The 72089-nt window shown below is 40.4% G+C and overlaps 3 protein-coding genes across 3 annotated transcripts; all 3 read right to left on the bottom strand.

Annotated features, from left to right (window-relative positions):
• Nucleotides 1-1612: 1612 nt before the first annotated feature.
• On the bottom strand, nt 1613-2767 carry LOC138874013 (uncharacterized). Its single transcript, XM_070152513.1, has 2 exons — nt 2179-2767; nt 1613-1944 (listed from the first exon to the last, which is right to left on the bottom strand). Exons 1-2 carry the CDS (start codon nt 2765-2767, stop codon nt 1613-1615), a joined length of 921 nt encoding a protein of 306 aa, XP_070008614.1.
• Nucleotides 2768-7348: 4581 nt separating this feature from the next.
• LOC138874012 (uncharacterized) lies at nt 7349-8344 on the bottom strand. Its single transcript, XM_070152512.1, has 2 exons — nt 7889-8344; nt 7349-7483 (listed from the first exon to the last, which is right to left on the bottom strand). Exons 1-2 carry the CDS (start codon nt 8342-8344, stop codon nt 7349-7351), a joined length of 591 nt encoding a protein of 196 aa, XP_070008613.1.
• A 25393-nt stretch (nt 8345-33737) lies between these two features.
• On the bottom strand, nt 33738-35039 carry LOC138874011 (uncharacterized). Its single transcript, XM_070152511.1, has 2 exons — nt 34886-35039; nt 33738-34159 (listed from the first exon to the last, which is right to left on the bottom strand). Exons 1-2 carry the CDS (start codon nt 35037-35039, stop codon nt 33738-33740), a joined length of 576 nt encoding a protein of 191 aa, XP_070008612.1.
• Nucleotides 35040-72089: the final 37050 nt, after the last annotated feature.

Genomic DNA, 72089 nt, shown 5'->3' with positions numbered 1-72089 from the left:
GTGTTTGAGGTTTAATTTTGAAGTTGTTTTGGGTATTGTTCGAGTGGGATTGTCTTTATTTTGTTTTCAAGTTCATCTTGGTTGAGCTGGTGTTGCTGGTATTGGCATGCTACTGTTCTATTGCTGATTCTCCATTTTCTGCTTTTATTTTTGAATTCCAAGTACAAGTTCTGGACCTTCATGATGTAAGGCTTGATTCAAGGATGAAATGGAAGAACCATTATGCTTTAGTTCTTTGTTTCTTTGCTTGATGTTTATATTCCTTCATTTATTCATAGTATGGTCATAGTTAAATTCTCTTTAAGTAATCGAATTCTCATGCTATAATTAGTTGTGAACTGTGGAGACTATGGCATATTTGGATCTTGCTGTTTATTTAGTTTTAGTGTTATAGGTCAATTTTGCAATCCTTGTTATCTGTATGTAGAAGTGTAAGCTTGAAATTCATATAGCAATTTGGACGAACCTTAATAATTGAGCTATGTTGTTCACAAAGTATGGAAGTCATCAGTGGTTTGATTTATAAGGGTATTGTTTCCGGTGTAGTGAAAAAGGAGGTGTGACATCCACAAAAAGAAATAAAAACATCCAAACCATGAGCAAAAAATAGAAAAATCCCTAATCTGGGTCACTGGGGGGGGGTGTTACTAGAACTAGTTCAGGAGGCAGAAACTAGGAGTCCTAAGGCTTGGAGGAACTGGAGGGTTGAGTTTTGAGAAGATTCAGCATGTTCTGAAGAATTCCATCATTCTTCTCCTTTTCTTTTGCAAGCTCAATTCTGAGACCATCCCTCTCAGCTTCCATTTCAACCACACGAGCCTTGAGCCTAGCAATTTTAGCATCCTTAGCTGCATATTCCTGAACCAAAGTCCTAACCTTGTTGTTGATGGGTGTCCTCAAGGATGAACCAGGTTCAACTGGGATGTCATTGACTGGATAGTCACAGGCAAGAAGAGTTTTGATGCCAAAGTGTTCTTTGCTCGATGCCATTTCCCATTTCTTCATAGGCACATTGAGCCTGTCCAAAACTGTGGTTAGTATGAAGCCATATGGGGTAGCATGAGCCTTGGAACCATTTATGACCCTGTCTAGAAGTTTGACTATGAGGGCAGGCCAGTTGATTTGCTTTCCTCTCTCCAGACATTCCATAAGAACCAGATCCATGTAGTTGGTAGTGTGCCTTCTCTTCTGTCTTGGCAATAAGCACTTGTTGACAAACTCAAACACCACCTTGTGCTGAGGCCTCATCTCACTATTCTGCACAGCTCTGGCTTCATTCACATTCTCTGAATCACAAAACCTCTTGGTTATTTCAAGGGCAGTGAGGAGGGAGTCCAGGCATGGCCACCTTTGCCTAGTATAGTCATCAAACCCTTCAAAGGGTATGTCCAGAATCTCTCCCAGTTTCACAGCATCAAACTACACTTGAACTCCCTTCACCTGGCTACTGACAACTCCATCCTTAACAGCAGCATTTTCCATAAATTCAATTAACTCATTTCTAGCTAGCCTACCTTCCATCCGAAGGACCATGTCCTTACGTCCCTAAGCAGCCAAAGAGTCTACCAATCTCATCATCCTTGGTTCCACCAGGTCCTTCAACAATCTCCCTTTAAAAATTTTCTTCTGCCAAAAATGGCAAGCTTATCCCTTCCTTCTCAAATTCATCATCATCTTCTTCTTCTCCACTCCAATCATCATCATCAGAAACTTTGGTTTGTTTAGCTTTCACTGCAGATCTTGTCCTCTTGGCTAGTGTGGGTTCAACAGCTACAGGCATAGAGGAGGACTTCTTAGAGGAAGTCTTGGGTTTCTTAGGCTTGGGTGTAGGAACCTCCACTGTTATACCCCTCTCTTGATGAACCAGTTCCATCTCTTCTTCCTCAACAACCTCTGAGGATTCTGCAACCTTTCCCTTTCCCTTATCCTTTTTTTTCTTGCTTTCTTCTAAAGCCTTTTGTAGATCAACTTCACTCTATTTTACCCTGCTTCTTGTGGCTCTACCCCTAGGCACTGAAGAGACAGTAGGTGTTGGGGATGAGGCTTTTCTTTTCTTGGATGGCTTGGGAACATTTGGGGCTTTTGGTGTAGTAGCTTTGCGTTTCTTTGGGTCATAACTTGCCCCAACCTTTTTCAGTAGGTCAGCCAAGGTTTATTTAGTAGATGAAACAGGCTCACCTCTTTGTTTGCTTAGATGAACCAACCCCTCAGCTGCTTCTCCAGAACCACTTCTCCCTGACTTCATTCCACTCTCATTTAACCTATCTTGTGCAACCCCACATATAGCAAGAACTGCTCCCTTCCCTTTTCCCCTCTCTTCACCATATGCACCCTCTCTCTCTTTTTCTTTTTCAGACTTCTTTTTACCTCCACTCCTACTCATCTCAGGTAACTCAATATCCCTAATGGGTCCAACCAGAACAAACCTAGTTTCTAAGTTTTCAACCACAGAAGAACTTACCTCAGATGGAGATTCTTGAGTCTTTTCAGAGTCAGAAGACCCATGGCCATCTCCCTCAGTCGCGGATTGAAAGGATTCAAACTCAGAGCTAGAATCAGACTTTGGAGCTGGGCTTTCTTTCACTTGGCTAGCTTTCAAAATTTCATTTAAAACCTTCCTCAAAGTCCCAGATGCTACAGTGTTTTGAGCAAGCATTTTCTGCCTTCGAAACCTAGGTTTTGGAGATACACTTAGTGGAGTAGATGAGGATGAATTTGAGGGAGATGGTGGTGGAGGGCTGTGAGGATGATCTTGTGGGTTAGACATGATTCTTCATTTCTTAAGAGAATTTGGGAATTTTGGAAAAGAGGGCAATTAGAATTGAAGAGGAATTTTTGACGGTTTTAGAATTATGAAGAAGACTGGAGATGTGGTGTGTATTTAAAGCAAATTAGACATTAAGTAAGTAACGATAGTTTTTCAGGGGTCAAATAGAAGTCTAATCAAACTGAAATTCCAGAATTTTAATGATAAATTTGGCTTCCCTAGATATTAGGCAAAAATCACGGTTTAAAGTTCTAGGTGGACGAAACTGGTTCAATGCCCAACAGATAGAATTTTCTAGGAATTTGACAAGTATAGGACTTCTGCTCATGATTGAATTATTAATCTTTCTAATTGTGCAGAGTATAGAAAACATACCTGAGCTTTCATATGAACCCATACTGATGAACCAGGTTCTTCATATAGAACTCTCTTGAACATGCTTCAAATGCCATAATAGAGAAAATATTTTAAGAGATCAGTAAGTCATATATACACATGTCACAGGAGTATATCAATTAAAGTATGAAGCTGAGTAAGAATTAATCTAGATATTTACACAGGTTCAGAATTCCTAGCCAAAAAAATATTTTTTTCATTTTTTTTGTTGTGCATTTTGAGCTGGACCTATTAGGTGATCTTATCATCTCTAATTCCAACCTGTTCCTTTCAAAGTTTTCTCTACTCAATGCTTTAGTGAAGATGTTAGCAATTTGCTTATCAGTAGCACATAATTCTATGGAGATCAATCCTTTCTCAGAGTTATTTTTTAAGAAATGATGTCTAACATCTATGTGCTTAGTCCTCTTATGATGAACAAGGTTCTTTGTCATACTTATAGCACTAGTGTTATCATAGAATATAGGAATGCAACCAACTTCAATGCCAAAATCTATCAGCTGTTGTTTGATCTATAACAATTGAGCACAACAAGATGCAGCAACAACATATTCAGCCTCGACAATGGATAAGGCCACTGAATTTTGCTTTTTAGTGGCCCAGGATACAAGACATGAACCAAGAAAGTGAGCCATACCTGAGATGCTCTTCCTATCCACTAGGAAACCTGCATAATCAGCATCAACATATCCTACTAGATTGAAATTACTACCTTTGGGGTACCAAAGACATATATCAGTGGTGCCTTTCAGATATCTTAGTATCCTCTTGACAATAGTCAAGTGAGACTCTTTTGAATTTTCTTGAAAACGAGCACAAAGCCCTACACTGAAAACAATGTCAGGTCTGCTGGCAGTAAGATACAAGAGTGAACCAATCATACCCCTATACAACTTTTGATCAACTGATGAACCAGGTTCATCAATGTCTAATTTAGTGGCAGTTGCAATGGGTGTGTCTATTTCTTTTGATTATTCCATTTTAAACTTTTTGATAAGCTCTTTTGCATACTTCTGCTGATGGATCATGGTTCTATTAGGACTTTGTTTGATCTGCAAGCCTAAGAAGAAGTTAAGTTTACCCATCATACTCATTTCAAACTCACTCCCCATTAATTTTGCAAAGTCCTTACTTAGCTTATCAGTGGTGACCCCAAAGATTATGTCATCAACATATATTTGTACCATAAGGAGATCCTTACCTTTTTCTCTTAAGAATAAGGTACTGCCAATTTTACCTCTTTTGTAACCATGCTACAATAGGAATTTGGACAGTTGTTCATACCATGCTCTTAGGGCCTGCTTGAGTCCATAGAGAGCCTTGTCTAACTTGTACACATGCTCAGGACATTCTTTGCTCTCAAACCCTGGAGTTTGTTTTACAAACACTTCTTCTTTCAGGTAGCCATTCAGGAAAGCAATTTTGACATCCATATGATGAAGAGTGAATTCCATGTGTGCTGCAAAGGCTATGAGGAGTCTGGTTGCCTCTAGTCTTGCAACATGAGCAAAAGTCTCATCATAATCTATGCCCTACTCTTGGCTGTAACCTTGGACCACCAGTCTTGCCTTGTTTCTTGTAACTGTTCCATCTTCATCAAGTTTGTTTCTGAAGACCCATTTTGTACCAATAACTGATCTGTCCTTGGGTCTTGGAACTAGATGCCAAACTTGACTTCTCTCGAACTGATTGAGTTCATCTTGCATTGCATTCACCCAATCTGCATCCTGCAAAGCCTCAACAACATTTTTAGGTTCAATAAGAGATAAAAAGGCATCAAAAGCACACAGATTCTTTAATTGTGATCTAGTTTTGACTTCAGATGTTGGATCAGTGATAATGTTCTCAATAGGATGAGAACTTTGATACTTGTGAGGTTTCACAACCAACTGGTTTCTGCTAGATGTTTCTCTCGTGTTCTGTTGCTGAGGAACAGGGTCATGAACAAGTTCTTTTAGGGGATTTATTTCAATTCCTCTTTGATCAGTTCCCCCTGTCAGGTTTCCCTGGATGGAAGAACCTGTTCCATCACCTGTTCATTCTTTTGGTGCCACTTTGACTTGTGCTAAGGCTTCAGTCAAATCCTTTACCAATCCAATGGCTTCATCTTCATGTTCCTGTCTCTCAGAAAGAATGTTAGTTTCATCAAATACTATATGTACACTTTATTCTACACACAAAGTTCTTTTGTTGAACACTTTATATTCTTTGCTATGTAAAGAATATTCCAAGAATATTCCCTCATCACTTCTGGGATCAAACTTACCTAGGGAGTCTTTTCCATTATTGTGCTCAAAGCACTTGCATCCAAATGCCCTAAGATGAGATATATTTGGTTTTCTCCCTTTAAGTAACTCATAGGGAGTCTTCTATATAAGAAGTCTAGTCATGCATCTATTGATAATGTAACATGCAGTGTTTACAGCCTCTGCCCAGAAGCTATGGGGCAGTTTACTAGAAAGAAGCATAGTCCTAGCCATGTCTTCAAGAGTCCTGTTCTTTCTTTCAACTACTCCATTTTGTTAAGGGGTCCTAAGGGCAGAGAAGTTATGAACTATACCATTTTCATCACAAAATTCAACAAACTTAGCATTTTCAAATTCAGTTCCATGATCAAACCTAATTGATGCAAGTTGATTTCCTAATTATTTCTGAGTTTTTCTAACAAAGGCAGTGAACATGTCAAATGCTTCATCTTTAAATGTTAGAAATAGTACCTAGGTAAATCTAGAATAATCATCAACAAGTACCATTACATATTTCTTTCCTCTTCTGCTCATGGTTCTCATTGGACCACAGAGATCCATATGGACCAGTTCCAACGACTTGGATGTGCTTACCATTTTCTTGCTTTTGAAAGATGATCTTACCTACTTCTCTCTTGCACAGGCCTTACAAATTTTGTCTTCTTTGAACTTGATGTTGGGTAACCCTATTACCAAGTCCTTAGAAACCAATTTGTTTAGTTGATTCAGACTGGCATGACCAAGTCTTTTGTGCCACAGGAGTGGATTATTATCCAGCACACTTAGGCAGGTTAGTTCATTTTCTGAGAGAGTAGACAAATCTATAATGTAAATATCGTTAACTCTTTTTCCCTGCAAAACAATCTTGTTAGTGGTAAGGTTAATCACAAAGCATTTAGTATAGGTGAATGCTACAAGGTTACCTCTATCACATAGTTGTGACACACTGATCAGGCTGTATTTCAAGCTATCTATCAGGTAGACATTCTCAATGGAGTGAGAGTCTGTCTTACCTACTTTTCCAACCCCAATGATCTCACCTTTCTTCCCATTTCCAAAGGAGACATTGCCTCCCCTTAAGTCCTCAAGTGAAAGGAACTAGTTCTTGCTTCCAGTCATATGTTTTGAGCAGCCACTATCCATGTACCATATTTGGCTACTTCCCTTCACTTGGACCTGCAAAAAGAAATCAAGGGCTAGTCTTAGGAACCCAAACTAGTTTGGGTCCCTTTCTATAGGCAAAGAGATAAATCAGATTCCTTTTAGCCCACCCAGACAGCCTATTTTTTTCTTGAACAAAAGTTTTGTTCTTTTGACTGGCCTTTTCTTTTACATTACATTCATTTTTGTAATGGCCAGTCTTGCCACAGTGTGTGCAAATTTTGTTCTCAGGAAGAGTGAGGTACTTGCTTTTAGGATCCCACTTAGGTGCTTGAGTCCCATAACCAAATCATTTTTTGTTGCTACTGTGATGTTCTTGTAGCTAGGAGAGTGCATCATAATCCTTGTTCTATTTGCAAGTTCTGTCTAGTTCATGTTTTACCTTCCCTAGATCTTCTTTTAATACTCTTACATGCTCATCTTTCATGTACAACTCATCCTTCATTTTTCCTAAGTTTTCTTCTAGGGTGAGATGTGTGTGATCAGTTTTCTTCTTTCCTGTTCCTAGTTTCAGTTTTAAGTTCTCAGACCTAAGTTCTAGGACACTAGTATCAAGTTTAAGAACCTGGTTCTTCAACTCAGTATTTTCACTTTCACTCTCATTAGCCCTAGACTCTAGATTTTTGCACTTGGCTTTTAGGATCATACATTCCCTAGACAACTCTTCCTTCTCATTGTTAATTATCTCAAACTCATCAATGAAGTCTAGCTGTAGCTCAGACAACCTCTCTTTAGACATGAATTTAATCTTGTCTTTGAGATGAAGAATACTTACATCTTATTCATCATTTGATTCTCCGATGGCAATAAGTGCTTGTTCATCTCCAGCTTCATCTTTTGAGTCCTTATCTGATGTTTCTCCCCAGGTAGCAACCATAGCCTTTTTTGATCCTTTGTTCCTTTTTGGTTGAACCTGTTCCTTATTCATGTTCCTTTGTTAAGACCTTTCCTTCTTCCACCCAATTTCCCATTAAGGGCAATTCTTGATCAGGTGATCAGTCTTACCACACTTGTAGCAACCTTCATTGGTCTGTTTCTCAGGAGCCCTTGGTTTGTTAAAGGTTGTACCTCTTGAAGAACCCTTTCCTCTCATCAGGTACTTTTTGAAATCTCTTGTGATCATAGCCATTTCATCATCCTCCAGATCTGAACCTTCAGCAATTCTGAGAGCCGGACTTCTTTCCTTCTTTGGTGCATCCATTTTCATGGTTTGCCTTCTCAGTTCATAGGCAGTAAGGTTTCCGATTAGTTCATCCAGCTTGAGGGTAGCAATGTTCTTTAATTCCTGAATAGCAGTGATTTTGCTTTCCCAAGAGACTGGCAAAACTCTTGTCAAAATCTTCTCAACTTTGTCTTCTTCAAGAATAATTCTTCCAAGAGACTTGAATTTATTTGTCAGTATGGTGAACCTTGTATACATCTCTTGGATGGTTTCTCTTTCCTTTATGGTGAAATTCTCATACTGAGAATACAGCAGTGTTCCTATGGACCTCTTCACCTGAGGTGTTCCTTCATGAGCCACTTGCAAAGTGTCCCAGATTTCCTTAGCAGTGGTACAACTTTGAATTCTACTGTACTCATCTGGACCTAGTTCACACACAAGCCATTTCTTGGCCTTGGCATTCTTCTCCCACTTCTTCAGGTCTTCAACTGTGCAGTCAGATCTTGTCTTTGGCACATCCACTCCTTTAGCATTCTTCTTAGTAGTTGCTAGAGGACCATCAGTGACTATGTCCCAGAGTTCATAGTCTTCTCCTATGATGTGATCCCTCATCCCGTTATTCCACTACAAATAGTACTGATCATTGAAAAGTGGAGGCCTAGCAGTGGATTGCCCTTCCCAATTCCCAGGTGCACCACTCATGTTGATCTTTTCCTAAGGTGTTAGCCTCTTCAAGGATAAATCGCTCTGATACCAATTGATGTTCTAAACGTCAATACCACACAACAGGGGGTGATTTGTGTGGTACCCAATTTTCGCTCTAGAAGAACCTGGTTCTTCTAGGTGTTCTAACTACTACGGTTTGCGGAATAAAGAGTACATAAAATAAAGAACACAGAGATTTTATGTGGAAAACACCTGGCTCAAAAGGTGAAAAAACCACGACCTACTACTCAGTAGGATTTCCCAAACTTCCACTTAAATCACTGAGCCAAAATAGCATTTACAAAAACACTTTGTAAACCTAAGGATTAACTCTAATCCCGTTGTGGCACACAACCTAAACTGTTACGACAACTTTAAGTTAGCTTATAACTTGAACACTCAAAGTACCTAATATAATTGCTTCTATGAAAGCTGAAAGGTACAACTTCAAACCACCTACTACAATTGAACTGGAATAAGAAAAAACACAATGGAACTGTTTCTTCTATCTCGTTCAAGTAGCTTTTGGAGTGCACACTCAAATCTCACATAAATTGCTTGAAAAAACATCTTGCTCTTTTGCTTTCAATTTAGTTTAACTTTTGCGTTCGTGCAATACATGTAAAAGAGAACAATCACTGTCATTTAATAGGTTAGAAGTCAGAGTTTGATTGGGACTCAATTTCTGATTTTCTATCGTAGTTGAGTCCTTAAAGATATCAAACTCTAACACTTTCTTTATCCAGATTGTGTTCTCTTCATATAAGGAAACTTTCTCCCCTTATCTAATATGCAATCTTTTCGATCAGATCAGGAGATATTACTGCTTGATTAGTAGGACTTATCTCCTTCACGTACATCTCACATGTGTAGGTTGATCATGACAGTGCTTCACAAGATGGACCTGATCCATGACTGAGTTCATTTGTCATTCTTCAAAACTTCACCTGTTCTTGGGCCAACATGTTGTTATTGTAAATAATCATAAAGTCATGTAGCAGATAAAGTAGGAATTCAACAAGTGATTATGATCTACAATTAGCATATAAGGGTGAACTTGACAACAGGGATGGAACATGTGCTAACAATTTTAACTAAAGCACGTACAAACAATTCTAATAACAAAAGATATAATCATGAAACGATTTTTACAATCAATTGTATAAAAGGAGCCTAACGGTCCAAATCGGTCAAATACCACATATAGGTCGTGTGCCCACTCGTCACCTCGCGTACACGACCTTCACATAACACGAACGACACAATCATCTCAAATCCTAAGGGATGGTTCCCCCCCCCCCACAAAATTAGACAAGACACTCAACTTAACGGAGTTAGGCCGATATCCCAAAATAGCCCTCTTATGCGAAACGACGTTCGGACGGCTCCAATCTAATCAAAATATTTTTATAAATTAATTAAAATTCATAGAAAAAAAATTCGGATAATAATACATCGATTTCCAATTTTATTCTAAAAGGCAACCGAAAGTCAACGCGAGGCTCGCCTCTTGGAACTCGACATAATTTTCACGAAATCTGAACGCCTATTCCGATACGAGTTCAACCAAACCAATTTCATCAAACTGATAATGAATCAACCTTCAAATCTTAAATTTTTATTTTTGAAAAAGTTTACAAATTTCTCCAATTTCTTCCATTTGATTCACTAATAATTGGTGAAAATAACCATGGAATCATGAAGTATAATCACTTTTGGGTATTGAACACTTATCTCAATCCATATGGTGAAAATCGCCTCAAAATCGCTTCAATCTGAGCTCTATAGCTTCAAATGTGTTAAAATGGCCAAAACCCCGAAATATAGCTTCTGCCCCAGGTAGGTCACATCTTTAAAATGCGACCTATTTCAACCTATTTCCAAGCAGAAATTGCAGTGAAAACTGCAGTATTAGGTTTTAGTAAATCGATCATAACTTTTTGTAAACAACTCCAATTGACAAATAGGTTAACTTTTTAAGAACTAGACACAAACGGCTATAACTTTTATTTTTGGATCATCTCCAAATTCTTTATAGAGTGCAAGATATAAGCTCCCAAATTCTGAATCGAAATGAAGGAAGGACTGATTTTCGATGCTTATGTTCTGTTCGGAATCGCTTCTACGATCGCGCAGGTGCGTAAAATGCATCGCACCCGCGACCTCTCTCTCGTCCCCCTTCCCAATCGCTTCTGCGAGGTCGCTTCTATGATAAAGCTGCCACAGAAGCAAGCACACCAGCTGCTGCGCAACTTCAGCTTAACAGAAATTCCAGCAGCTCCTATTGTCCAAAAATCCAATTCGTTAACCTTCCGAAATACACATGAGGCCCTCGAGACTTAACCAATTATACCAACTTGTCCCAAAATACAATACAAACTTACTCGAGACTTCAAACCACATCAAACAATGCCGAAATTATGAATCGCGCATTAAATCGAATTATGAGGTTTCAAATCTTCCCACTTTTATATGTTGCACCGAAACGTATCAAATCATTCCGGAATGACTTTAAATTTTGCACATAAGTCATAAATGAAATAATGGAGTTGTTTTAATTTTCAGAATCAAATTCTGACCTCGATAGTAATAAATTTAACTCACGGTCAAACTTTTCAAAAATCTTTTATTTTCTAACTTTCGCCAAAATGCGCTGAATTGTCGTACAGACATCCAAATCCAAATCTGGACATGCGCCTAAGTCTGAAATCACCATACAAAGCTATTAAAATTATCAAAACTCTATTTCAGAGAAGTTTTCTCAAAGTCAAATCTCCGATCAAACTTTAGAAATTCAAGCTTTATAAAATCAAACCTTTTATTTTTTTCAAAAACTAATGGAAAACGTGCCTACAAACCTCGAAATTACTTCAAATTTTGTACATTAATTATAAATATGTTACGAAGTTGATCAAACTCTCGGAATCCAACTTAGGACCCGATATCAAATAAATCCAATTATGGCCAAATTTAGGAATTTTTTAAGCTTTTAAATTTTTAGTTTCCGTCAAATGGAGATAATTCAAGCTAGGGACTTTCAAATTTGATTCCGGACATATGCCCAAGTCCCAAATCATGATACGGATCTACCAAAACCATCAATATACTGATTTGGGTCGATTTGCTTAAAATATTGACCGAAGTCAACTCAAATAAATTTTAAAGGCAAAATTTCATATTTTCTTTGGTTTTTCACATAAAAAGTTTCCGAAAATAGATACGGATTGCGCACACAAATCGATGAAGGGTTAATGGAGCTATTTGAGGTCTAGAAATACATAAATGAAGGTTAAATTAAAAATGACCTATTAGGTCATCATAGTTAACTCTTTCTCTTTTGTAGAAATATGTCTAACGTACCTTCTGATTCTAGAGAGGGAAGAGAAGTGATCCCTCTATCGATGGTGTTCCCTCCTTATGTGGGGAGCATCCCTTTCGTCATCAAGGATGAAAATTTCCCTATGGTGGAGGAGATAGTTCCTTGCAACCTTGATTTAAGATCTAACTTCTCCAAGTCACTTGACGTCGAACCTAGAAACTTCAAATCCGAGATGACAGAGGCTGATTTGATAGATATTAAAGCTAAGTTCAGCCTTTTTGACCATGTGGATTTGGTCCTGGTCGAAGGGGATATAGTGCGGGTCCATCACCCTGGGCATTGTGCCTTCTACGCCTACCCTTTTCAGCTCGGCTATACCCTTTCTCTCCTTTCGCTAGTGGAGGAATTCTGCCGCTATTACAAAATTTTCCCGGCTCAGATCGTGTCGTACGTTTACAAGGTCATAAGGATGCTTACTAAATTTGTGGAGCTGGTGGGAATCGAACTCTCTCTTCGACATCTGATCCACATGTTCGTCCCCCATCTTTTATAGGGGGACGATGTTGAACCTTCGCCTCCAAGGAGGTAAAGGTTTATTGGTGAAGATGGATGATAAAGTCAGCCGTTGGTTTTGGTTTAATTTTTTCTTCATCAGAACCAAGGACGTGGTAGCCAGTGTTGATGGCTTTCTTGAGGCCTGGAACTGCAATTATGAGTACTTACTTTTCTTATATGCGTGTATATAACTTTTGTTTGTTTGGTCATGGGTTTTGACTTCTCCTCTTTTTCTCGTGTAGCTAAAACCTTGTCCCCTCCTTCTATCGAGGACATATCCGGCTGGGTCGGTCGAATCTTCCCTCACATCGTCGGGATTCGTGAATGGTTTGGCTTTTTGAAGAACTTTGGGCCTCATCCCCCTTCGGCTGGTGAGTCATATATGTTGTTACCGATGTTTTACTTATTTTCATCTTTTGGTTATCCTTGTTGATTTTTCCTTCTTCATTGGTTAACCTTTAGCTTCGAGGAAATTGAAAGCCCATGCGCCCGCATTTCGAAAGAGGAAAAAAACTAAGCCTTCGGCTTTCGCCCCTACTTCGATTGCATCCATCTATGTTCGTGACCTGATCCCTTCCTCGCCCTCAGCTACCTCTAATCATTCCCTTATTTTCCTACTGCTACATTTATTCCTTCCTCGACCACGAGAACCTCGACCCCCTTCTTATACCGTCTTATAGATGAAGACGACGAGCTCGCACTTGGCAAGGAAGACGTAATGCCTCAGAAAATGAGGTCCGTAGATATTAGTGAAGGGTTTCTTGGGATTTTGATTTAATAGGAGTGACTTTTTGCTCAGTGAGATGATGACCATTTTCATCAAGGATGACGTCGAATTAGTATCAGATATTCTGAGGACGATATGTGGGTATGTCTATTCTTTCTGCGATAATGGAAGTAGAAGAGTTAGTCATTGGATTCCTTGATACTTCACGGCAAGAGGAATTTGTCAACTTCTTGACTAACTGATGATACTTCTTTACCGGTCGATGAGAGAGGCAAAGACGTTGCTGAGGAAGGCTATGAGATGGGTTCGAACGTCAATGCGGGCGACCTGAAGATGGTGGCGGAAGGATTTACCCAACTCGAGGTGAGGTTGGAGGGTCTACGAGGACCATTGCGATCCCTATGGATCGCGATTTATTGAAGAATATGGAGGAAGTGGTCCCCGTCCTAGGCCCCTCTGTTCCGAGATAGAGGGTAAGACTCTTAAGGAGTTGAGTGACACTACTTTAACGAGGAGTATTGCTGGCCTTTCCTTTAGAGTGAGTTTTCAGTGACCTGTTTTTTTTTTTCTTTGTTTTTTGTTTCTGACTCGTTTCTTTTCTTTTTATGGTTGCAGACTATGATTTTGGAGATCGACAACACCTGAAGGGAGGAAAGGCGTAGGAAACTTTTTGTAAGACTCAAAAAGAAGTACTTTGAGTATCGATGCAAGTATGGGGAGTTTTACCGGTGGCTCAACGAGGGTGGCGACATGCAGGCCCTTCGAAACAAGTTAAAGGAGAAGATGATGAGCTGGTGAAGTCCATTGAGAAATGCAGTGTCCTTGAAGGGACATTGAGATGTAAAAGAGGAGCTTGAGGTTAGTAAAAGCATGGAGGCCCAATGCATTGACCTTCAAGAACAAGTGGTCGAGTTGCGTAGGCGATTGACGGAATGTCGGCTTTAGTTAGAGGGCCTTAATGGTGAAGTTTCTAAGAAGCAAAGTGAGCTTGAGAAGGCAGAGTCTCTTTGATTAGATGCTCAGAGAAGATTGGAGGTGCTTGAGCTTACGCACAACGCCGTCCAAGATGAGCGGGAGAATGACCAGTCCTTGGCGAAGGCTAAGGAGGAATGACTGGAGGGTAGGGTCGGAGAGCTGGAGAAAAATAACGCCCTCCTTCATGGTCGGGTTGTCTTGTTGGAAGTTGAGAAGGTTCAGCTGCTTGTACAACCATCTTATTCTCATACTTCAGACTTTCCCAACGTTCCTCGAGAATTATATGAGGAGTGGATTCATGATGAGGCTCAACTGGATGTATATCAAGATTTGCATAAGGTAGGATCCGTTTCTGAGGTCGACCTCGAGGGTGTTCATGTTAAGGCCCGTGATGCTTGAGCCAGTCATAAGTATGATCCTACTACTCCTGAGGCTGATAAGGAGGACGATAAAGGCATGGATCGGTTAAGGATGACGCTTGGTACAACATCGCTTATTATGAGGGTGTAGACGGCATGAGTGGAGGTAACCAAGGCATCGAAGGCGTAGAAGGTCATGATGGTAGTGATCAACAGTTTTTCTTCTTTTTTTTGGTAAATTTGTGCATTCTTTGGCAGTATCTTCATGAGCCTTTGTAACGGATTTTTTACGTGGGAAATGCCCAATTTATTTTTTGCATCTACTTCTTTTCCTGTAGTTCGCTTTCCATACTTGTATGTTTTTGCTTTTGTTGCTTGGCTACCTTGGCTCTTTCTTTATGTGTTAGAATATTGCCGAGGTCCGCTAGGTGTTAGTTCGAACAAGGTCGAATGTAATTTAGATTTATGGCCAAGGTCCAGCAGGTGTTAGTTTGAACAAGGTAGACCGTAACATAAATTTTATTATGGTCGATTGCCAGTAGGTGTAGCTCGAACAAGGTCGAACGTAACCTAAATTTTATTATGTTCGAGGGTCAATAGGAGTTAGTTCGAACAAGGTCGAACGTAACCTAAATTTTATTATGGCCAAGGGCTAGTAGGTGTTAGTTCGAACAAGGTCGAACTTAATCTAAATTTTATTATGGTCAAGGGCCAGTAGGTGTCAGTTTGAACAAGGTCGAACGTGACCTAAAATTAAGAAAGGTGTGCTGATAATTGTAAAGTTTATTGTCTTGGCATTATTGCTTTTATTACATAGTTGGAGAAAATTCATAGATTTTTTGGGCGTTGGGTGGCATTCCAGTCTCAGTCCCAGTCTATCTAGTCCCTTTTGTTAATTCACCTGGAGAGTGTTCGAGAGGTCGAGTAATGAATTAGCAGTCGCGACCCCATCTTTGTGTACTTCAGCTTAAAGTATTCCCTTCATCGCCTCGTTAAAAACCTCATTGAGAAAACCCAACTAGGACAAAACTCAAGTGAGGGAAAAAGAGTATGACTTGGGGAACACTTTATCTCGTAAAAGTTGAAGTATTTGAGGTGGCTAATATCCCAGTTGTTTAGTAGTAGCTTTCCTTCCATTGTTGCTTTTGCTGTGATTTTGTACGGGCCGTCCCAATTTGTTCCCAACTTGCCTTTCCTAAGGTCTTTGCTCGCTTATGTTTTAGCCTTAGGTATGTAGTCCCCAACTTTAAGCGGCCTGCCCTTTGCTTTCTTGTTATAATAGGTTTTGCCTTTTGTTTTGGGCGATCATTCTTATATAGGTCATATCTCTTCATTCGTCAACTTCGTCGAAATCCTACCTTCTGCTCTCATCGTTGCTTGTACCGCTCTCATGGGAGTACATTAGGTTGGGTTCTTCAACATCAACTAGTATTATTACCTCGGTCCCATAGACCAAAGAGTAGGGTGTCACTCTTATGCTCGTCTTTAGAGTTGTTCGGTAAGCCCATAGTACTTCTGGTAGTATTTCTGGCCACAGTCCCTTGGCGTCTTCAAGCTTTTTCTTCATGATGTTCAGTATCGACTTGTTGGATGACTTTGCTTGCCCGTTGTCGAGAGTATCCTTTTGATATGACATTTCTCAAAGAACTCAGCAGTTTTCTTTCCCATAAACTGGGATCCGTTATCGCAGCTGATCTCTTTAAGAAGGCCGAACCGGATATGATGTTTCTCCATATAAAGGTGATTACTTCATGTTCCCGTATTTGGGCGAATGCTCCTGCTTCCACCCATTTAGAGAAATAGTTAGTTAAAACCAAAAGGAATCGTATGTTACCTCGCCTTGTCGGGAGGGGGACACGATGTCCATTCCCTATTTGATGAACAACCAAGGTGAGGTGACCGAATGAAGGTGTTCTCCCGCTTGGTGAATCATTGGGCATACTTTTGGCATTGCTCGCATCTCTTTACGAAGTTTACAGCCTCTTTTTTCATGGTAGGCCAGTAATACCCTGCCCGTACGAGGCATCTGACCAGTGCCCGATTTTTGGAGTGAGCCCCATAATGGCCTTCGTGGACTTCTTCAAGGAAGCATCAAGTTTGATTTGGGCCCAAGAATTATGTTAAAGGTTCGCCATAAGTTCTACTATACAGGTCGTTGTGGAGGATAATGTATCTCACCGCTTGCATTCTCAATTTCTTGGCCTTTTTTATCATCTGGGAGTGTGTCGTCCTGCAAGTATGTAATAATATGTTTGTTCCAGTCCCAAGTTAAGTTTATGGTTCTTACCTCGACTTGGTTAAGCGATGAGTTGAGGAGGTGGACCACGTTTTTGTCTCCAGTTGTGATGTTTTTGGTGGTTGCGGCTAGTTTAGCAAAGCGATCTACCTCAGTGTTTTGTGCTCATAGAATTTGGTCGAGCTGGTATTCGTCGAACTCGGGCAGCAGCTTGCAGATTTCGGTTTGATACTTTTTCAATATTCGTTCCTTGATTTTGAAAGTCCCTGTGACTTGGTTGACTACGAGTTAGGAATCACAACATAGTTTTAACCAATTTACCCCACACTTGAGTGCTAGTCTCAAACCTACAATTACAACCTCATACTTAACCTCGTTGTTAGTCATATCCGGGCACCTTATGGACCGGCAAATTATTTTGCTTGTTGGGAATTCGAGTACAAGTCCTAATCCGGATCCCAATGCGTTGGAGGCACCATCGATGTATAGGACCCAAAGGTCTTGTGCTTGGGTGGAAGTTGGGTCGATTTCCCTTTCAACTTCGGGCATTATTTTTGCGGTGAAGTCGGCGACGTAGTCAGCGAGAACTTGCGACTTTGTCATTGTTCGTGATTGGTACATGATATTAGGCTCGCTTAGCTCGATAGCCCATTTGGCCAGCCTTTCCGATAGCTCAGGTTTATGCAAAATTCTTCTTAGGGGAAAGTCGTGACGACCACGATGGGGTGGCATTGGAAATATGGTCTAAGATTTCATGAAGCTACGACTAAGGCCAAAGCCAGTTTCTGGAGGTGAGGGTACCTCGTATCGGCATCGACTAATGTTTTGCTAATATAATAGATGGGGGATTGCGTACCTTTATTTTCTCGAACCAGTATTGTGCTGATAGCTACTTCGGATACATCTAGGTAAATGAGGAGGCGCTCCTTCGGCTCCATTTTTGAAAGCAAGGGTGGCGACGACAGGTATGCCTTTTGTTCTTTCAGGGCCTAGATGCACTCAGAAGTCTACTTGAGGCCGTTATCTTTCTTAAGTATGCCAACGAATTTGTGGCACCTGTCCGGCGATCGTGAGATGAACCTTGATAGGGCGGCAATGCGGTCAATCAAACATTGAACCTATTTTTTGGTGGTTAAGCATTTTGGTATCCCCTCGATAGCTTTGATTTGGTCAAGATTGACCTCGATCCCTCGTTGTGATACAAGGAAACCTAGAAACTTCCCTGAGTATGTCGAATGTTTCTTTCAGATGGTCGATGTGGTATTATTTTCGTTTGGACTTGACCAACATGTCGTCTATAAATATATCCATCGTTTTGCTGAGCTGGTCCTTGAACATCCTTGTCACCAACCTTTGATAAGTTTCCCCCGCATTCTTTAGCCCAAAGGGCATGACCCTGTAGTAGTACGTCCCTTGATGGGTGATGAATGTGTTTTTGCCCTGGTCCTCTTCTTCCATGAGGATATGATTATAACCTGAGTAAGCGTCTAAGAAGCTTAGTAGTTCATGCTCGACCGTTATGTCGATGAGTTGGTCGATGTGAGGTAACGAGAACAGATCCTTGAGGCATTCTTTGTTCAAATCCGTGAAATCCACGCACATCCACCATTTTCCATTCTTCTTTTTCACCATGACCATGTTGGCGACCCACTTGGGATACCTCAACTCACTTATGGAACCATTTTCTAAAAGTTTTTCCACCTTTTCGCGTATTGCATCATTAATTGTGGAGTTAAACTTATGCTTGACCTGTCCCATTAAGGTGTGGAATAGGTTGACGTTCAATTTTATGCATGGCGATTTCCTGTGATATGCCTATCATATCTACATGGCAGAAAGCAAAAAAATCTGCGTTAACTATTAAGAATTAATGAAATTTACCCGGTTCCTGTAGTTTGTAGCCGATGTAAGTCTTCTTGTTGCAGTCGTTGAGGTCTAATTGGACGGGGTTGAGGTCTTCTATGGTCGATCCTGCAGCTTCGACCATATCAGGGTCTTTGATGTCATCCCCGCTATTATCATATTCCGACCTCGACCATGCGGATTCTTATGGTTCTTTTTCCTTGTCTCTTTTTTGCTGGGTGGTCATGCTATATAGAGCAATGTGGTAGTATTCTCGGGATTTGCGTTGTTTCCCTCGTATACTGAATATTCCCCATGGAGTTGGGAATTTGATGACTTGTTATAAGCTAGAGGGAACGACTTTCATGGGGGTGTATCCATGGCCGTCCTATTATGGTGTTGTATGCTGTGTCTTGGTCCATGGTGTGGAATGTGGTTTCCAGAGTTATGCTACTGGCCAAAATGGGGAGTGTAATTTTTCTAGATGTTCGCTTAACTACATTGTGAAAATCAGTTAGCGTGATGCAACGCGGTACTATCTTATCTTCGAGTTTCATTTACGCAAGTACTCAAGGATGAATAATGGACACGCCACTCCCGTCATCTACCATAATGCGTCTCACATCGATATTTAAAATTTGTAAAGCAATAAGAAGGGCATCATTTTGAGGAAAAGTCAAACCGTCGGCATCTGACTTATCAAAGATGATACTCTCTTCGAGTTTGCCGTATCATTTGTGGGTGATTGACCGCTCGAGCTTGTGGGTAGAGGTGAATTTTACATTGTTGATGGAGGCAATGATCATATGGATGGTACGAGTGGTAAGGGAAACTTTGGTAGTCCTTGGTGTTGCTCGTGTCCTCTAGCGAAATTAGTTCTCCCCCTGTCACTCAACAACTCTTTGAGGTGTCCTTGTCGTAACATCTTTACGACTTCCTGCCTTAGGGCGATGCAATCTTCAGTTTTGTGCCCTCGTTCTTGGTGGAACTCGCAGAAGGCATCGGACTTTCTGGTACTCGGATTTGATCTCATCTTTTGAGACTATTTTACATTTTGTCCGAGCTTCTCCAGAGCATAGACTATCTCTATAGGTGACAAAAAATTGTTAGCGAATAATAAATGGGGCATACCTTTTTCATTCCGATGAGTCCCTATCTTTGGTATAGACGGGCCTTCTTCATAGCGGGGGAAGGTCGCTGCAGCCATTCTGACATATGGTTAATGTCGTTCCCTGTTAGGTTGTCGAACTGCGAGATCTCTTCTGGCGTCGTTTCTTCAATTCTTTCTGGATTTGATCTGTACTGAGGTCGAGTTGGACCATTGAGGTCATCCTCATATGCTTGGACCTCGGCACAATAAGTGTTGTGAATTTCGTCCCAAGTGTTTGGGGGATACTTCATTAGCCGATTCAATAATTTCCTAGTTGCTCTCGAACCATCCATGCTCAGCCCGTTCTGAAAGGTTGCGCCCGCCATCCTTCGGTCATCCTTACTCGGTTGAATTGGGATAGAAAGTCCCTCTAGCCCTCCCCTAGGTCCTATTTAATGGCAAATATGTCGTTCACTCTCACCTCGTCCTTCTTGGCTTCGACATGGGCCGTTACAAACTTGTCAATGTGATGACCCGATAGGTCATCTAGAGTTTTAGAACCTAATTCTGTGTTTCAAAGCCTCTAATAGCTTATTTAAACCTTCCTCTATTTGTGCGCCCAGACTGGGTGTTTTTTCGGAAGGCTTTTATGTTAAAAACTGATAAAATATGACATTTTGCTTCAAAAATCTATTTGAGTTAACTTCGATCAACGTTTTGAGAAATCGGACCCCCATCCGTATTTTGATGGTTCTGATGGGTCCGTATCGTGATTTGGGACCTGGACATATTCCCGAAATCGAATTCGGAGGTCCCTTGCTCGAGTTATTCATTTTTGTCAAAAATTGAAAGTTTGAAGGTTAAATGATTTTTAAGAAGTGACCGATGTTTGAATTTGTTGATACCGGATCCGTATTTTAGTTTTGTAGCCCACTATAGGTCCATTACTATATTTTTGACTTGTCTGTCAAATTTTGTGAGAAACGGAGTTAGTTTGACGTAATTCGGAATTTCGGTTGTTAAAATAGAAGTTTTAAAGTTTTCTTGAAGTTTTCATTTGATTTGGTGTCAGATTCATAGTTCTAGGCGTTATTTTGGCATTTTGATCGTGTGAGCGAGTTCGTATGAGGTTTTTGGACTTGTGTGCACAATTGGTTTGGAGCCCCGAGGGCTCGAGTGAATTTTGGATAGGCTACGGATGGTTTTAGACTTAGAAAATCTGGTGTTTTCCTCAGCTTCAACTGTTATCTGGTTTCCTTCTTCGCAATCGCGAAGGTACTCTCGCGATCGCCAAGAGTGAACTAGGCTGGGTGGGTTTTTCTTGTACGCAAACGCAAGACACTGGTCGGGAATGAGGAGCACTGGGGTCTGCTCTATGCGAACGTGTAGTGTATTGAGGTGGGGGTAGGGAATCTGGGGTGACTCTATGTGAATGCGAGTCCAGTCTCGCGAACGCGGAGGTTAGGCGGGCTATACCTTCGCGAATGTGTGGAGTCTCCCGCGATCACTTAAGCCAAACAAGCTTTGCTCTTCGCGAACACGTCAGGGTTCACGCAAATGCGATAACACCTGACACCAATGATTAAAACAGTCCCAAAAATGGGATTTTGCCCATTCTTTCAAAATTTCAAAACTAGAAAACCCTATAGGCGATTTTCCCAAGAGCTTTTCTTCCCCAATTTGTTGGTAAGTGATTCTAACTTACTTCTTTTCAATTACCCATTACATTTCATAAGATCTCCACCCAAAATCTAGGATTTTCATGGTAGAAATTGAGGGTTTGGGTAGAATTAGGGATTTTTGTAAAATTGGAATTTAGACCTCAAATTGAGGTTGGACTTCGAAAAAAATTACATAACCGGGTTCGGGGTGAATGGGTAATCGGGTTTTGGTCCGAATTTCGGGTTTTGACCAAGCGGGCCCAAGGTTGATTTTTGACTTTTTGGGGGAAAGTTTGGAAATTATAAATTTATGCATTGTAATTGATTCCTTTCGCAATATTTGATATTATTGAGTCAATTATGGTTAGATACGAGTGGTTTGGAGGCGGATTCTAGGGGAAAGGCCCCGGTGGAGCTCTGAATTGACATCAGAGTAAGGTAAGTGCTGAGTTTAACCTTGACTTGAGGGAATTAGAAACCCTCGGACTACGTGCTGTGTGAATTTCATGTGTTGCGGCGTATATGCGAGGTGACAAGTGCTTATACGCCGTCAAATTACTTGTTTTCCCTGATTTTCCGCTTTTCCTTAATTATCTCCTTTTCTATCTTAAATGTTATATGTTCTAAATGCCTTCCATGATTATTTGCTACCTGTTAATTAATATTTTCTTCTGTTAATAATGTTAGATCCTTTCATATTTTCATGATTCACTACTACTTGCCTTAACTGACTTACTTGCACCATTTACCAAACTTGACTTGTTGTGTAGTATTACCTATGTGAATTCCCATGTTGTACAAGGTTCCCTTTTGGTTCAGCTTGGTATTTATCGATCATAAATGTTCTTGTAATTTGAGTTATTGATTTGACTGTGTACATTGAGTATTTGGTATTGATATGGTGGGATCGGGTTACACGCCGCAACAGGTGAAATAAGGGTGCACTGCTATGGTGGAATAAGGGTGAACTTGTACTGATTCGGTGGGATCGGGTTGCATGCCGCAACAGGTGGAATAAGAGTGGATTGTTACTATGGAATAAAGGTGAATTATTGTCACGACCCCAAACTGAACCCGATCGTGATGACACCTCTCGTGAAATAAGGTCAGCCGACACAAACCCTCAAACCATTTAAGATAGTTATAATAATTGATTTTTAAGTCATAAATAAACTATACATTCCAAAATAAAGAGTGAAACAGAACAATTGCGGAAACAACGCAGCCCGGCATCGGGGTGTCACCAGTCATTGAGCATATAAACATCCGTCTAAGAGTATGAAAAAACTACAAAGTCTAGTACAAAGCTATTACAAGGAAAATAAAGATAGGAATGAGAAGCATTGGGCTGCGAACGCCGAGCAGCTACCTCGGCAACTCCAAATAAGCCTGCGGTGGAAGCAAATCAGCCCTCGCTAGCGTGGCTCGAGACTCCTGAATCTGCACACAGGGTGCAGGGAGTAATGTGAGTATGCCAACTCAGTAAGTAATAAAAGTAAAGGCAGCTGAGCGATAAGAAAACACGTAAAATACAGCAAAATGCTACAACGAGGCAGTATAAAACTGGAACAATGCATTAAAACAGTAAAAGCTCGTAGAAACACCTTAGTTTAGTAAAAACCTATTTAAAACATCTTTTAGTAGTTTAAAGGAGTGAATGAAAACATGGTGAAAAGATAGATACATAAATCAGCCCCTCGGGCAAAATACCAACAGAATTAGCCCCTCGGTCTATCTCACAATCACTCGTATCAGCCCCTCGGGCAATATCATAGAACAACATCAGCCCCTTGGGCTATAGACATCTCACACTAGGTACCCGGACTCACTGGGGGTGTACAGACTCCGGGAGGGGCCCCTTACGGCCCAAGCGCAATAATAAGCTATCTCGTGGCATAATCAAACAGACTATCGGCCTCATATCAAGCCACCCTGTGGTGTAACAAATCAGGCCCTCGGCCTCATAATCATGAATCAGTACAATACCAATGCGGCGTGCAGCCCGATCCCATAATAACCTTACAACACAGGCCATCGGCCTCACTCAGTCAAAAATCTCTAAAAGCCACTCGGGCACAGAAAAATATGATGCTCAGCCCAAAATATCATTTAAGATGTCAAAATAGAGAAAATATGGCTGAGTTATGAAAATAGTAGAATACATCATGACTGAGTACAAATATGAAGTCAAAAGAGTGAGGAATAGTAGTAAAAATCCCCTAAGGGTCCAAAACAGTTGGCACAAGGCCTAAATATGGTATTCAGCCTAAATCATGATGATAGCTAACATTTTTCAATTAATTACGCAGTTAAATAGTCATACGGGGCAGACTAAGTCACAATTCCCAATGGTGCACGATCCCACACTCGTCATCTAATGTGTGCGTCACCTCAAAGTAGCACAACGATGTGAAATCCGGAGTTTCATACCCTCAGGACAATATTTACAATCATTACTTATCTCTAACCGGTCCAAACTCTAGCCGGTGATGCCTTTTCCTCTCGAATTGGACTCTGGATGCCCAAAGTCTATCCAAAAACTGATTTATGCCATCAAAATATGCTAAGGGAACAAAGCCCACTCGAAAATAACCAATTTACAACACAAATACCGAAATTAACCAAACCCGACCCCAGGCCCACATCTCGGAATCAGACAAAATTTACATCAATGGAATCCTTATTCCCCCACGAGTTCATTCATATCAAAAGTACCCAAATCCGCCCACAAATGACCCCTAAAATCCCTAATCAAAGGTCTCCAATCTCAAGCCTTGTTTCTTCAATGTTTACCCACAAATTTTCATAAATTCCAAGCCCAATCAATGAAATAACACCATCGGAACGAGTTTTTATGTTCAAAAATCTTACCTTAATGAAGTTCCCTTGGATTCCCTCTTCAAAATCCCTAAAAAAGCTCCAAAATCGATTTAAAAATGGTGAAGAAAGGCTGAAAATCGCGAAGGAGGGTTTATATACTTTGTGACCCAGGCTTCTCGCACCTGCAGTCCCTATACCGCACCTGCGGTACCGCATCTGCAGCCAAAGCACCGCATTTGCAATTTTCCCTTAAAATCTCAATTCCGCACATGCGATTAAACACCCGCACCTGCGCCATCGCATGTGCACTCGAATAGCCGCTTCTGCGGTTCCAGCTCCCATGGCCAATTTCCGTATCTGCGACCCTCTGGGCCCTTTTGCGATCCCGCACATGCGGTCCCCAAGCCGCATGTGCGGTTATGACAGACTTCAGCAGCTTCATCTGCAACTCTCCAACTCCAAATTTCCGTCAACTATCCGAAATCACCCCGAGGCCCCCGGGACCTCAACCAAAAGCACAAACAATTCATATACCACTAAACAAACTTACACCAATCTCCAAAATACCTCAAACAACATCGAATCAACCAAATAACATCGGATTCAAGCCTAAGATTTCAAAAAATTTCCGAATTCCGCTTTTGCTCATCCTGCACATTTATTTAAGGTGATTGATTAAAAGACTGTGATTTACTTTGACTCCAGAGAGAAACACTCATTTTCACAAAATTTTAAAACAAAACATTCTTGCGAATACAGCCTTTAGCACCTCAAGATAATGATAAGAAGAACAATTTTTAGGGCTGTTTTTGTTAGTCAACCAATTTTTTTTAAAAACCCAAAGTGGCTATTCTTGCAAAAATGACCTTCCGGCGCCTTTTGGGGCATTTTTGGCTATTTTGAACAAGAACGGCACCACCTAATTACTTATGACAAAACAATGACACTTCATATTTTTTTTTAGGTTATTTTTGCAAAAATAGTTGGGCCCGATGTGGGTTGCCTACGTATCCACATCCGGTGAGAATCAAACTTGCGTAATTCGGCTGATTTTGACACAACAAAAAACACAAACTTTTAAAATAGCTTTTTTTCTTCTTTTTTTTTTATAAAATTCAGCAGAGTTTTGGGGTATTTTGGACACCAAGTTTTTCCACAGGCAGGTAATTTACTCTCTCTCTCTCTCTCTCTCTCTCTCTCTCTCCTCCATTTGGTTTTTCTCAATTTTTCCCTTATTCTAGAAGCCGGTCAACATGCAGTCCGAATCAAATAAGCAAGCAAAATGCATCAGGATGGTCTTTTAATTTCAGGTGTACCTGTCATAGACGGACCCAAGCCCTGTGTTGAGTCCTCAAAGTCAAAATGCACATGATGCAAACAAGCGTTCCTACTAGGGATCCGACATGAGGCTATGTTATACTAGATTTGAAAACTTGGGTTTATTGTTCTAGACCTGGCTTACCCGAGCGGACAGCTCGAACCGAGGGGGGCAGCGTACCGGGAATATAGAAGCTTCACCGGCTTTGCAACTTGTCTGAACCTCGTTCTAAAATTGGAATGACTATAACAGAAGAGAAGTCACACGAAGTGCACACTTCCCAGATGATTTAGAAGACTCAGAGAGAGGAGGGTTTCGTAACAATTTATATACATTTCAACAATATCAAAGCAGTAAAAAGCAATATTTAGCACATTAGGCTCAAACATGTGAATAAAACCAGATAATAAATAAAGACAAATATAACAGTTATTCCAAGCTCGAATTCTTGAACCCTGAACCAGAGATTCTGGGTTCTTGTCCCCAGTAGAGTCGTCAGAGCTGTTACACCTCCTTTTTCCTACACCCCGAAAGGTATAAGGGAGTTTTTTCCAACTAAAAGTGACAATAGAAACAGGATTTATTTATTTAAAGTTCAAAGTCGCCACTTGGGATAATTTATGGTGTCCCAAGTCACTGGCTCAAATCCCAAATCGAGGAAAGATTGACTCTGTTTTATAGTCTGCGAACACAAAAATTCGGGTAAGGAATTCTGTTAACCCGGGAGAAGGTGTTAGGCATTCACGGGTTCCGTGGTTCTAGCACAGTCGCTCATCTATTATTATTGGCTTATTATCTAATTTTAATACATGTTTTAGCCTATGGTAGATTTTAATTTATTAACCGCTTTTGATCATTTTTAAGAAGATTCAATGCTATTTAAAACACGCCTTGGACCACGCCACATGAAATGCACCCGCGGTCCGTGACATATTTTATCCAATATTGTCGAGATTCGGATTTGGGTCACATGAAATGCACACCCGAGTTTAAGGAAGTTAGTTTAAATTACGCGCCTAATGGCACACCTCGAATTCTAAAGGGTTAAAGTTAATTACTTGAAGGCCACGAGTTGTCTAATTTTGTTTATGGCATAACTCAAGTCTAAATTTAGAAAAAAGGCTGATTAATTAATTAGAAGACTAAGGGAATTTGCATCTTTTATTTCAAAGCTAATGTTCATTGAGCTTAATACTTAAGGGGATGATATTAAATTGAAACTGATCATTTGGTTATTTGGGGAGGTTAGGACCAGCAACATGCCTTGTAGCCTCAAGCAGGCCAGGCCCAATTGGTCAAACGATATGTGAAAGGGCTTAGAGACATGCCAAGGGAGACGGCAATAGAGCATGCCCAAAGGCCCATTTCGACAGGTTATTGCTGGACTCCCACGTTAAACCAAAATTGGGACAAACAATAGATGCGTGGCTTCAACTATAAACATTCATGGCTAATCATAATTTTAATCAATAACTGCGATTGAACAAGACACAAAACTAAATTAAAATACTTTATCAAAAGTACCAAAACCTCCTACAAGCATAATATTACGAGAATGCATAACTAGAATAAACCAAACTATGTCCACAATCAATCTCAAACTTGTTTTAGAAGAGCAATTTCGTAGATGAAAAGAAACAACCCCAACAACTACATATTTAGCCATTTGCACAATTTTTAAAGAACAAAATGATTCAAACCACTAACATGTTCAATAATAGCTAAACCTACTAACATGCTCAAGGAAATATACAGGTCATATGCATCTGCAAATCAAAGCCCTTATTCATTCAAATGGAACCTCTATAATTAGGCATCTAATAGTAGAATTCTTTAAATATTTGAACTAGGTATCAAAAGTGCCATAATAACTCTCATACTTGTCTGGCTATTAAAATCAACTCTAAAAATCAATAACATAAGAAAGTCTCATAGGAATGTCCATTGCTAGCTCAAAACAATTCAAATCCAACCTAACAAAAGACATGCTATTCATCTAAACTGGTACCTACTGCAAATACCCAATTAGTCCACATAAGAACAGAATTTCGAACAATTTAACACACTAACAACCTAAACTAGAGTGCATATCCAGATTTACAAACTAGATTCAAGCCAAATCATGACTAGACAAATGAACATACTCAAAGAAACTAAAATAACACAAGATTGCAAACATGAAATATCATTAATTAGACATCAAGGGTCTTGAATTGCATCTCAGTTACAAGGCTTCACATTTTGCACTTCATAGGCTAAGGAGATCCAAGAAATACCTGGTAAAATTATAGCAAAAAAAAAAGTGAGAAGATCAACAGCAGAAGAAGATGCACTTCAGCAGATCAACAACAGCAAATCCAGCTTGCTTAAACCATTTCGATCCCAGAATGAGTCAAAATTACTTCAAACTTTTAAAAACCCAAAGAATGACACACGAAGCTTCAATGAAACAGTGTTTTGTGGTGTTTTTTTTTGTATTTTTCTTCTGATTCTTCAGACCTTTTCAGTGTTTAGTATTTTCCCTCAGCTGTTTCTGATTTCCCAAATCTGATCCCCTTGAAAATTCAGGAAATGGGGCTTTTATAGAGGAGGGGGGGTTAGGGCAGCAATAAAGATTTTTTTAATTATCATTTACCCCTTCCCCAAAATCCCTTTATTCAGTTTAGACCCCAATTTAAATCAGTTTTTGCAAGCCAATCCCTTCCCCCACTTTCCTAGAAGCTTCCCAATACAGTTACAAAAGATTCCCCTGCCCAATTTCCCTAAACTACCCCTTAATCAGCTATTATTTACCTTCAAAAACCAAAACAGATGTGGGTTAATGTTGACCAAAGGTCGAATTAACCCAAGACCCATCCCAAACCTATGAGTCTGAATACTATAGCCCAAACGTGAATTTTCAAACTCTGAACTTAGTCGGAACTTTTAAACGAGCTAACCTTTGAATTTTCAGAAGAAAAAGATTTCAATAGAGATGCTCGAAAACAATAGTTTAAAGCAGTTAAACCAACTAATTAATCAAATTATGTCAAGACCTTGATACACTAAATCCTATTTCATTGAACGCTAAAATAAACCCAAATAAAGAGGAGGAAGACTCAGAATCATGACCTTAAAACATTAAAAATAACAAAAAGAGAAGAAACAGAAGGAGACGAGTTCAAGAACAAAACAGAAGACAGAGACGAAGGAGAAAGAACAAAAAATACCTCGATGGCCACACGGATAGGGCTTGATAAACCTCAGGTGACTTTGATTTGACTTGAAACTATTATTAACTGCATGTTCTCTTTGAGAACAAATGATTTGGCGGGGATTTGGGGAGAAGTGGTGGTGGATTAGGACTCAGGGAGGGGTAATGGTTGCATGGCTGGATTTCGGCGGTGGTTTGAGGTTGGTCTAAGGCGCCGCCGCCGGCGAGTGGAAAAGGTGGCAAATTCGGGTTCTTGATATGAGGGAGATGAAGTGAAGGGTGTTTGGGAACTGACCGGTCTTTGGGGAATTTGGACAGTGTTATACAAATTTGATGAAGCCCCCTTAGCCGTTAGATGAGAGGATATCAAAGGCTCAGATCGATTTAACACCAATGGACTCAAAATGACGTAGTATCGCCCCCATACTATGTCGTTTCAAAGGTCTTGATGACTAACCACTTAGACCGGGTAAAACAATGGATTTTGGGCCAATTCAACGGGTTAATGGACGGGTTTCAGTGGAAAAGTGTTTGGGTCTGGGGAAAAATTCAATTGATGAGCCCAAAACTTAAATTCTCTTGTTTTAAAACCTTTTCTCTTTTTCAAATTCAAATTTCTTTTCTTTTCAAAATTAGAAATAAAACCTAAATTAATTATTAAAACTAATATTATCCTACCAAATTAAACTAATTAAACTCTAAAAAATAATTACCACAACTAATTAAATACCAAATTAAAATAAAACTACCAAAATTCAAAGCTAAGAATTAAAAAATGCAAAATAAGTTATTTTTGTGGTTTTTCTATTTTTGTAAAACACTAATTACTAATTAATCTAAAAAATGTAAAATTAAATCCTAAATGCAAATGCAAAGTATTTTTGTATTTTTTATGAATTAGAATAGAACTAAACATGCACACAAAAAAATGCTAACAATCAGGGAAATTCTACAATAATTCCTAAAATAACCAAAAATTAAAGAAAAAATCTAATTTTGGGAATTCTGTAGGAGTAATTCATGTGGGGCAAAAATCACGTGCTCACAGCTGCCCCTCTTTGCTCGGAGATATGAAGGATTTTTGGGCAAAGATGAAATGAGCAATTATGAGGGATTTTTGCCCATTTGACACTCTAGGGGAAGCGATTTTGAAAAAGCCTGACCGAACCTTGCTTTAAAGAATGCCTACATATCTTTGGCTATAAAGGAATCAGGTCAGTGTAGTTCTAGAAGTTTCGGTAGCTGGGACTACCATGAAGCTGTGATTTCACTATTGTTGTTGCTGCTATAGCTTACTGAACTCCTTATTACACCAAAACAAAATAAAAGGAGCTAGACTAAACTATGATCTATGAATTACAAAAATCCTATCTATACTTCTTCAAACTTGATCTTGCAATTTCCGCTGCTATGTTGACTTGTACTCTCCAAGTGAGATTCCTTTGTTGCTATCTTGAATTGTATTCTGAGGTACTTTCCCTTTGTTTTTCAGGCGGACACCTGATTGCTGAACTTGAATTGTCTTCCTTCGAACATTACTGCTTTCCCTTTGTTCTTCCAGGTGGCTTCTTGATTACCAACACTTGAATTGTTGCTTCCCTTCGTTCTCCAGGCGGGCTCGTGATTACCAACACTTGAATTGTTGCTTCCCTTTGTTCTTCAGGCGGGATCCTAATTACCAACACTTGAATTGCTTCTTCCCTTCGTTCTCCAGGCGGGCTCCTAATTACCAACACTCGAATTATTGATTCCCTTCGTTCTTCAAGTGGGCTCCTGATTACCAACACTTGAATTGCTTCCCTTCGTTCTCCAGGTGGGCTCCTGATTACCAACACTTGAATTGCTTCTTCCCTTCGTTCTCCAGGCGGGCTCCTGATTACCACCACTCGAATTGCTGCTTCCCTTCGTTCTCCAGGCGGGCTCCTAATTACCAACACTTGAACTGTTTCTCTTCATTCTCTAGGTGGGCTCCTACTTGAATTGCTTCTCTTTGTTCTCCAGGTGGGCTCTTGATTTCCAACATTTGAACTGCTTTCTATCCTTAAAACTCGTGTTGTTCTCCCTTGCTCTCCAGATGGGTGCCTAATTTTAACAAAATAGACAAAACAAAGAAAATTTTCTATCTCAGTTTGGTAGCTGGGCGCATCTGTGAGTGTTAGTTGAATCATGTTACCAAATATCTCTAAGAATTTGAAAGCTAAATCCCATTATCCAGGAGGGTTCTGAAAACTCCTAGTTAAATGACAGTTTTAAAGCTGAATTATGTTTCTTAAAGGTATGACTTTCGCTAAATCTCGTTATCTATGAAGGTCTTAAAACTAAATTCCATTATCCAGGAGGGTCCTGAAAATCAAGATCAAGGTTTATCTTAAGAGTGTCAACATTAAGGCTAAATTATACTTCCCTATAGTAGAACTTACGCCAAATCTTGTTATCTAATGAAGGTCTTAGAGCTAAGTCTCATTATTCAGGAGGGTCCTAGAAACTTCGAATTGAATCATATCCTAAGAATGAAAACTTTGAAGCCAACTTATATTCCTTTGGGGTACACTTATGCTAGATCTTGTTACTCATGAATGTTTTAGATTTTAAACTAGGTCCCATTGTCCAGGAGGGTCCTGAGAATTTATGGTCAAACCTGTCTGGTGCTTGCTTTTCCTTATGGAGGGTTTCTCCGAAACAAACGAAATTTTCTGCCCCTATTTCAAATCAAATAAAATTCTTATCAGTTTAAAATGTGGTGGTTAGTTTGTGGCATTCTTACTGAAGGTGGCTCTCCCCTTGCCGTGCTTTACTTTGACTGGCTGCTTGAACTGGCTAAGAATTGTTTGACTTTCTAACTGACCCTCAACCGCAGGACCCTGGCTTACCCGAGTGCTTTGTACCCAAACCGTCATTTTACATTTTTGACCCTTATATCTGAACCTTTGCATCTCCCATGATATTACTAAACCTTTCCGCCGATGGAACTTTCACTGACACTTTATGTCCCATTTTACGTCATACTATCTCCAGTATGTTTTGGCCGCACTGTGCTTTGTGCAATTTGGAAGTTGGTAGTGAGCTTTGAAATCCTTTCTTGTTTACTTAAACAAAACTGGCATTGGAAATATCTTAGAGAAATAAACCCAAAAGAAATGAAATGTAATGACTTTGAGAGTTAGGAATAAGGAAGAAAAATTCAAAACTGGATGACTGTTTGAAAAAAGAAAGAGACTTATCTGAGTGGAGCAGCCGATACCAATGATCATGACATGCATTTCGAATTAATCAACCTAGTCTATCCAACCAATCAACTTTTAGTTGTCATAGCCTGCGGTGCCTTGAAGGGTTTTCACTGACAAACCTCTCTCATTTGTTCATCTCTCAACTCACTTTCACCTTATGGTGCCCGTGAGGGTTTTCACCAATAAGACTCTCTCATTTTCTATTTCTCTCAGCTTTCGTCGCCTTACGGTGCCCATGAGGGTTTTCACCAATAAGACTCTCTAATTTTTTCATTTTTCTTGCTTAGACCGGAGTGTTGCCCCTGATATGAATCATCTTTACTTGCTCGACTCGGCATCTCTCGAAGACTGATCGAAAGGTCTTTCTTTGGACCGTAATGTGGGCTTTTGGATGGGGTTAGAAGGAAAGGATATCAAAAGGCTCAAAACAACTCAACTGGGTTCAAAAATTACAACTTTTGGAATCAGATTTCTTATAACAACCACAACTTCTATCCCAGTTTCTTTGTTTGGGGACTTTTTGAATTTTATTTTGATAAGACCGAACCGTGAGGCTGCCTATGTATCCTTAAAAGGAATCAGGTGGAACGTAGTTCATGTCATAGGAATTACTTTGTTGTTGTGATTTTTCTCTTTCTTTTCTTTCTCTCTTTATCCTTTCTTTTCTTTTCTTCCTCTTTTTTTTTCTTTTCCTCTTTTTCTTTTTTTCCACTCTTTTTCATTCTTTTCTTTCTCTTTTCTATTATCTTTTCTCTCTTTTCCTTCTCTTTTTCTCTTATCTTTTTTTTCCTTTTCCTTTACTTAGCTTGTGCGTTCACGTTTCTGAATTTTGTTACTGATTCCAAAATAGGGGTATGAACGGAAATAAATAGAGCTCAAATGGGTAACAAAGGATAAAGTGTTTAGATAGCAGAACAAAATGCATTTGTCATTCTAATCTTCAAAATATGCCAAGTACAAACAAACACAATTTAAACCAAAGAAATCATACATAATATCTTTTGACTGCATCAGAATCGATAGCCATATCTACACATTTGCCTTCTATATCTGTTAAATACAAAGCACCATTGGACAACACTTTCGTTACGATGAACGACCACTGCCAATTTGGGGCGAACTTGCCTTTTGTTTCAGCCTGATGTGGAAGGATACATTTCAATACTTGCTGACCCACTTCAAATTTCCGGCGACGCACCTTCTTGTTGTATGCTCTTGCCATTCTTATTTGATACAACTGGCCATGACACACTGCTGCCAATCTCTTCTCATCAATCAAACTTAATTGCTCTAAACAGGCATTGACCCACTCATCATCATCAATCTCGGCTTCAGCAACAATCTGGAGAGATGGTATTTCAACTTTCGTGGGTATCACTGCTTCTGTGCCATATACCAACAAATAAGGAGTTGCACCTACTGAGGTGCGAACGGTAGTGCGATAACCCAACAACGCAAAGGGCAACTTTTCATGCCATTGCCTGGAACCTTCCACCATTTTCCAGAGTATCTTCTTTATGTTCTTGTTAGCTGCCTCGACTGCTCCATTCGCCTTGGGGCGGTATGGGGTGGAATTGTGATGCGTAATCTTAAACTGTTGACATACCCCTTTCATCAAATGACTGTTGAGATTAGCACCATTATCTGTGATGATCACCTTTGAGATCCAGAACTGACAAATGATATTTGAGTGAACAAAATCGACCACTACTTTCTTGGTCACAGACTTGAAAGTTTTAGCTTCAACCCACTTGGTAAAATGATCAATGGCCACCAGAATGAACATGTGACCATTAGACGTTACTGGCTCAATTGGTCCAATGACATCCATGCCCCAAGCGACAAAGGGCCATGGTGCGAACATTGTGTGCAATTCAGATGGCGGAGAATGAATCAAATCTCTATGCACTTGACATTGATGACACTTGCGCACAAAACTGATACAATATCTCTCCATGGTGAGCCAATAATAACCCGCTCAAAGAATTTTCTTTGCCAGAACATACCCACTCATATGCGGTCCGCAGACTCCAGAGTGTACTTCAGTCATGATAGCCGTGGCCTGTCTAGCATCTATGCATATTAACAACCCAAGATCTGGAGTTCTTTTGTACAAAACTCCTCCACTGAAGAAAAATCCACTTGCCAAATGACGAATTGTTCTTTTTTTATCACCCGTGGCTTGTATTGGATACACCCCCATCCTAATATACTCCCTGATATCATGGAACCACGGCTCACCATCAAGTTCTTCTTCTACCATATTACAGTAAGCATACTGATCGCAGACCTGAATATGCAAAGGGTCAGCATAATCTTTGTTCGGATGGTCCAACATTGATGCTAAAGTAGATAAAGCATCGACAACCTCATTATATATCCTTGGAATATGCCTAAACTCTACTGATCAAAATCATTGACAAAGATCATGCAAACATTGTCGATACGGTATAAGCTTTAAATCTCGTGTTTCCCATTCTCCTTGAATCTGGTGCACCAGAAGGTCCGAGTCTCCCAAGACCGAGACTTCCTGGACACCCATGTCTACAGCTAACCTCAAACCCAAAATGCATGCCTCATACTCAGCCATATTGTTGGTACAATAGAAATGAAGTTGAGTCGTAACATGGTAGTGATGCCCTATTTCAGAAATAAGTACAACTCATATCCCAACGCCCTTCATGTTAGCAGCCCCATCAAAGAAAAGTTTCCAACCTGGCTTTTCAACCTGTTCCAACTCGTCAATGTGCATCACCTCTTTATTAGGGAAGTAAGTCTTCAAAGGTTCATATTCTTCATCCACCGTGTTCTCGGCCAAATGATCGGCCAATGTTTGGCCTTTTATCGCAGTCCGAGTCATATAGACGATGTCAAATTCTGTGAGCAAGATCTGCCACTTTGCGAGCCTCCCTGTGGGCATAGGCTTCTGAAAGATATACTTTAATGGATTCAAACGAGAAATGAGGTAAGTAGTGTAAGATGCCAGATAATGCTTCAACTTTTGTGCTACCCAAGTTAGGGCGCAACATGTCCTTTCGAGGTGAGTGTACTTAACCTCATAAGATGTGAACTTCTTACTGAGATAATTGATGGCTTGCTCCTTCCTGCCGGTGATGTCATGCTGACCCAACACACAACCAAATGAATTATCCAGGACTGTCAAGTAAAGAATCAAAGGTCTTTCTGGTTCCGATGGGACCAGCACAGGTGGGTTTGACAAGTACCCCTTTATCTTATCGAATGCTTCCTGACACTCGTCAATCCACTTGACGTGCAACATCCTTCTTCAACAACTTAAAGATAGGCTCACAAGTTGTCGTGAGCTGAGCAATAAACTTGCTGATGTAGTTTAGCCTCCCTAACAGACTCATCACCTCAGTTTTGTTCCTTGGAGGTGGAAATTCTTGGATAGCTTTGATCTTTGACGGGTCCAATTCAATACCTCGATGGCTGACTATGAATCCCAGCAGTTTTCCAGATGGAACACCAAATGTGCACTTTGCCGGATTTAGCTTAAGATTCTACCTGCATAGCATTTGGAAGAACTTTCTCAAATCTCTGACTTGGTCAGACTGCTTCCTAGACTTTATGATCACATTATCCATATAAACCTCGATTTCCTTGTGTATCATGTCGTGGAATATGGTCGTAATTTCCCTCATGTAAGTCGCCCCAGCATTTTTCAAACCGAACGGCATTACCCGGTAGCAATAAGTTCCCCTCGGTGTGATGAATGTCGTCTTTTCTGCATCTTCCTCATCCATTAAGATCTGATGATAGCCTGCATAGCAATCCACAAAAGATCCAATCTCATGCTTGGCACAATTATCAATCAAAATGTGGATATTTGGCAGTGGGAAGTTGTCCTTTGGACTTGCCTTATTGAGATCACGGTAATCAACACACACTCTGGTCTTACCATCCTTCTTTGGCACCGGCACAACATTGGCTAACCAAGTGGGATACCGTGTGACTCGAATGACCTTTGCATCAAACTGCTTTGTGATCTCTTCTTTAATCTTCACACTCATGTTAGTTTTAAACTTTCTCAACTTCTGCTTGACGGGAGGGAATACCGGGTTAGTGGGCAATTTGTGAACCACCAAGTCAGTGCTTAGACTTGGCATGTTGTCATATGTCTGCTAGGGTAAGCCAGGTCTAGAACAATAAACTCAGATTTTCAAATCTAGTATAACATAGCCTCATGCCGGATCCCTAGTAGGAACGCTTGTTTGCATCATGTGCCTTTTGACTTTGGGGACTCAACACAGGGGTTGGGTCCGTCAAGGACAGGTACACCTGAAATTAAAAGACCATCCTGATGCATTTTTCTTGCTACTTGCGCATTTATTTGATTCGGACTGCATGTTGACCGGCTTCTAGAATAAGGGAAAAATTGAGAAAAACCAAATGGAGGAGAGAGAGAGTAAATTACCCGCCTGTGGAAAAACTTGGTGTCCAAAATACCCCGAAATTCTGCTGAATTTTCTAAAAGAAAAAAGAAAAAAAAAGCAATTTCAAAAGTTTTTGTTTTCTGTTGTGTCAAAATCGGCCGAACTACGCAAGTTTGATTCTCACCGGATGTGGGATACGTAGGCAATCCACATCGGGCCCAACTACTTTTGCAAAAATAACCTAAAAAAAATATGAAGTGTCATTGTTTTGTCATAAGTAATTAGGTGGCACCGTTCTTGTCCAAAATAACCAAATATGCCCCAAAAGGCGCCGGAAGGCCGTTTTTACAAGAATAGCCACTTTGGTTTTTTTTTTTTAAATTTGGTTGACTAACAAAAACAGCCCTAAAAATTGTTCTTCTTATCATTATCTTGAGGTGCTAAAGAGCTGTATTCGCAAGAATGTTTTGTTTTAAAATTATTTGAAAATGAGTGTTTTTCTCTGGACTCAAAGTAAATCACAGTCTTTTAATCAATCATCTTAAATAAATGTGCAGGATGAGCACAATTCAAAATAAACCTTTCTCAGTCCGCGAGGAAATCCTGTTAGAGCTACATATGTGGTGGCGTGATTTGGGGGAGGACAACAGAAAAATTGTGACAAAAGCTTTGGGTGGTCTTGTTGGGCTTCTGAAGATTAAGCCGAGGAAGGATATAATTGAGGCCTTGATACCATTCTGGGACCCAACACATAATGTGTTCCACTTTGCTGATTTTGAGCTAACTCCTACGCTTGAGGAGATAGCGGGCTACGCTAGTTTTAATGGGAAACTTAGAAATCAATACCCTGTGGCACCTAAAACAGTAACTCGACACAAATTTTTGGACCTGTTAAGCATCAGTCGGGATTCTGTACAGAAATTTGGCCAAAGAATTCTGTACCTTTTACTTCCTGTACCGACGTTACAGGAATCCCCGAGGTTTTGAGACACCAGATACCAGTCTTATTCATGCGGGAAACAAATATAAGTGGGAAGCTCGGCGATGATTAGCTTTTATAATGGCGTTCCTGGGTGTTTTGGTTTGTCCCAGAAAAGATGGGAACATAGCGATGGGGTAGCCGACTTCATGACTAAGAAGGCAAACTGTACCATTGTACTAATGATCTTGGCGGAAATTTACCGAGCCCTATTCGTTTGCCGAGAAGGGGGAAAGTTTTTTGAAGGATGCAATATGCTTTTACAACTCTGGATGGAGGAACACCTTTGCCACCGTTCGGGATACATGAATTGTGGCATGACCGGTCTTGAATGCATTGAAAAACATGAAAAACGGGTGGAGGGTTATGAATTAACGGACGGTACGGAATCATGGTATGCACACTTAAGCTCCTTGACTGCAAACAAGATTGAATGGACATTCGGGTAGCTCTCGGTCAGTGAAGTCATTTATATGTCGGTAGAGGTGTGTTTTCTTCTACTGATGGGCCTCCGGAGCATCCAGCCTTATGCCCCGCACAGAATTCTACGTTAGTTAGGCAGATACCAGACCATCCCACATGATGAGGACTTGAGTCAGCAAGTCATTGAGTTGGAACCAAAAGCCGCTTTTCCAGAAGAAAGGGTGCGGCGGATTTGGCATCAATGTAGGTTTTTAAAGCCAAAGACCCAGGTACGAGATCTATCCAGAGGCGAGTTGGAGCCTAGTTACACAGCTTGGTACGGTAAAAGGTCCCAAACCCATCTGGAGCCCGAACGCCCCCAAAAAATCCCCATGTCCAACAATTCACCGATGGAGCGCAGGTGAAATGGGATTGGTTAGCCAAAGAAAATGAGTATAGGGATACAATAAGCAAGCTGGAAAAGCAAGTCAAGGATCTTCAATTTGAGAATGGTTTGCAAGCCGTCGCGGATGAGGGTGAGAAGAAAAATCTATCTAAAGAAAATGACGCCCTTCGAGCTCAAATTCGGGAAATGACAACAGCAGCCGGAAACCCCGCCAGAAGTGCAAAAGATGGAAAGCTTATACATAACCTTAGGCGGAAGGTGAATGAGTATGGTTTTAATCTGAACAAGGTAGAGGGTGAATTAGCAAGGGCTCGGACAAAATTGGCTAAAAATGCGGAGGAACGAGCGCGCTTGGTTAAACAGTTAAAAGAGAAATATGACAATGAGATTGTGGGGTTGAAGAAAAAGATCACCGTCCTTGAGAACAAAATGATCAAGTAGGCAAAAGATTTCAAAGCAGAAAGAGAACTTTGTTATGCAGCGCTGTCACAGGTAGAAAAAGATCTGCAACAACTTCAAGAATAAAACCATACAGTTGAACAAATTTTAGAAGCTAGGGCCCAGCAGATTGGGCGTTTGTTGCAAGAAAAGGGTGTCATAAGAGAAAGGGTCAGAAGGATACCCGACTACATCACAATGAAATGTAGTAAGTGTGAGGACATGACCAGATCCATGTTCTTTGCCACTGTAATGACCTTTGTCCGCCAGATAATGGAAGATCTCTATCATCTCCAAGGGGATTTGGCGCATAGGCCCGTGGCGAGATTGGCTGATGTCCCGCGGGCCCTTGGAGCAGTTGAGGTGTTGATGTATTCATGATTTTTATTCGAGTCTGTATTTTCGTCTTTCTGTTGGAGTCTGTTAGTTTGTTTTCGAGTCTCTATTTTCGTTTTTCTGTTAGAGTCTATTAGTTCCCTTTTTTCCGAGTCTGTTAGTTTTTATGATTAAAATTGGTAGGATGAGTCGTTGCAATCAAAACGTTTTTATTTTATGAAAAATTTGAAAATCCCCAAAATGTTTTGTTATTTATTTTTACTCTTATCCCCCGGAACTATGCTTGGTTTGATTCATGTGGGGTCATGATACGTGGGCAATCTCCATAGGATTTGATCATAACCAAAAACGAAAAAAAGAAAAAGAAAAAAAAGAGGAAAAAAAAGAGAAAAATGGAAATTAATAAAAAGAGAAGTTGCAAAATGGAAATGAAGGAAAGACGGGATGACGCAAGCAACCGATCAAATGTATAATAGAAATGGTTAACTGTTTAGGTGCATTGCATCCCTAATATGCAGTTGCCTATCTGTTAAGCTCTAATCACTAATAAGTTTGTTGTTGAAAACCCGTACAGGCAGGTGGTTAGTTTGTTTGTCATTCTGGAAACTCATCCGTACAACACCAGGTCCGAAAACAAGTTGATCATGACTCACCAAGAACTCGATGCAAGTGTTATTGGTCCGTTGAGAGAGGGGGAAGAGTCTAATGTTAATCTGAAAGAGGAAGTGTATAAGCTGAAACAACATATGGCAGAGATGTACCAGGCGTGGGTGGAAGGGTATCCACTACCATCCTACCCCGCCAACCTTGCTTTCGTCCCGCCGTTGGCTCAATCCCAGGAACCTCCCACTGTTGATTCATCTCCAGGATTTCCCATTTACCACCACTAACATGACACAACTTCCCAAACACCACAAGCCCCACAACCCAAACCAGTTCCATACCCTCCTCCACCAGCCACCCCTGTTTTCGTGGCTCCCCCACCCGCCACACTTCACCGATCTTCCAGTGAGCCTTTATTCCAGACCCAAGATAACCAATACTATCCCCCGGAGCCCACTTTCAAGGCCCCAGAACGTTACTCCTACCCTCGTCGTTTCGACCTCCCTGTTGAAACTGAGAAGCCACCTAAAAATCCAAAACAGGAGGAGATGTTCAAGAAGGTTAAAAGCTTGGAACAGTCATTTAGAAACATGTAGGGATTGAGAGGCCAGGTAAGCGTGGCTTACAAGGATCTGTGTCTATTTACCGATGTTCAACTGCCAGTGGGATTCAAGATGCCCAAATTTGATCTGTATGACGAGCAAGGAGACCCGGTGGCCCATTTGAGGGGATTCTACAGTAAAATGAGAGGAGCCGGTGGGAAAGAAGAGTTGTTGATGGACTTATTTAGTCTGAGTCTAAGCGGTGCGGCGTTGGAGTGGTACACTCGTCGGGATAATAGCAGATGGTATACATGGGATGATTTGGCCCAAGAATTCGCTTGTCATTTCCAATACAACCTCGAGATTGTTCCAGATCGTTTGTCTCTAACTAAGATTGAGAAAAAGCCTAGTGAAAGTTTCAGGGAGTATGGTTTTCATTGGAGAGAACAAGCAGCAAGGGTTGACCCTCCGATGAAAGAGAGCAAAATGGTGGATTACTTTCTGCAGGCCCTGGAGCCCACTTACTACGACCATCTGGTATCGGTCATAGGCAAGCCCTTCAACGAGGTAGTGAAGATGGGTGGCATGGTAGAAGAAGGGCTTAAGTCAAACAAAATCCTGAGTTACTCGGCTATTAAGGCAACTACCCAAGCCATTCAAAACAGTACTAGGGGAGTAATCGGAAAGAAGAAGAAAGAAGATGTGGCAACAATTGATTCAGGATCATAGTTTGGACCCAACGGCCCGTCACACCATTATACTCAGCCTCGACCCCACCACCAAACCTACACCCAAACCTCGTATAATCCATCCCAGCATTACTTCCCATCACCAGACCCTCGCCCAAACATGCACTCAACCTCCTGCCCACGTGCAATGGCGTGCGCCAGCCCCACAAAACACCTACCTAGCTCCACAAAATGCTTACCCACCCCCACGAGCCTACCGAAACCCCACCAGCCCAGGTTTTCAGCCCAATCAAGTATTTAAGAATGAGAGGTTACAGCGGAAGAAAACATTCAACCCATTAGGAGAGTCCTATACTAGTTTGTTCTACAGGCTGAGGCAATTGGATATGGTGAGGCCAATTGAGTCGAAATTGCCAAACCCTCCTCCAAAGAATTTTAATTACTCTGTAAGCTACGAATATTGTTCTGGTACTCTGGGGCATGATACGGAGAAGTGTTGGAACTTAAAAAATGCTATCCAGGAGCTCATTGATAAAAAACGGATTGAAGTCCAAACTCCAGAGGCACCCAACATCAACCAGAACCCATTGCCAACACATCAGAAAACAAACATGATATAGATAGTACATAAGGGAGGGGAGCGCAAGAAGCCTTCACAGACCGTCATGATGATTCGGTCCAGTGAGGTCAAGCCAGTTAAAAAATCAACTGTCGAAGGATCAGTGAACAAGGTGAGCAGGACAATCAGTGAACCATCTATGGTGGCCGAGAAAAGAACCCCAAGTAATGTTGCAGCAAAACAAGAAAAGTTAAAAGTAGTTGTGCCAGGAGTGGCAAATAAGCCTGTCATAATTGTAGAGGGTGGCCGTATGGATCCTGTCATCATCAAGCCTGTAACCCAGTTGCCGATAGTCAACAGCAAGGCTATCCTATGGAACTATGAACGGGTGATAGTGACCTACAAGGGAAATGAAGTGAAAGAAGAAGTCAATGAGGCCCATGGGTTAACTCGTTCGGGGAGATGCTTTGCCCTGGAAGAGTTAAGAAAAGCTAAAACCTCCAAAGATAACCCAGTTCTAGTGAAGAAAGCTGTAACTGAAGAAGAGCCAGAGGAGTTTCTGAGAAAAATGAAGGTGCAAGACTATTCCATCGTGGAACAGTTGAGAAAGATGCTTGCTCAGATTTCCCTGTTGTCATTGTTAATCCACTCAGACGAGCACCGTCGGGCCTTGATGAAAATTCTAAATGAGGCTCACGTTCCCGAAAAAATCTAAGTGAACCATCTGGAAAAGATCGCCAACAAGATATTTGAGGTGAACAGGGTCACTTTCTCTGATGATGAGTTGGTTGTGGAAGGTACTGAGCACAACAGAGCTCTCTATCTTACAGTGAAATGTGAAGATTCCGTGGTTACTAGGGTCTTAGTTGACAATAGTTCCAGTGCAAACAATTGCCCTCTCTCTACTCTAAACAAGTTTAAAGTGGATGATGAGAGGATTCACAAGAACAGTATCTGCGTTCGGGGATTTGACGGTAGAGGGAAAGATTCAGTTAGTGATATAGTGCTTGAGTTGACAATAAGACCGGTTGAATTCACCATGGAGTTTTAGGTGCTGGACGTAGCCGTCTCCTACAATCTGCTGTTAGGTCTACCTTGGATTCATGTTGCCAAAGCAGTCCCGTCCACTCTGCACCAGATGGTCAAGTTCGAATGGGATAGACAAGAGATCGTCGTGCATGGCGAGGATAATTTGTGCGCTCACAGTGATGCCGTTGTCCCATTCATTAAGGTTGAAGATGACAAAGGGCCTTGGGTCTATCAGGTTTTTGAAACAGTTTCGGTCGAGAAAATTCCAGAAGGGAAATGCGTTCCAATTCCAAAGGTAACCGCCACATCAGTCATGGTGGCCTTTGAAATGCTGAAAATGGCTTTGTACCTGGCAAAAGTCTGGGTGCATCTCTGCAAGGTATCATACAGCCGGTGTTTCTCCCTAAAAACTTGGGTACATTTGGTTTGGGATTCAAACCCACAGATGCATACATGAAAAGGGCTAGAAAGTTGAAACAGAGGGCGTGGGCACATCCAAAGCCTATCCCACGTCTCTCCAGGTCGTTTGTCAAGACCGGTGCTAGAAAATACCAAGTGACAACAGTTCCCAATTTTGTTTTTGACGTTGATGAAGAGTTAATTGAAAGGTTCGAAAGGTTGTTCGACGATGTGAACATGGTGGAAGTTGGAGAAGGTTCTAGCAAAGCAGATGTGCAGTTTGTCGGGCCGAGTGCAAAGCTTAACAATTAGGAGGCTACTCCTCTCCCTACCCGGAAGGAGTTTTGGTAGTTTGCTTCGATTTTCCTTCAGTTTATCTGGATTATTCCAGGGTTGTAATTCAGATTCTATGTTCTATCCATTTGGATGTATAAACCTTGTTATGTTTAATTTTCAATGAAATGCAATTTCCCTTTTTCATCATTCCTGATAGTTTTATTTTGTTTTTCTTTTCTTCCTTGTACAGTTCTTTTTATGCTGGTTTCAATGACATGACATGCATGAGGAATCTTCGGCCCAATCTTAAAAGTCAATCTAATTCTGAAATAATAATTCAAGAAATAGAGTGTGATGATGAATCAGAATATGATGAGGATGAGGCCTTTGAAGAGATTAGTAAAGAATTAAGTCATTTTGAAGAAAACCCCAAGTCTAACCTGAATGATAGAGAAGCAATCAATTTAGGGGACCTAGATAATGTCAGAGAAACTAAGATAAGTATCCATCTTGAGCCGCAAATCAGAGAGGAGATCATTAAAGATTTATTTCTCAGATGATTTAGAAGACTCAAAAATAAGAGGGTTTCGTAATAATTTATATACAGTTCAACAATATCAAAGCGGTAAAAAGCAACATTTAGCACATTAGGTTCAAACATGTGAATAAAACCAAAAAATAAATAAAGCCAAATATAACAGTTATTCCAAGCTCGAATTCTTGAACCCAGAATCAGAGATTCTGGGTTCTTGTCCCCAGCAGAGTCGCCAGAACTGTCACACCTCCTTTTTCCTACACCCCGAAAGGTATAAGGGAGTTTTTTCCAACTTAAAGTAACAATCGAAACGGGATTTATTTATTTAAAGTTTAGAGTCGCCACTTGGGATAATTTATGGTGTCCCAAGTCACCGGTTCAAATCCCGAATAGAGGAAACATTGACTCTGTTTTATAGTCCGCGAACACAGAAATTCGGGTAAGGAATTCTGTTAACCCGGGAGAAGGTGTTAGGCATTTTCGGGTTCCGTGGTTCTAGCACGGTCACTCAACTATTATTATTGTCTTATTATTTAATTTTAACACATGTTTTAGCCTATGGTAGATTTTAATTTATTAACCGCTTTTGATCATTTTTAAGAAGATTCAACGCTATTTAAAATACTCCTTGGACCACGCCACATGAAATGCACCCGCGGTCCGCGACACATTTTATCCAACGTTGTCGAGATTCGGATTTGGGTCACATGAAATGCACACCTGAGTTTAAGGAAGTTAATTTAAATTACGCGCCTAAAGCAACTACGCACTTTCACGTTTGCGAGGGCCATGAAAAATTCGCTAATGGCATACCTCGAATTCTAAAGGGTTAAAGTTAATTACTCGAAGGCCACGGGTTGTCTAATTTTTTCATGGCATACCTCAAGTCTAAATTCAGAAAAAAGGCTGATTAATTAATTAGAAGACTAAGGGAATTTGCATCTTTTATTTCAAAGCTAATGTTCATTGATCTTAATACTTAAGGGGCTGATATTAAATTGAAACAGATCATTTTGTTATTTGGGGAGGTTAAAACCAGCAACAGGCCTTGTAGCCTCAGGCAGGCCAGGCCCAATTGGTCAAACAATATGTGAAAGGGCTCAGAAACATGCCAAGGGAGACGACAATAGAACAGGCCCAAAGGCCCATTTCGACAGATTATTATTGAACGCCCACGTTAAACAAAAATTGGGACAAACAATAGATGAGTGGCTTCAGCTATAAACATTCATGGCTAATCATAATTTTAATCAATAGCTACGATTGAACAAGATACAAAACTAAATTAAAATCCTTTATCAAAAGTACCAAAACCTCCTACAAGCAGAATATTACGAGAATACATAACTAGAATAAACCAAATTATGCAGGTTCCACAATTAATCTCAAACTTGTTTTAGAAGAGAAATTTCGTAGATGAAAAGAAACAACCCCAACAACTACATATTTAACCATTTGCACAATTTTTAAAGAACAAAATGATTCAGACCACTAACATGTTCAATAATAGCTAAACCTACTAACATGCTCAAGGAAATATACAGGTCATATGCATCTGCAAATCAAAGCCCTTATTCATTCAAATGGAACCTCTATAAATAGGCATATAATAGTAGAATTCTTTAAACATTTGAACTTGGTATCAAAAGTGCCATAATAACTCTCATACTTGTCTGGCTATTAAAACCAACTCTAAACATCAATAACATGAGAAAGACTCATAGGAATGTCCATTGCTAGCTCAAAACAATTCAAATCCAACCTAACAAAAGACATGTTATTCATCTAAACTGGTACCTACTGCAAATACCCAATTAGTCCACATAAGAACAGAATTTTGAACAATTTAACACACCAACAACCTAAACTAGAGTGCATGTCCAGATTTACAAACTAGATTCAAGCCAAATCATGACTAAACAAATGAACATACTCAAAGAAACTAAAATAACACAAGATTGCAAACATGAAATATCATTAATTAGACATCAAGGGTCTTGAATTGCATCTCAGTTACAAGGCTTCACATTTTGCACTTCATAGGCTAAGGAGATCCAACAAATACCTGGTAAAATTAGAGCAAAAGAAAAGAGAGAAGATCAGCAGCAGAAGAAGATGCACTTCAGCAGATCAACAACAGCAAATTCAGCTTGCTTAAACTATTTCGATCCCAGAATGAATCAAAATTACTTCAAACTTTTAAAAACCCAAAGAATGACACACGAAGCTTCAATGAAATAATGTTTTGTCGTATTTGTTTTTGTATTTTTCTTCTGATTCTTCAGACCTTTTCAATGTTTAGTATTTTCCCTCAGCCGTTTCTGATTTCCCAAATTTGATCCCCTTGAAAATTCAGGAAATGGGGCTTTTATATAGGGGGGGTTATGCAACAGTAAAGATTTTGTTAATTATCATTTACCCCTTCCCCAAAATCCCTTTATTCAGTTCAGACCTCAATTTAAATCAGTTTTGCCAAGCCAATCCCTTCCCCCACTTTCCTAGAAGCTTCCCAATGCAATTACAAATTATTCCCCTGCCCAATTTCCCTAAACTACCCCTTAATCAGCTATTATTTACCTTCAGAAACCAAAACAGATGTGGGTTAATGTTGACCCAAGGTCGAATTAACCCAAGACCCAACCCAAACCCATGAGTCTAAATACTATAGCCCAAACGTAAATTTTCAAACTCTAAACTCAGTCGGAACTTTTAAACGAGCAAACCTTTGAATTTTCAAAAGAAAAAGATTTCAATAGAGATGCTCGGAAACAGTAGTTTAAAGCAGTTAAACCAACTAATTAATAAAATTATGCCAAGACCTTGATACACTAAATCCTATTTCATTGAACGCCAAAATAAACCCAAATAAAGAGGAGGAAGACTCAGAATTATGACCTTAAAACATTAAAAAGAACGAAAAGAGAAGAAATAAAAGGAGACGAGTTCAAGAACAAAACAGAAGACGGATACGAAGGAGAAAGAACAAAAAATACCTCGATGGCCACACGGATAGAGCTTGATAAACCTCAGGCGACTTCGATTTGACTCAAAACTGGTATTAACCGCATGTTCTCTTTGAGAACAAACGAACAATACTCGTTTCAAGCCCAATCGTTCATTGGAACTTAAGGACTTGAAAGATTTCTTTCCTTCGATTTTATATTCAAAACTGGTCCAATTTGGCGAGGATTTAGGGAGAAGTGGTGGTGGATTAGGACTCAGGGAGAGGTGATGGTTGCATGGCTGGATTTTGGCGGTGGTTTGAGGCTGGTCTGAGGCGGCGGCGCCGATGAGTGAAAGGGCGGCGGATTAGGGTTCTTGAGATGAGGGAGATGAAGTGAAGGGTGTTTGGGAACTGACTAGTCTTTGGGGAATTTGGGCAGTGCTATACAAATTTGATGAAGCCCCCTTAGCCGTTGGATGAGAGGATATGAAGGGCTCAGATCGATTTAACACTAATGAACTCAAAACGACGTAGTATCGCTCACATACTACATCGTTTCAAAGGTCTTGATGACTGACCACTTGGACCGGGTAAAATAGCGGATTTTGGGCCAATTCGACGGATTAATGGACGGGTTTCAGTGGAAAAGTGTTTGGGCTTGGGGTAAAATTCAATTGATGAGCCCAAAACTTAAATTCTCTTGTTTTAAAACTTTTTCTCTTTTTCAAATTCAAATTTCTTTTCTTTTCAAAATTAGAAATAAAACCTAAATTAATTATTAAAACTAATATTATCCTACCAAATTAAACTAATTAAACTCTAAAAATAATTACCGCAACTAATTAAATACCAAATTAAAAGAAAACTACCAAAATTCAAAGCTAAGAATTAAAAAATGCAAAATAAGCTATTTTTTGTGGTTTTTCTATTTTTGTAAAACTCTAATTACTAATTAATCTAAAAATATATATAAAATTAAATCCTAAATGCAAATGCAAAGTATTTTTGTATTTTTTATGAATTAGAATAGAACTAAACATGCACACAAAAAATGCTAACAATCAGGGAAATTGTACAATAATTCCTAAAATAACCAAAAATTAAAGAATAAAGTCTAATTTTGGGAATTCTGTAGGAGTAATTCATGTGGGGCAAAAATCACGTGCTCACAGTACACACAGGAATGAAGTGCGCGGACTTGGTTAGCCAATCCACAATCACCCAAATAGCATTGAACTTCTTCAAAGTCCGTGGGAGCCCAACTACAAAGTCCATGGTGATCCGCTCCCACCTCTACTCTTGAATATCCATCTGCTGAAGCAAGTCACCCGGTCTCTGATGCTCATATTTCACCTGCTGACAATTGAGACACCAAGTTATAAATCGCACAATATCCTTCTTCATTATGCTCTACCAATAATGCTATCTTAGATCCTGATACATCTTCGTGGCACCCGGATGAATAGAATACCGCGAGCTATGAGCCTCCTCTAGAATCAACTCCCGAAGCTCATCCACATTGGGCACACATATCCGGCCCTGCATCGTCAATACCCCATCATCACCAATAGTCACATCTCTGGCATCGTCGTGCTGAACTCTGTCCTTAAGGACAAGCAAATGAGGATCATCATACTGGCGCTCTCTGATGCGATCAAATAAAGAAGACCGAGACATCACACAAGCCAATACTCGACTGGGCTCTGAAATATCCAACCTTAAGAACTGATTGGCAAGGCCTGAACATCATCTACAAGAGGTCTCTCCCCAACATGAATATACGCCAAACTCCCCATACTCACCACCTTCCTACTCAAAGCATCGACCACCATATTGGCCTTCCCCAAATGGTACAAAATAGTAATATCATAGTCCTTTAGCAGCTCCAACCATCTCTGTTGCCTCAAATTGAGATCCTTCTGCTTAAACAAGTGCTGGAGGTACGATGATCAGTAAACACCTCATAAGACACACCATACAAATAATGTCTCCAAATCTTCAATGCGTGAACAATGGCAGCCAACTCCAAATCATGAACATGGTAGTTCTTCTCATGGGGCTTCAACTGACGAGAAGCATAAGCAATAACTATACCCTCTTGCATCAATACACACCCAATACCAACTCTCGAAGCATCACAATACACGGTATATGAACCTGAAACTGACGGTAAAACTAACATTGGAGCTGTGATCAAGGCAGTCTTGAGATTCTAAAAGCTCTCCTCACACTCATCCGACCACCTGAATGGAGCACCATTTTGAGTCAAATTGGTCAAGGGCGAGGCGATAGATGAGAATCCCTAAACAAACTGGCTGTAATAACCTGCCAAACCAAGAAAGCTACGAATCTTTGTGGCTGAGGACGGTCTGGGCCAACTTTGAACTGCCTCTATCTTCTTTGGATCAACCTGAATACCCTCGCTGGACACCACGTGCCCCAAGAAAGCCACTGAACTGATCCAAAACTCACACTTGGAGAACTTTGCATAAAGTTTCTCCTCCCTTAATCTCTGCAACACAACTCTTAAATGCTCTACGTGCTCCTCTTGACTACGCGAGTACACCAGAATATCATCAATAAAAACTATGACGAACGAGTCGAGATAAGGTCGAAACATGTTGTTCATCAAATGCACGAATGCTGCTAGGGCATTGGTCAGCCGAAAAGACATTACCAAGAACTCATAATGACCATATCGGGTCCTGAAAGTTGTCTTAAGGATATCTGAGTCCCTGATCTTCACCTGGTGATAACCTGAACGGAGATCAATCTTTGAGAATACTCTCGCTCCTTGAAGCTGGTCAAACAAATCATCGATACAAGGCAAAGGATACTTGTTCTTAATAGTTACTTTGTTCAACTGCCTATAATCAATGCACATCCTCATCGTGTCATCCTTCTTCTTCACAAATAGAATAGGCGCACCCTGAGGCGACACATTAGTCCAAATAAACCCCTTATCAAGGAGTTCATAAAGTTGCTCCTTCAACTCCTTCAACTCCGCTGGTGCCATACGATACGGTAAAATAAAAATGGGCTGAGTGCCTGGCACCAGATCAATACCAAAATCAATATCCCTGTTTGGTGGCATGCCCAGTAGGTCTACAGGAAACACGTCAGGAAAATCCCTCACAACAGGAACAAAATCAATACTAGGAGTCCTTACACTGACATCCCTCACAAAGGCTAAGTATGAAAGACAACCTTTCACAACCATCTGCTAGGCCTTCAAGAACGAAATCACCCTACTGGGGACAAAAACAGTCGAACCGCGCCACTAAATCCGTGGTACACCCGGCATAGCCAATGTCACTGTCTTAGCATGACAGTCCAAAATAGCATGACACGGAGATAGCCAATCCATGCCCAACATCACATTTAAGTCTACCATACAAAGTAATAACAGGTCCACTCGGGTTTCTAGACCCCCAATAGTCACCATACACGACCGGTACACACGGTCTGCAACAATAGTATCACCCATCGGAGTAGATACACGAACAAGTGAAACAAGAGACTCACGTGGCGTATCCAAATAATGAGCAAAATATGATGACACATCTGACAAAGTAAAACCGGGATCAAATAACATAGAGGAATCTTTGTGGCAGACTGAGACAATACCTGTGATTATAGCATCTGAAGCAATAGCATCGGGTCTAGCTGGGAGTGCATAGAAACGGGCCTGACCGCCACCTGATCGGCCTCCCCCTCTAGGGCGACCCCTAGCTGACTGACCTCTACCCCTAGCTGGGTGGGTGGGTAGTGGTGAAGTAACTGTGCTGAAGCCGATGGCTGACTCCTCTATTGAGATGAACCCCCAAGACGATGAGGACACTGCCTCCACATATGACCCAACTCTCTACACTCATAGCAACTCCCTGGTGCTGGAGACGGGGACTGAAGGGAACCGCTAGCACAGGAATGACTAGCAGATGACCTGGCATAGAAGAGCCTTGAACTAATGGAGCACGGGACGAACTTTAGGCTGGAAGGGCACTGAGTGATGAATGGCCCTGATGAGAACTGTTAGAACCATGACCCGATGATGCCCTACGATAACCTGGGCGAGCTGACTGAGCATGTCTGAATGGACGGCCTCTGTCGTGCTAAAGCTGACCTCTCGAAGGAGCACCACCATAACTACCAGATCCCTGAGGCCTCTTGGCCTCCCTCTCATCTCGCTCCCGGCGATGAACTGACTCAATCTCGTGAGCAATGTCAACAACCTCCTCAAAAGTAACACTAGACACCCTCTCCCTGGTCATGAGAATACGAAGCTGATATGTGAGGCCATCAACAAACCTCCTAATCCTCTCTCTCTCCGTAGGAACCAACCAAATAGCATGATGAGCTAGCTCCGATAACCTCATCTCATACTGCATCACAATCATCTCTCCCCGACGCAACCACTCGAACTGCCTATGTAGATCCTCTCTGCGAGACTGTGACACATACGTCTCCAAAAATAGAATGGAGAACTGTTGATAGGTAAGGGGTGCTAAACCAATAGGCCTACCCCTCTCATAAGCCTCCTACCAAGTGAAGGCAACTCCAGAAAACTGAAAAGTAGTAAATGCGACCCTGCTGTTCTCCAGAATACCCACTGTACGAAGAATCCTTTGACACTTGTCCAAGAAACCTTGGGCATCCTCACCCTCTGTACCACTGAAAGTCATAGGTTTAAATCTACCAAACCTCTCCAACCTGCGCTACTCGTCCTCTAGCATAGTAGGAGCTACGTAGTCCTGAAAAACTACAACCGACTGGGCTAGAGGTGCCCCGGTGTGTGAAGTCCCTGCACGACCTACTTAGGTGTGCGAGCGGCGGGAGTCGGAGTGCCTCCCCCGGCCTGAGAAGTAGTTGCGGCTGTAGTAACTGAGACCGCCTGAGCTAGGCCAGTGCATATTGATAGAATCTGAGTCAGGGCCTCCTGAAGACCCGGAATCACAATGGGCACAGCTGGTGCCTGAGCTGGTGCTGTTGGAGCATCCACAACAGGGACCTGATCATGAACTAGGGCGGCTGGTGGATCTGTGGGTGCTGCCCTAGCTGTTGTGCGGGCTACACCTCTGCCCCTACCTCGGCCTCGACTGCGTCCTCGGACTTTGGTGGCCCCAACTGGTGGTACTGGTGGTCATCCATCCTAACCGGTAGCACGTGTCCTCACCATCTATGAGAGAATAGAATAACAGAAGTTTAGTACTCTGATCAACAGATTCGCACGACAAGAATTTTAAGAATATAAAGTTTTCCTAAAGGTTCTGCAGCCCCCCGAGGATAAATACGGACGTCTACATACCGATCCGTGACACTCTACTAAACTTGCTCATGACTCGTAAGACCTATGTAACTTAGGCTCTGATACCAACTTGTCACGACCCCAAACCGGACCCGGTCGTGATAGCGCCTCTCGTGAAACAATGCCAGCTGACACAAACCCTCAAACCATTTAAGACAGTTATAATAATTGATTTTTAAGTCATTAATAAATTATAAATTCCAAAATAAAGAGTGAAACAGAACAATTGCGGAAACAACGCAGCCCGGCATCGGGGTGTCACCAGTCATTGAGCATATAAACATCCGTCTAAGAGTATGAAAAAACTACAAAGTCTAGTACAAAGCTATTACAAGGAAAATAAAGATAGGAATGAGAAGCATTGGGCTGCGAACGCCGAGCAGCTACCTCGGCAACTCCAAATAAGCCTGCGGTGGAAGCAAATCAGCCCTCGCTAGCGTGGCTCGAGACTCCTGAATCTGCACACAGGGTGCAGGGAGTAATGTGAGTATGCCAACTCAGTAAGTAATAAAAGTAAAGGCAGATGAGCGATAAGAAAACATGTAAAACACAACAAAATGCTACAACGAGGTAGTATAAAACCAGAACAATGCATTAAACAGTAAAAGCTCGTAGAAACACCTTAGTCCAGTAAAAACCTGTTTAAAACATCTTTTAGCAGTTTAAACGAGTGAATGAAAAAAGGGTGAAAATATAGATACATAAATCAGCCCCTCGGGCAAAATACCAACAGAATCAGCCCCTCGTGCTATCTCACAATCACTTGTATCAGCCCCTCGAGCAATATCATAGAACAACATCAGCCCCTCGGGCTATAACACATATCACACTGGGTATCTGCATTCACTAGCGGTGTACAAACTCCGGGAGGGGCCCCTTACGGCCCAAACGCAATAACAAGCCATCTCGTGGCATAATCAAACAGGCTTTCGGCCTCATATCAAGCCATCTCGTGGCATAACAAATCAGGTCATCGGCCTCATAATCATGAATCAGTACAATATCGTTGCGGCATGCAGCCCGATCCCATAATAACCTCACAACACATGCCATCGGTGTCACTCAGTCAGAAATCTCTAAAAGCCACCCGGGCACAGAAAAATATAATGCTCAGCCCAAAATATTATTTATGACATCAAAACAAAGTAAATATGGATGAGTTATGAAAATAGTAGTATATATCATGACTGAGTACAAATATGAAGTCAAAACAGTAAGGAATACTAGTAAAAATCCCCTAAGGATCCAAAATAGTTGCCATGAGGCCCAAATATGACATTCAGCCCAAATCATGATGATAGCAAACAGTTTTCAATTAATTACACGGTTAAATAGTCATACGGGACGGACTAAGTCACAATCCCCAACGGTGCACGACCTCACGCTCGTCATCTAGCGTGTGTGTCACCTCAAAGTAGCACAACGATGTCAAATTTGGGGTATCATACACTCAGGACAGCATTTACAATCATTACTTACCTCTATCCGATCCAAACTCTAGCCCGCGATGCCTTTGCCTATTGAATCGGCCTCTAGATGCTCCAAATCTATCCAAAAATACATTTATACCATCAAAATATGGTAAGGGAACAAAGCCCACTCGAAAATAACCAATTTATAATACAAATCCCGAAATTAACCGAACTCGACCCCGGGCCCACGTCTCGGAATCTGATAAAATTTACATCAATGGAATCCTTATACCCCCATGATTTCATTCATATCAAAAGTACCAAAATCAGCCCACAAATGACCCCTCAAATCCCTAATCAAAGGTCTCCAATCTCAAGCCCTAGTTTCTTCAATGTTTACCCACAAATTTCCATAAATTCCAAGCCCAATCAATGAAATAACACCATCGGAATGGGTTTTTATGTTCAAAAATCTTACCTCAATGAAGTTCCCTTGGATTCCCTCTTCAAAATCCCCCAAAAAGCTCCAAAATTGATTTAAAATGGTGAAGAAAGGCTGAAAATCACGAATGAGGGTTTATGTACTTTCTGACCCAGGCTTCTCGCACCTGCGGTACCGCATCTGCAGCCAAAGCACCGCATATGCTGTTTTCACTTAAAATCTCAATTCCGCACTTGCGCCATCGCATGTGCGCTCGAATAGCCGCTTCTGCGGTTCCAGCTCCCATGGCCAATTTTCGCATTTGCGACCCTCTGGGTGCTTCTGCGATCCCGCACCTGCGGTCCCCAAGCCAAAGGTGCGGTTATGACAGACTTCAGCAGCTTCAGCTACAACTCTCCAACTTTCCGTCAACCATCCAAAATTATGCCGAGGCCCCCCGGACCTCAACCAAAAGCACAAACAAGTCATATACCACTAAACAAACTTACAACAATCTCCAAAACACCTCAAACAACATTGAATCATTCAAATAACATCAGATTCAAGCCTAATATTCCAAAATTCTTCTGAATTCCGCTTTTGATCAAAACGTCTAACAAATCACCTCCGAATGACTTGAAATTTTGCACACACGTCAAAAATGACATAAAGGACCCATTACAACTTCCAGAATTCCAATCTAACCCCTATATCAAAATCTCACCTATCAACCGGAAAACGCCAAAATTCCAATTTCACCAATTCAAGCCTAAATCTACCCCGAAACTCCAAAACACATTCCGGTCATGCTCCTAAGTCTCAAATCACCTCCCGAAGCTATCCGAACCATCGGAACTCACATCCGAACCCTTTTCCACATAAGTCAACATCCGGTTGACTTTTCCAACTTAAGCTTACTCAAAAGAGACTAAGTGTCTCAACCCTTACCAAAACCTCTCCGAACCCGAGCCAACCAACCCAAAATACATAATATAGCTGAACAAGACAGTAATAAGTATAAATGGAGAAAATGGAGCGGTAACTCATAAAACGATCGGTGGGGTCATTACAATTATGATACTAATATTATTATATGGTGGGATCGGGTTGCATGCCGCTATATATATATTATTTATTATTGTTGATGTTGTTACAGTAAAATAAGGGAGGATTCTGTATTGTACGGCGGGATCAGGTTGCGCGCCGCAACAACCTATGTTTTTCTATTTCCTTGAGCTGTGTTGGTTTTCGGTATTTTCAATTGAAACTCTAAGGATTGGTAATTCTGATTGTCACTGGCTTATTTCTTGAGGTTGTAGCTATTATCTTCCGTTGACAGTCTTATTTTGTTTCGTATTTCCTTTTCTGTCTTTATTACATATTGTTGTACAACTTGTAGTGTAGGTGACCTGCCTTAGCCTCGACACTACTTCGTCGAGGTTAGGCTCAGCACTTACAGAGTACATGGGGTAGATTATACTCATACTACACTCTGCACTTCTTGTGCAAATTTTGGAGTTGGTCCCAACGACAGTTATTAGCGTGCTTGGATCGGGCAGCTTGTGGAGACTTGAGGTACAGCTGCTCAGCGGCAGCAGCTCCTCGATTCCCCTTCTTTTTTTTATTTAGCTGTGTAATTTCTTTTTAGACAGCTTTATGTTTATTCCAGACCCTTGTTTGTACTATTATAGTAGCTTGTGCGCTCGTGACACCGGGTCTAGGGTCATATCAGATGTTTGGCTATTTTAGCTTTCGCATTTTTACTTTGGATTATTGTAGTTATTTTAGTTCTTTCTCATTAATTAATTTTAAACTGTTAAAAATGGATAAAACATCCTAACGTTGGCTTGCCTAGCAAGTAAAATATTTGGCGTCATCACGGTCCCGACGGTGGGAATTCCGGGTCGTGACAAGTTAGTATCAGAGCACTAGGCTACATAGGTCTCACGACTCATGAGCAAACTTAGTAGAGTCTGGAGGATCGGTATGGATATGTCTGTACTTATCTTCTAGAGGCTATGGAGTTAGGAACAATTTCACTTATATTCTTCTTTGTCGTCTCAATTTTTTCTCTCATTGCTAATTGAACTCTTATACTCTTATTCTCTCGTAGATGGAGAGAACACGCACTGCATCTTTAGTTGGACAGTAGTTGGAGCCCCCAGTGGCAACTCCTACTAGGGGCAGAGATCGAGGCCGAGGTCGCGCTAGATGCAAGGCAGAGTTAAAGCTCAGCCTAGAGTTCGAGCAGCAGCACCAGTAGTGGAGCCTCAAGTAGATTTTGATGAGGAGATTCCAGCTCAGACTGCACCTGTTGGACCAGCTCAGGTCCCTGAGGGGTTCATCACCACCCATTGCTTCAGACACTCTGGTCCGCTTGGTGAGCCTTATAGTGAGTGTGGCCTAGGCCGTTGCATTTCCTATGGCACCAGCCATCTCTCAGGTTAGGGGGAGCACAAACTCTCTCTACTCACACTCCGGAGCATATGGCTCCCTAGTATCAGACTCCAGCAGCCTCACCAGTTAGGGTAGTTCAGCCAGTTGTTGCGGCACAGGCCAGTGATGGATGTGCCATGTATCTTGAGGGCTTATTGAGTTTAAAATGCTCTTCCCAGATCACTTCAGTGGTGCACCTTCTAAGGACCCATAGGATTATCTGACCGTTTCCATGAGGTACTACGGAACATAGGTATAGTTGAGACCAATGGGGTCAAATTTTGCTTTGTTTCAGATGACGGGTTTTGCCAAGAGATGGTGGAAGGATTATGTATCTACCAGACCAACTGGGTCGCCTGCTCTTACTTGGGACCGGTTCTCTCAGCTATTTCTTGAGAAATTCCTTCCTAGCACACTAAGAGAGAGTTACCACATGCAGTTTGAGCATCTCTAGTAGGCAGTATGTCAGTCACTCAATATGAGACCCGTTTTGTGGATCAAGCCTGTCATACTATTCTTCTGCTACCTACCGAGAGAGGGGGGTGTGAGCATGTTTATTGAGGGACTCGATCACCCTATCAAGCTTTATATGGCAAAGAAAAATGGGGGTGATATTTCTTTTCAAACGACTGCTAATGTCGCCAGGCGGATCGAGGATGTTCTTTCACAGGAGAGAGGGCAGGGCTCTAATAAGAGGCCTCTTCATTACGGTGGTTTTAATGGTGCCTTATCTAGAGTCAGGGGTACTTTTGGTAGGGGTCATCCTCCCAGGCCATTTCAGTCAGTGGTTCAAGCATCCCACAGTGCTTCAGGGAGTCGTGGTCCTTATGTGCCTCATTCTGGGTAGCAGCCTACAGTGCACCTCCTATTCAGAGTTATCACCATGGTTATCCGACCCATTTGGGCCAGTCTCAGTTTCAGCAGCCACAATACCAGGATGGATGTTTTGAGTGTGGTGGTTTTGGGCATATTAGGAGGACCTGTCTGAGATTATTGGACAGCATGCCACAACAGGGTTCTCGTGCCATGATTCTGGTACGATTGCACCACTGCCTATTTATCCAGCTAGAGGCATGGGTCAGGCAGCTAGAGGTGGAGGTCGGGTCGTTAGAGGTGGAGGTCAGGTCGCTAGAGTTGGAGGTGGAGCTGCTAGAGATAGAGGCCAGCCATCAAGAGGTCGTCCTAGGGATGTAGTTAGAGTGGTGGGGCCCAGCCCTGATGTTATTCTTTCCCATCCAGGCCCCAGGCTGAGTTATCAGACGTTGTTATCATAAGTATTGTTCTAGTTTACCATAGAGATGCTTCAATTCTATTTGATCTGGGCTCTACTTATTCCTACGTGTCATCCTATTTTGCTTCATATTTGGTTGTGCCTCGCGACCCTTTGAGTGCTCATGTGTATATGTCTACACCTGCGGGAGATTCTATTATTGTAGATCGTGTCTATCTTTCATATATGATTACTATTGGGGGTCTGGATACTAGCATAGATCTTCGACTTCTCGATATAGTTGATTTTAATGTCATTTTGGGTATGGATTGGCTGTCACCTTATCATATTGTATTCGATTGGCACGCCAATATGGTGACCTTAGACTTGTCAGGGTTGCCTCGATTAGATCGAAGAAGGACTCTTGGTTATTATACTAGCAGGGTTATCTCTTATGTGAAGGCTCGACATATGGTCAAGAAGGGATGTTTAGCTTATTTGGCTTATAGCCGCGATTCTAGTGTGGAGGTTCCTTCCATGGATTCAGTACCAGTTGTTTGTAAGTTTCTAGAGGTGTTTCCTGCAGATCTGTCGGGGATGCCACTCGACAAAAATATTGACTTCTGTATTGACTTGGTTTCGGGCACTCAACCCATTTTTATTCCTCCATACGATATGGCCCAGCTAGAGTTGAAGGAACAGTTGCAAGATTTACTTGATAAGAGCTTCATTAGACCTAGTGTCTCGCTCTGTGGTGCGCCTATATTGTTCGTGAAGAAGAAAGATGGATCGATGAGGATGTGCATAGATTATCAGTAGTTGAACAAAGTCACCATCAAGAACAATTATCCATTGCCGAAGATTGATGACTTATTTGATCAGCTTTAGGGTGCCAAAGTGTTTTCAAAGATTGATTTGAGGTCTGGCTACCATCAGTTGAGGATTAGGGCATCCGATGTCCCTAAAACAGCTTTTCAAACTCAGTATGAGCATTATGAGTTTCTAGTGATGTCATTTGGGCTGACAAATGCCCCAACAGTATTTATAGATTTTATGAACTGAGTGCTCAATCCCTATTTGGATTCCTTTGTGATTGTGTTTATTGATGATACCTTGATTTACTCCCGTAGCCGAGAGGATCATGAGCACCATCTTCGAATTGTACTTCAGACTCTGAGAGACAGCCAGTTATATGCTAAGTTTTCAAAATGCGAGTTTTGGTTAGACATGGTCGCTATCTTGGGGCACGCAATATCGGTAGAGGGCATTCAGGTGGATGCTAAGAAGATTGGGGCAGTTTAGAACTGGCCTAGACCCACTTCAACTATGGAGATCCGGTATTTCTTGGGTTTGGCAGGATATTATCGTCGGTTCTTGGGGGTTTTTCATCTATAGTAGTCCCAATGACCAGGTTGACCCATAAGGGTACCCCATTCAGGTGGTCAGACGAGTATGAGGCGAGCTATCAGAAGCTCAAGACTGCTTTGACTACAGTGTCAGTGTTGGTATTGCCCACAGTTTCAGGATCTTACACGGTATATTGTGATGCATATCGTATTGGACTTGGTGCGGTATTGATGCAGGATGGCAGAGTGATTGCATATGCATCACGGAAGCCGAAGGTTCATGAGAAGAATTACCATGTTCACAACTTAGAGTTGGCAGCCATTGTTCATGCGCTGAAGGTTTGGAATCACTATCTTTACTACATGTCGTATGAGGTTTTCACGGATCATCAGAGCTTGCAGTATTTGTTCAACCAAAAGGATCTCAATTTGAGATAGAGGAGGTGGTTGGAGCTATTGAAAGACTATAATATCACCATCTTATATCATCCCATGAAGGCCAATGTAGTGGTCGATTTCTTGAGTAGAAAGGCAGTGAGTATGGGCAGCCTTGCGTACATTCCAGTCAGTGAGGGACCGCTTGCATCATATGTTTAGGCCTTGGCCAATCAATTCGTGAGGTTGGATGAATCATAGCAAGGTCATGTTCTAGCTTGTATAGTCGCCTGGTTTTCCTTGTTTAAGTGCATCAGGGAGCGGCAGTATGATGACCCTCGTTTGATTGTCCTTAGAGACACAGTGCGGCACGGAGGTGCCAAACAGGTTATTGTTGGAGATGATGGAGTTTTGAGGATGCAGGGTCATGTTTGAGTGCCCAATATAGATGGACTTCGTGAGTTGATCCTTGAGGAGGCCTATAGTTCCCGGTATTCTATTCATCTAGGTGCCGCCAAAATGTATCAGGACTTATGACAGCATTATTGGTGGAGGAGGATGAAGAAGGATATAGTTGCATTTGTAGATCAGTGTCTAAATTGTCAGTAAGTAACGTTATGAGCATCAGAGACCTGGTGGTTTGCTTCAGAAGATAGATATTCCTGAGTGGAAGTGGGAGCGTATCACTATGAATTTTGTTGTTGGACTCCCACGGAATCAGAGGAAGTTTGATGCAGTATGGGACATTATGGATAGCTAACCAAGTCAGCGCATTTCATTCTTGTGGCAGTTATCTATTCTTCAGAGCGGTTGGTTAAGATTTACATCCGTGAGATCGTTCGTCTTTACAGCATGCCTGTGTCTATCATTTCTGATCAAGGTCCACAGTTCACCTTGCACTTTTGAAAGACAATACAGCGTGAGTTGGGCACGCAAGTTGAGTTGAGCACAACATTTCATCCTCAAACGGATAGACAATCTGAGCGCACTATTCAGATATTGGAGGATATGCTCTGTGCCTGTGTTATAGACTTCGGAGGTTCTTGTGATCAGTTCTTGCCACTTGCGGAGTTGCCTACAACAACAGCTGCCAGTCAAGAATTCAGATGGCTCTCTATGAGGCATTATATGGGAGGGGTGTTGTTCGCCAATTGGGTGGTTCGAGCCGGGGGAGGCTTGGTTGTTAGGTACACATTTGGTACAGGATGTCTTGGATAAGGTCAAGATTATTCAGGATAGACTTCGCACAGCTCATTCTAGGCAGGAGAGTTATGCCGACCGTAAGGTTCGTTATGTTGCATTCATGGTCGGAAATAGGGTATTGCTCCGGGTTTCACCCATGAAGGGTATGATGAGGTTCAGAAAGAAGGGCAAGTTGATGTGATTCAGACGTTCGATTGTTAAAATAGAAGTTTTTAAGTTTTCTTGAAAATTTCATTTGATTTGGTGTCTGATTCATAGTTATAGGCGTTATTTTGGTGTTTTGATCACGCGAGCGAGTTCGTATGGGATTTTTTGGACTTGTGTGCATAATTGGTTTGGAGCCCTGAGGGCTCAGGTGAATTTCGGATAGGCTACGGATAGTTTTAGACTTAGAAAATCTGGTATTTTCCTCAACTTCAGCTGTTATCTGGTTTTCTTCTTTGCAATCGCGAAGATACTCTCGCGATCGCGAAGAGTGAACTGGGTTAGGTGGGTTTTTCTTCTACGGGAACGCGAGATACTGGTCGTGAACGCGGAGCACTGGAGGGCCTGCTCTACGCGAATGCGGCTAGTCACACACGAACACGTAGTGTATTGAGGTAGGGGTAGGGAATCTGGGGTGAATCTATGTGAATGTATGGAGTCTCCCACGATCGCATAAGCCAAACAGGCTCTGCTCTTCGCGAACACGTCAGGGTTCACGCGAACGCACTGAACACCTGACGCCAGTGATTAAAACAGTCCTAAAAATGGGATTTTGCCTATTCTTTCAAAATTTCAAAACTAGAAAACCCTAGAGGCGATTTTTCCAGGAGCTTTTCTTCCCTAATTTGTTGATAAGTGATTCTAACATACTTTCTTTCAATTACCCGTTACATTTCATAAGATTTTCACCTAAAATCTAGGATTTTTATGGTAGAAATTGAGGGCTTGGGTAGAATTAGAAATTTCTGTAAAATTGGAATTTAGACCTCAAATTGAGGATGGATTTCGAAATAATTACATAACCAGACTCGGGGTTAAATGGGTAATCGAGTTTTGGTCCGAATTTTGGGTTTTGACAAAGCGGGCCCGGGGTCAATTTTTGACTTTTTGGGAAAAAGTTTGGAAATTCTAATTTTATGCATTGTAATTGATTCCTTTAGTAATATTTGATATTATTGATTTAATTGTGGTTAGATACGAGTGGTTTGGAGGTGGATTCTAGGGGAAAGGCCCAGGTAGAGCTCTGAATTGACTGTAGAGTGAGGTAAATGTTGAGTTTAACCTTGACTTCGGGGAATTAGGAACCCTCAGACTATGTGCTACGTGAATTTCATGTGTTGCGGTGTATATGCAAGGTGACGAGTGCTTATATGCCGCCGAATTACTTGTTTTCCCTGATTTCCCGCTTTTCCTTAATTATCTCCTTCCCTATCTTAAATGTTATACGCTCTAAATTCCTTCCATGATTATTTGCTACCTGTTAATAAATATTTTTTCTATTAAAAATGTTAGATCCTTTTATATTTTCATGATTCACTGCTACTTGCCTTAACTGACTTACTTGCACCTTCTAACTATCATTTACCGGACTTGACTTGTTGTGTAGTATTATATATGTGAATTCCCATGTTGTATAAGGTTCCTTTTTGGTTCAACTTAGTATTTATCGATCGTAAAGGTTCTTGTGATTTGAATTATTGATTTGGCTGTGTACATTGAGTATTTGGTACTGATATGGTGGGATCCGGTTGCACGCCACAACAGGTGAAATAAGGGTGGAATACTATGGTGGAATAAGGGTGAACTTGTACTGATACAGTGGGATCAAGTTATATGCTGCAACAAGTGGAATAAGGGTGGATTATTACGGTGAAATAAAGGTGAATTATGATGCTGATATTGTTATATAGTGGGATCGGATTGCACGCCACAACATCTATATATTATTTATTATTGTTGATGTTGTTACAATGACATAAGGGAGTATTTTGTGTTTTACGGTGGGATCGAGTTGCCCGCCGCAACAACGTATGTATTTTTGTTCCCTTGAGTTGTGTTGGTTTTTGGTACTTTCACTTGAAACTCTAAGGATTGGTAATTCTGATCGTCACTGGCTTATTTTCTTGAGGCTGTAGCTATTATCTTCCGTTGACTGTCTTATTTTGTTTCGTATTTTCTTTTCTGTCTTTATTATGTACTGCGTACAGGTTGTAGTGTAGGTGACCTGCCTTAGCCTCGTCACTACTTCGTTGAGGTTAGGCTCGGTACTTATAGAGTACATGGGGTCGATTGTACTCATACTACACTCTACATTTCTTGTGCAGATTTTGAAGCCGGCCCCAGCGGCAGTTATTAGCGTGCTCAGATCGGACAGCTTGTGGAGACTTGAGGTACAACTGCTCAGCACCCGCAGCTCCTGGAGTCCCCTTCCTTTTTTTTTGGCTGTGTACTTTCTTTTCAGACAGCTTTATGTTTATTTCAGACCCTTGTTTGTACTATTCTTGTAGCTTGTACACTCGTAACACTGGGTCCAGAGTTGTATCAGACGTTTGGCTATTTTAGCTTCCGCATTTTTACTTTGGATTATTGTAGTTATTTCAGTTATTTCTCATTAATTAATTTTAAACTGTTAAAAATGGATAAAATTTTCTAATGCTGGCTTGCCTAGCAAGTGAAATGTTAGGCGTCATCATGGTCCTGACGGTGGGAATTTCGCATTGTGACAGTCGACCATCTCTTCGAAAGTTTCTATGGAGCGTGCAAGTAGTTGTGAATACCATGTTAATGCTCCTCCCGTGAAGGTTTCACCGATTTTTTTCAGCAAAATGGAGGACACTTGCTCTTTGTCGAGGTTGTTGCCTTTCACGACAGTGACGTAATGAGTCACACGATCTTCAGGGTTGGTCGTGCAATCGTATATCCTGTGGTGGGGCTGAATTTTGAAGGTTTTTGGTATGGTATGGGAGTTGCGTCATTATTGTACGACTGCTCTATGAACCGGTCGGCGTCCCTTTTTCGGTAGCAACTTAGGAGCGCCTGGAATTGTGTCGACCCGCTCTTGAGTTCTTTTATCTAATCTCGGAGCGCTTTGTTTTCATTTTCCATTTCTTCCATCATTTTTAAGATGGTTGTTAGGGCGTTATCACTTGCATTATCAATGATATTGTGAGTTATACCTGTTGTTGGAAAGGGTGGCTGATTACATTGCTCATCCGTTCGTTATACTGTGACAGTCCTTGCATTTTCTATGGTCGGGCCTGGAGCAGGCTTGTTGAGGATGCCCGTCAACGTGTCAGTTAACCACACCTCGAGAAGCTTTTTAACAACTGGAGGCGCCCCATCCTTTGCAGATATAGAGACTCATTTGTCATGAGGTTTTATTATGCTGCAGTGAGGGGTGGTGACCCATCTCGCCTAGGGGACGCCCTGGGCGTCATGTTTCACTGGATGTCGTTAATGAGGTTGGTCAGAAAATCACTTGTTATCTTTATCCTTTCTTCTCGGTCACCTAACATGTTAGGTTTTGCATACAGAAAGAGAAGATATCTTGGGTTTTGTGACGTCAGTGACCGATGTTATTTGTAGATCTAGAAGAAACTAAATATTTAACTAAGAAATCCTCATAGACGACGCCAAATTGTTTGACCCACAAATGTAAAATTTTGGCTCAAATAATTAATTTCAGTTAGACAAAGGTTAATCCTAGCTAAGAATAATATCCTCACATCTTAACATTAGAAAAAATAAGTGATACACGATTATGAGGACAAATATGACACTATGTAATAACTTTAAATAATCAAGAATAGTGGCAGAGTGCATGATATTCAATAAATAATTATAGATGACATTTAAGTAAATAAGAGGAATAGTTCAATCAATAAAAGGGTGGAATAAATGAACCTTCCACCTAACAATGATTGAACAATGAATCCTCGTACAATCGAGGATTTCTCGGATCTGATAGTCAAAGACAAATGTGAATCTTGAAAAGTAAAATCTTGTATTGAGTGAAGACTGAATCTTTTTCAAAATGTTGTTGTTATAATTGAATCTACGTCTTCCTATTGTGTCTCTTGTTTTCCTTTATATGGCATCCATTCACAAGAAAATCTAATAGTACAAACAAAGAGAATATTCTCTAGAATATTCTTTAGAATATTTTCTTCCAGATCTTATCGTGAAAAATAATCGTTGCAGCTCTATTGTTGATACTCGACCTTGATCTCTGTCGGTTCCTTGACTGCGACTCTTCTTGACTCCTCGACCACCAGATTGTGCGGCTTCTCAGACTATCTTAAATGACAACTTAAGGATCCTTCTCAGGGTATCATCTCGGCCTAAATATCCTAAAGGCGAATTTTGACCCATACAAAAACTAAAAGACTTCTGACAAATATTAGATCTAAAAAATATATACTAACATAACTAAATTTCAATACAACTAATTCGTATTGCCTATAATGATCTAAAATTACACAATTATTTTAATTAAAAGAGCAAATATACTTAGTTAAATAACATAAGGACTTAAACCTCAACATAACAATAATCCTATAATCGAAATCGCTAATTTCTTTACTATAGATTATTTTAGTTGCTTTACTCTATACGACATTATTACTATTTGAAATATCAAATAACTTAGTTTAGTAAATATTTTTAATTATAAAATTTATAATTTCTTGTAACTTTTATACACTTTGTTCCTAATTATTTAAATTTAATTTTAAAAGTATTACTAAAAATTAATGGTGGAATTAACATATAATTCTTCTTAAAGCAAAATGAGAACGTACTATAAAGAGTCAAATTATAATGATGGTATGAAATCTTATTTACACTGTACGGGCTCGTTTGGGATAAAGGATAATTAACTTCGGAATTAAAATTGAGATTAATTTATTCACGTTTATTTTAAAATTAATTATCTCATTTTTTTATACTTATGGAAGGCTGCACATTATCTTTTAATGAACATCCAAGGGGGAGTGTTATAAATATATTATATTATGGATGTTCATTTAGTACTCCGTTGTAAATAAGCTTCCTGAAGAAGCTTATCCATATGGGACTCCACCGTAAATATGTTTATCTATTTAGTACTCTATTGGAAATAAGCTTCCTGAAGAAGCTTATCACTTCGGTACCCGGTTATGGATAAACATTACCCTAGGTAGAAGATTATCCATACCGGGTATAATAAGCTTATCCATTCAGTACTCCGTTATGGATAAACATTGCTCCCGGTAGAAGATTATCCATATCGGGTATAATAAGTTTATCCTTTCAGTACCCAATTATGGATAAACATTATCCCCGGTAGAAGATTATCCATACCGGGTATAATAAGCTTATCCTTTCAGTACCCAGTTATGGATAAACATTATCCCCGGTAGAAAATTATTCATACTGGGTATAATAAGCTTATCTTTTCAGTACTCCGTTATGAATAAACATTGCTCTCAGTAGAAGATTATTCATATCTGGTATAGTAGCAGCTTACACAGCAGCTTCCTTTCTTCTACAAATAGAAGAGATTTCAGTTCATTATATACATCAGTTTGAATTCGAATAATATATCAGTTTCTCTCTATAATTATATTTACTTTACGGTCTTTATTTTATAACACAATGGAATAAGTCGTACCAAATGACCCCTGCGAGTTCGTGTTGTTAGCTGAGCAGGTGAGAAGTCCAAATATTTGACCCTCTCTCTATATGCACCACGTATATTTTCTTACAGTAATAAGAGGAAAAACCTGGGGTAGTGGTTGTGGTTATAGACAAATTTTTCGATCAAAGCAGCAGATATACCAATGGATATTCGACTTTCGTTCAGAAACATTTCTTCTCACGGTTTATGGTCTTGCCCAAGAAAACAAAAGGGTCTCAAACCTTGCTGTTCAGGAAAAAACTCTCAGCAAAATGGCAATTCAAACAACAATAAAAACCCAGGTTGGATATTGCATTTCTGTATCCTTATTTGACCATTCATTGAAATATGGCTTGACCCATTTTCTTGATGTTGTTGACATATTGTCTAATTATGGTTCTTTAGTTGTATATCAGTAGCTTTCGACCATTCACTAATATCTGGCTCGACCCTTTTTCTTGTTATAGTTAAAACTGTTACACGATTATGGTTTTTTAGTTGCAATTCAGTAGAAGGGAGCATTGGAGCAAAAGTAAAATTGGCTCCGTGTGACCTATAGGTCACGGTTTCGAGCCTTGGAAGCAACCACTAATGCTTGCATTCGGAGGCAGAGCCAGGATTTGATGCTTGTGGGTTTGGGATTCTAGTTTGTTTATTTTACTGGGTTCTAAATTAACAATTTATATATATATTCAATGAATTTTTTAAGACAAGATTTGGACCAAATTTACTGGGTTCAGCCGAACTCGCAGATCCTGTGCTAGCTCCGCCTCTGCTTGCATTAGGGCTACATCACACCCCTTGGGGTGCGGCCACTCCCCGGACCCTGCATGAATGCGGGATGCCTTGTGCACCGAGCTGCACTTTTTGTTTTCTTCAGTAGCCTTCGATCCTTTCCTTGCTATGGTTGAAAGTGTTGCCAAATCATTTTCCTTTGGTTGCTGTAGTAATGAACTGAAAAGCTAAATTTATAAGCAACGAATGGTGGTGGTGGTGGTGATGAGCTGCTAGTTAGCTTATCTATGGTTTAGGATACACTTAAAAGATGCAAGCTTTACCATCCACTACATGGATTCAAAGGCGGAGCCAGGATTTCAATCTTATGGGTTCTGCATTTTAGAACGATGACTTCAAGTGTTAGTGACTGGGTTCTAAATTTAATATTTGTACATATTTTATGAATTCTTAACACCAAAGACATTGATTAAGCAAAAGCTATTGGGTTCGGCCGAACCCGTAGTTCGGCTTGTGCCTCTGCCCCTGCATGGATTATAGTGCAGGTTTTGCAAGGCATGATTAATAGATGCGAATCCGAAATAGTGGGTTCATCATATGGTGGATCTGCCTCTGATTATTCAGGAAGGAGTATTTGCCAATTTGTACTATAGGGAAAGTGTGTAATACTAGAATTACTATCTTCTGCATAATTGGAATGCAGAATAAGGTGGATGTGGTCGTAAGGATTTAACCACTGGCTGATTTAAAACGACAATTTTGTTTAGGGAGATCTTTACTCGTTTAGAGACCAAAAAAAGAACAAGAAAGAAAAAGGACTAGGTGTCAATTTTGTTTAGGTACTTCTTCAAAAACTACTTGGCATTTGTTGAATAAATCTACCTCTGACTCTTACTCTTGTGAATTAGATGAGAAAGAGTTTCAGAACCCTTTCTTCTCAGACGGGGTTGAAGTCATGGTTCCATTATCAGGCAACATATATATGGGAGAGATAGCAACAATTTTGTTTAGGGAGCACTTTTACTGGTTTTAGAGACCCCCAAAAAAGGGGAAAGAAAAAGCAAGAAGAAACAAGTATTAGGTACTTCCTGAAAAACTACCTGGCATTCTGTTGAATAAATCTACCTCAACTTTTTACTCCTGTAAATTAGACGGGGAAGAGGAGCAGACACCATTTTCTGCGACAGGTTGAACTGTTGAAGTCACGTCACCATTTTCAGGCAACATGTACATGGGATAGCCACATAACCTAGGAAGTGTAGCTGTTTAATCCATTCTAGGTTTTGCTTTTCTAGCATCCCTCATTCCTTGAGGATGACTCTGTTTAAGGATAGAGAAAGGAAAGGAGAAATAGAGAGCTTTCCAATAGAGCTGCGGATGATGGAAGTTTGGCGGTTTTGGCACTGCTATGGCATTATAGTTAGAAATAGTATGCTTAGGCTTCAAAGCAAGGACTCCTATGTTGAGAATGTTAAAGAAATTAGATCTGAAACTTGATTAAGGGGGTAGCAATTAGAGAAACAGGAGGAGAAAGAGAATATGAAAGAAGAGAAAAGATCTCCAGGAATCTCATCAAGAAATTCTTGGGAGCTCAAGCAACTGCGTCATACATACTGAGGCTTAGAAAATATCAACCTTACACAAAATAACTGTCATATATTCTCACAATGTGTCGTTACATGAGCGGCACAAGTCCATGTTGTTATTTCCACTTATTCTAGCACTTCCGTTCCACGTTCTCCAAGTAAGGTGGTGATGAGTTCTTTATCCACCTCCTCAATTAGATAGCAGTGGCATTTGCTACACATGCCTTCTACCTAGTATCGTTGTTGAGATAACTATTATTAGAGCAACTCTTTAGAATACAAAATACACCGCCAAATTGCATATTGAGAAATTATCTGTATCGGTTGAATAGACTACTCGAGCACCTCAATTAACAGCTTTTCTACCTGTGCAAGAACAGCTGCACGCTCAAAATATACAAATGCTCAAGAACTTACTAGAACGGTGGACTAAAGGTTCCTGTGGTAAAAAGTTTTGAGACTACTTAAAAGGGACAGTAACCTCAAATTTATGCCAGGTATTATAGAATGGGAAAAAAAAGGAGCTCGACTTCCTTATGTTGGTTGTGTCTGAATGTTAGCTCGTTCTTAAAGAAAATGTGAGGACCCCAAGGTTTTTCAACTGAATACTTTGATTCCCTTTGATAAACCATTCATCGTTATCAGATCCATTATCATACTTTACATCATATTGATTTAGATGAATACTTTGCAGCAAGCCCACAGTTTGCTAGTTGTTGGTCTCTCTCCTAAAGAAACTATATCATCTGAATAAGGCACTAATTTATGTCTGTGGCATGCCAGCACAATTCTCAGCAATACTGCCAACTTAGATATTGGGCTTCAAGTCCATTTATGGAAACAGGAAACCGAAACACCCGAACTCTTACAGTTATAATAAGTTCGTAGTATGTGTACTCCGTGGGAGCCAAAGCTCTTGACATATCGCGGTCCTGTCCAGTCTGTCACCTCAATTAGCATTTATTCTGATGAATCATATCAGCATTATTGCTTATCAAGGGACAAATCTCTTTTCCGATGGATCGTTTTTCACACATTCCCAAAAGTGTGTATTGCTTTTAAGACACCATGGGAGTAACTGCTTGTAGTTTGTTAAGATTGATAATAATCAATTGAAGTCGCTGCTTATCTTTTTTTCACATTGATGAATGAATTGTTAGGGATATATTAGATATGCCCTAGACCCAATCTCATATTTGATGATTTGAACATATTTTTTTGAATGTTATTTGATATAAAAATATATGGAGATTGTTAGGGATATATATATATATATATATATATGTATATATACCAACTCTTTCCCTTAAAGCTAAGGAAAAGGATGAGGCTGTGACTGAATGTGAAAACCAATTCACATAATTCAACATTTTCCTTCTTTACAATTTTATTTATATTGTAAAGTTACAATCAAAATTTTATATATGCATGACAATGGCCGCCTACTTCAAGGACCTTTTTTTTCTATGTCCTTTTATGGACTTTCCTTATATATACATGAAGTGAAAATATTTTTCTAATAAGGCAAGTAAAAGATGACGGCTTCCTTTTTTTTCTTTCAAAGTCCATTCCAAATTGGACTTCACATAATCCTTCTTTTTCTGAAAACTTCACATTACTAATCCAATTCAAACTTGGATTCTAACTTAGAAATATTTTCCTATTATAAAATTCAGATCCCATCCCAATGGGTTGAATTTGCCGAAATCTTTAGGAATTCAATTCCTAATTAAATTTCACAATCAAATCTTTAATAATATATATCCCTTATATAAATAACTATTAATTATAATCGAGCATTGAATGACCTAAGAAACTCTTTTCTTCTTTCATTCAATCGCCCTGGCCAAGGTCTTAATTTGGTCGGTTATAATTCATGACAACATGGAGCTTAAACTCATTACCAGGAGTTGACAGATTCCATCTTGGTCAATCACTAATTCTACAAGTATTTAATCGTACCCAATATCCTTTCAACTATCACCCTAAGGTCATAGGTGTCTAGTATTAAAGTACAATAAATAACTTGTCAATTACTATGATGATCTCAGGTCAAAGGAAACTTTTACATCAATTATGTGATATATATAATTAATAGTTATTTATATAATGGATATATATAAATAAATATTATTAAAGACTTTATTGTGAAATTCAATTAGGAATTGAATTCCTAAAGATTTCGGCAAACTCAACCTATTGGGATGAGATTTGAATTTTATAATAGGAAAATATTTCTAAGTTAGAATCCAAGTTTGAATTGGATTAGTAACGTGAATTTTTCAAAAAAAAAAAAAGAGGATTATGTGAAGTCTCAATTTGGAATGGACTTTGAAAGGGAAAAAAAAGGAATCTTTGAAGCCGCGATCTTTTACTTGCCCTATTAGAAAAATGTTTTCAATTCATGTATATATAAGGAAAGTCCATAAAAGGACATAGAAAAAAAAAGTTTTTGAAGTAGGCGGTCACTGTCATGCATATATAAAATGTGATTCTAACTTTACAATATAAATAAATTGTATAGAAGGAAAATGTTGAATTATGTGAATTGGTTTTCACATTTAGTCACAGCCTCATCCTTTTCCTTAGCGGAAAGAGTTGGTGAAGTAATATATATATATATATATATGCATAACTCAAATAACGTGGCTAAGTAAGTTATTTTGGAAGTGCCGCAAGAGTCAATAAATATTCGGACAAGAAAAACAGTTTTTCTGTTCTTTTACTTTTGGGCTGCAATTTTTGAGAAAAAACTTCAGCACAAGTTTTCATTCAATTTGTTCCCGGGTTTTATTGATCAAAGAGTTGATAGCAAAGATCGATCTCGGTGTGGATACGCATATAGTCTTCGCACTATCGAAGAAATTTTGAAACGAGACAAGACTCGATCTTTGACATGTAAATAAAGTTTAAACACGAAAAGATCTGCCTAGGATTGTTATTGTCTTCCGGTGTGTGTTACTCTTATCTATATACAGTCCTACATGAATAAACCTCTTATGTTCTAAAAAAAATGCCTTCTATAATGCTGAAATTTCTCTGACTGGTTTTCAAAGGGCTGGAGTATCCAACATAAATAGGCATGACCTTGGCAATTGGCATGGAGCTTGCCTCTAGATTTTAGAATTACAATGAGAACCCATTATAAATTTATAATAACTGCCTCTTAATTTTTAGTAAGAAAACACTGATCACCAATTTGGTCTTTGCTAAAGGGATAACATTATCAGGGATAGGTAAAGTGGCAATGGACTAAAAAGAGTGTTACTTTCCTAATATTTCATATAAACACGATCCATTTCCATCGGTTTTTTCCAGTAACATGTATACATGTCATGCATCTACGTCTATGACAATATCAACTTTGGCGCCATTTCTTTTATAAGGTAAGTAACCTCACTAATGTTAAAGCACCTAGTGGGTAGTGAAGAAACTCTACAAAGCTCTGAATACTGCACGTTATATTTGCATAGAATCCAGCAGCTCCAGAATACTATCACAATCATATACATCTTTCATTCAATACCATAACTTTTTTTTTTAATGACCGAGAAATTCGTCTGGGGCCGATCCTTTGGACCAACCGCAGCCTTCGAAACTCGGTGGATAACGGGCCCGCCCCTCTACCCTTCTCCACTTAAATACCAGGCTTTGCTTTGCATGGTGTGGGGGCTTGAACCTGTGACCTAAGACACTAATCCACCACCCTTTGCCACTTGAGCTAGGCCCTGGGGGCATTCAATACCATAATTTTGGCGACAGTAAGCATCCATAGTTTAAACGAAATCCACTTTTTCAAGATCTTGTCAGCCTTGGCACCATTCAGACTGTCTATTAACCTCTTATCTGTCCATAGTTTCAAAACTACTCTAAAAGTTCCAAATTGGAAAAATATATTATGTCTTCACTATTCTATTGACGCAGCCTCTGTTTTGGGTATCCTCATTGCCTATTTTTATCTTAGTACTACTAACAATTTAAGGATGTCCTGATCAATCATAGATATGAGTTTAGGGTGCCTCAGAATCTTTCGGTAGTAGGCATATTTAATAACTTCTTGGTGGCTTAATATTCGCTAAACATTCATACTGACCAATCCGTTGACAGATCCATTAAGTATATCTTCTAT

The sequence above is a fragment of the Nicotiana sylvestris genome, chromosome 7 (genome assembly GCF_000393655.2).
Source record: "Nicotiana sylvestris chromosome 7, ASM39365v2, whole genome shotgun sequence".
In the NCBI taxonomy this organism is placed as follows: Eukaryota; Viridiplantae; Streptophyta; class Magnoliopsida; order Solanales; family Solanaceae; genus Nicotiana; species Nicotiana sylvestris.
The sequence above is the reverse complement of the archived record's forward strand: the minus strand, read 5'-3'. Positions and strand labels throughout refer to the sequence as shown.

What these genes read in the sequence shown, in the direction of transcription:
- LOC138874013 (XM_070152513.1), bottom strand. Translation starts at nt 2,767, where the DNA reads ATGTCTAACCCACAAGATCATCCTCACAGCCCTCCACCACCATCTCCC. An exon ending in TCATCTAAGCAAACAAAGAG is followed by an intron (nt 1,945 to 2,178) that starts GTGAGCCTGTTT and finishes AGGCTTTAGAAG; the next exon opens with AAAGCAAGAAAAAAAAGGAT.
- LOC138874012 (XM_070152512.1), bottom strand. Translation starts at nt 8,344, where the DNA reads ATGAGGGATCACATCATAGGAGAAGACTATGAACTCTGGGACATAGTC. An exon ending in TTTTGACAAGAGTTTTGCCA is followed by an intron (nt 7,484 to 7,888) that starts GTCTCTTGGGAA and finishes AATAAGGAACAG; the next exon opens with GTTCAACCAAAAAGGAACAA.
- LOC138874011 (XM_070152511.1), bottom strand. Translation starts at nt 35,039, where the DNA reads ATGTTGCACGTCAAGTGGATTGACGAGTGTCAGGAAGCATTCGATAAG. An exon ending in TTCATTTGGTTGTGTGTTGG is followed by an intron (nt 34,160 to 34,885) that starts GTCAGCATGACA and finishes TTTGATCAGTAG; the next exon opens with AGTTTAGGCATATTCCAAGG.